The 72,089-nt window shown below is 39.3% G+C and overlaps 2 protein-coding genes and 1 pseudogene across 3 annotated transcripts; 1 reads left to right on the forward strand and 2 right to left on the reverse strand.

Annotated features, from left to right (window-relative positions):
- The first annotated feature begins 3,446 nt into the window (after positions 1–3,446).
- On the forward strand, positions 3,447–8,159 carry LOC4346702 (ankyrin repeat-containing protein At5g02620-like). Its single transcript, XM_066304305.1, has 3 exons — positions 3,447–4,035; positions 4,130–4,662; positions 7,423–8,159. The coding sequence occupies exons 1-3, from the start codon at positions 3,477–3,479 to the stop codon at positions 7,711–7,713; spliced, it is 1,383 nt and encodes a 460-aa protein (XP_066160402.1). The 5' UTR covers positions 3,447–3,476; the 3' UTR covers positions 7,714–8,159.
- A 5,137-nt stretch (positions 8,160–13,296) lies between these two features.
- LOC4346703 (glutathione S-transferase T3) lies at positions 13,297–17,692 on the reverse strand. Of its 2 annotated transcripts, none has more exons than XM_066304415.1 (4): positions 17,472–17,692; positions 17,289–17,335; positions 14,771–15,385; positions 13,297–14,688 (listed from the first exon to the last, which is right to left on the reverse strand). In XM_066304415.1, exons 3-4 carry the CDS (start codon positions 15,176–15,178, stop codon positions 13,609–13,611), a joined length of 1,488 nt encoding a protein of 495 aa, XP_066160512.1. In that variant the 5' UTR covers positions 15,179–15,385; positions 17,289–17,335; positions 17,472–17,692; the 3' UTR covers positions 13,297–13,608. The 2 variants fall into 2 exon arrangements, with proteins under 2 accessions (XP_066160512.1, XP_066160513.1); XM_066304416.1 differs by having other exon boundaries at positions 17,468–17,692.
- An 11,302-nt stretch (positions 17,693–28,994) lies between these two features.
- LOC107278837 (uncharacterized) lies at positions 28,995–42,054 on the reverse strand (annotated as a pseudogene).
- Positions 42,055–72,089: the final 30,035 nt, after the last annotated feature.

Consider the following 72,089-nt stretch of genomic DNA (forward strand, 5'->3'; position numbering starts at 1 on the left):
CCCTCCCACCCCGCCAACACCGACCGCAGCACCAGGAGCGGTCGAAAACCCAGGCTCTGACCAGCAGGCGAAGTAGGGGTCTCGTCCGAAGACTCGTCGTCGTCGCTGAAAACGCGAGCGACATCGACGAGCCCCATTTTTTTAGAGGTCTTTTTAACCAAACCCCTCTTCGCCACCTTGCCCGCCACAAACGAAACCAGCGCCTTCGCCCCCTCCAAATCCTTTCGGCGGAGGGGGGAGCTGTTCGACTCCACCCAGTTTTGACATGGTCGAGGCTTGGAGTTGGGGTGTACCCACGCGTCTCGGTGCGGTTGTCGGCGGGCTCGTCCGCAACCTCCGTCTCGTCCTCTTCCCCTTCCTCTTCGCCGTCATGGTCATCGACAGTGTCCTCATCATCGGCGTCGAAGTTGGTAGTGGCAGGGGCCCTTCGCTCCGGGGAGCCAGTTTAACTTGCCTGCGTGTCCGCTTCATGGAAGTCCCTTCATCACCGTTGGCCTTATACGGCTTCGCCCGGGGAGGAAGATTGCCATCGTACACTCGGTTCGCCCGGTCGGCCGCCTGCCGTGTAAGTAGCTGGCTGTATTCGGTGACCGACACATCACCGATCATCTTCCGAGCTTCGGTGTCGGCCTGAGCAAGAGTTAACACTGCAAAAACGAAACGTGTTATCTTATTAGGCGCCGAATAGGAGGAAAGAGCAAAATACAGACACATATAGGAAAGCAAAAACTCACTGTTTGCCCCCTCTGGCATGACGAGCTTCGGCAAGCCATCGACCTCCTCGTCTGGGCTCACCTCGACTTGCCACGTCTGGGAGAGAGGGAAGATCCGAAGCATACAGAACTCTTCCACCAGGTCACGGCAGCTAAGGCGGGAGCAGATTTTGCGAAGCAGGGCGAACCGGGCTTCCATGGCACCATCGACAGTGACCTTGGGCTTCCTATTCGGCGCGATCGCCCTGCGACGCCATCGGAGAGCTTTCGCCGACTCGGACCCAGCCTCGAAGGGGATGGATTGGTAAAACCACTTCGATATCCAGTGGCGATCCCACTTGGACATGGTGCCGTTGATCGGGCATAGATCAGAGCGCTCGGGGCGAACATTGAAGTTCATGATCTCGAACGCCGTCTTTTTCGTCCCTGGGGGAGTGACCACCGTCTTCGAGTTTATGGTGGCGTAAAAAATAGCACCGAAGAGCCCGGCGCTCGATTCGAAACCAGCGGGCCGGCACGCCTAGTCGAAGATGGCAATCCGGACGAGAGCCGATGGGCTCAGTTGGGGGAGCTCCACCTGAAAAAAGCGAAGAATCTCAGGCAACAACACGTTGCACGGAAACCGAAGGCCCGCTTCGAAGAACACAGCGAAGACCACCGTCCGGTTGTCGCCGGGCTTCGGCACCACAGCCTTTCCTAAGGCGAAGGCCTGCTTCTCCGCCAGCACGCCGGAGGTGACCAGCTTCATCAACTCATCCTCGTCTACAAGCGAAACCCCGAGATAGGCGGTGGCGTCATCATCGATCCTGCCGAGATCAGGGCCCGTCACGTAAGATGGGTTCGGGTTGCGAGGGGCCATGGCGAAAAGTGCGAGCGGTGGCGAAATCTGCCGCTTGTGGAGAAAAAAAAAGGAACGGTCGAAAGGCCTAGTGACTCAAGAACGCCGTGAAGTGAGAGAGCGGAGAAAGAGAATGCTCGCGGTGAAAATGACAGGGGCGTGGCGGTGAAAAAGGGTGGGGGGATATATAACCCACCCAGGCGTCGGTTCGCCTTCCCACCCAATTGTAAGCCGCCACGTGTCACAAGGGTTCGCGAAAGAGATAATCCATTATATGCCACTGACTTTGTCGCACGTCTACGATTTGCCACTGACTTTGTCACGTTCTACAATATGCCATCGACTTTTGCTTAACTTCTACGATTTACCATCACCGTTCGGTTAGCCACCGTTAGTACTGTACAAATTTGTCGAAATGACCAAAATACCCCTATGACAAAAACTTCCAAAATTTGGATAAAATTATCAAAATATTATATTATAAACATAAGATTGTAAACATCCAAAATTTGACCAAAAACTTGAAATATGATATTTCATAATTTTTATCCAAATTTTGAAACCTTTTCTCCCAGGGGTATTTTGGTCATTTTGAAAAATTTGTACAGTACTAACGGAGACTAACCGGACGGCGATGGTAAATTGTAGAAGTTAAGCAAAAGTCGATGGCATATTGTAGAACATGATAAAGTCAGTGGCAAATCGTAGACGTGTGATAAAGTCAGTGGTAAATAATGGATTCTCTCTTTGCGAAATGGTAAATTCCCATTCATTGAGCCGCACAGTGCTAAGCCCATGAGGGAAGCCCGTCACTGTTCATTGCGGCCCACAAAAAGAGAACGGCTTCGCTGTTTGCAAAAGGCGAAAGATAGGAAAATTTACTAACCGTAAAAGTACATATGCACAAAGTATACACATTTCTTGCAGGACTCCAGTATAGGTTTCGGCAGGAGCGTCGGTCGAAAGGGGGCGCCTCATGCCATACCACATGGTTTGCACGGTCTCGGCCGAAGCTCATAACTCACCCTTGCCCGTGAGGGGCTTGTTGGTGGTATGTCATGAGACCCTTCGACCAGACCTACCGAAACCATGCAACCTGTGAGGATTCAGGCCCATGACGATAAGATCATCTGGGCGAAGTCCCATGGCGAAGACTATGAAGTAGAGATGGCGAAGGCTGAAGAATCGCGTTGGTATCTGGCAAGACCAAATGCATCATTGGGCGAAGGGTGTATGCTGAAGGATGGGGGCTTCGCCATAACAAGCCCAACTTTGAAGAGGCCCAAGGGGCCATCCCAGCCGCTTAGGCCTGTTCGCCAATTGGCCCATTAGAGGCCCATGTATCCAAATTACACTGTATACCCAATCAAACGTCCCTTTCATAAGGGCAGCCATGTAAATTCCCCTGTAAAGCCTAAACCCTAATGGGGGAACCTGTAATAGGATTATAAATAGCCCCGTAGGGACATGTGAAGTGGGGATCCCAAAGAAAAATCTCAAAATACTACATTTACTTTTTCCAACACTGTTGAGTAACCACGTCCTTCGACGTACGCGGTTGTCGCTTCGACAACAGGGAGATACTAGTCCTTTGTAGGACAAGAAAAAAACTTTCCTAAAAAATAAAAGGAAAATATAAAATCCTTATAGGACACTGAACACACTTTTCTAAAGATAAAAGGTAATGAACAAATTATTCCTAATTAATAGATAATTTGTCATGTCGCATCCTCTTGAACTACTTCTGCATAAGCTTCCTTTAATAGATTAATTTCCTTAACCGAATATAGCAGTAATCCGACTGTTGACGATGTGATAATTCTCTCATGGGCCTACCAAATTTTGTCGTTAACAGGAAAGCATCATATTCATTTATTACTTGCATGCAGATTCCAGACAGCAAAGCAACCGCAGATTCGCCAGTGATGGACAGAGGTCTGCTGAAAGCAGCCACATCGGGTGTGAAGCCGGCTCTGCATGACCCAAGCCTTCTGCTTGGAAGGACAGTGCAGGGGAACACCTGCCTCCACATAGCATCGGCCCATGGCCACGAGGAATTCTGCAAGGATATCTTGATGCTGAACCCGTCCCTCCTCTGCACTGTAAACGCGGATGGCGAGACGCCGTTGCTCGCCACCGTAAAAAGCGGCAATGTCGCTTTAGCTTCTTTTCTTCTCAGTTACTACTGCCGCCGCCATGACGATCTTGATACGAGGGAGGCGATGGTGAGGCAAGACAAGCAAGGATGCAACGCGCTGCACCACACCATCCGCAGGGGACACAGGAAGCTTGCATTCGAGCTGATAGAAAAAGAGCCTGCCTTGACGAAAGCTGTTAACAAACACGATGAATCGCCCATGTTCATCGCGGTGATGAGGAATTTCACCGATGTGTTCGATAAACTGTTGGAGGTTCCTGATTCTGCTCACGGTGGAACCTCCGGATACAATGCTCTGCATGCTGCCTTTAGAAATAACAATACTGGTGAGACCCTCATCGATCTAGCTATATGTATCGATCTAGCTATATGTGCTTGTTAACCATTAATATTATCCATGCCTTCACATTTTTTTCTCAGATATCGCCAAAAAGATTATTGAGACTCGTCCTAAATTGGCAAGAGAAGAGAACAGCGCACGGGTTAATCCAATGCAATTTGGTGTGCTTGAGAACAAGATTGACGTGCTAAAAGTATTGTTGGAACATGATTTCTCTTTAGGATATATAATCAGCACAAGTGGTATCCCTCTTCTTGGTAGTGCCGCATACCAGGGCCATGTTGGTGTTGCTATGGAGATTCTTAAACATTGTCCAGATGCTCCATTTCTAGTTGAAAACGATGGCACCACATGTCTCCACATAGCTGTACAAAAAGGTCACATAAAGTTTGTGGAATTTGTTTTGCAGTCAAAGGAGCTGCGGAAACTCATTAACATGCGAGACAGAAACGGTGAAACTGCCCTTCATTATGCAATCCGGAAGTGCCATCCGAAGATCGTCGCTCTTTTACTGCAATGTAAAGCCCAGGATGTCACAGTGCTCGACAGCAACGGTAACCCCCCAATCTGGGTACCAAATGATGCCGCCGACCATGCTAAGACGCTCAACTGGGTACGTACGCATATGCTCTCCACAACATATATAGCGTCTATATATATGTCATCGATTTCTATTCTAATATATTAAAAAATAGTAAACGATGCTATAATGTTGAAAAATATCTCCTATTTAAGCAATTTGCAAGGTATAATTTTCAGTCGTTAAAGAGAAAAGAGTCCCACTACATTCCTACCTACCAGTACTATAAAGCAATCTTAACCGTTGATCTCATTTGATCGAAAGGTGCAGATCTATTTATACAACCATCCCAGTTAGCAGTACTATAAACATGAATGGGTATTATTGTCTAAGAAAATAGATGCGGAGAGGTATAATCATCATTTAGCAGTGACTAAACCTACTTTTTCTTCGATGTTCGCATGCGGTTGGCCGACCCGTATGCGTGAAAAGGTTTGCCAAAATCGTTATTTTCCCATGCGGGTTAGGCAACCGCTTGCCAAAATAGGATTTTTGCATGCAGGCACCTAAGCCAGCCGTATGCAAAAATATTTTCGCCAAAAAAATATAAATTCAAAAAAAGGCAGAAACCCTAGCCGCACACCGCCTGCCACGCCAGATCCTGCCACCACAGCCGCCCGCCACTGGCCATGCCAGATCCATGCTGCCTAGGCCGCCGTCGTTCCCCGCAGCCGCCGTCGCTCACAGCCGTCGTCGATCCGCGACCTCTGGCCGTCAAGCCTGCAGCCGCCATAGCCATCGCCATCTCCGCCGCCGCTCCCACCGTCACCGGTGCTAGATCCGCCGTCGTGCGTGGGGGGTGGGAGCGGCCGCCATCGCCGATGTTGGCACCGCCGGATCAGCCGCCCTCACCGGCCGCAGTCGCGGGGGTCGTAGCCGCAACAAGGTGTGACAGAACCCCCCCACCCCCACCCCCCCCTCCCCAAGAGCGCCGCTGCCGTCATCATCCACCGTCGCCGCCCACCATCGCCAAGGTCACAGCCGCACCCAAGGGTGGCAGATCCTCCCCCCCCCTCTTCTCGAAGGCGAAACCACCGGATCCGCCACCCTCGCCGTCCACCGTCACCGCCCGCCGTCGCGAAGGCCGTAGCCGCACCTGAGGGCGGTGGATCCGGCCCTCCCGAGGGCGCCGCCCGCTGTCATGGAGGCCGCGCAGCCGCCCGCTGTCGCACCCTCGCCATCACCCGCCGCCACACCTAATGGCCGGCCTCCCCATCGGCGTCGCCGCCTGCTACCGCCCACGCTGATTTGGAGGAGGAGAGGAGTTAGAACACGAGGAGAGGAGAGGAGAGAAATATCAGGAGAGGGAGAGAGGAGAGGGGTGAAAAATTTTGAAGTGGTGAGGAGGGAAAGAGAGAGCATAAGAGAAAAAAAATAGATTTTTGCATGTTACTCCTTAAGAGGACCGTATAAAAAAAAATCTTTTTTTTTTTTTTGCTTACGGTCCCCTTAAAAGATCCGTCTGGAGAAATCGATTTTTGCATAAGCTGGCACTTACGGGCCGTTTGGAACCTACTGGGAGTCTGGTCCAGAAAAACGTTTTCTGTAGTACAACATGTCAGTATATCATGCCGAGCACCACCGTAGAAGACTTAATTAGCTTATGTGCAGGAAGTAGAGAAATAACTGACCAAATATATATAGAAGAATATTATGAGAGAAATTTATTCACAAGTGGAGAAAAATACACTCACTGTTACAGAAATGAGCCTTCGTGACAGGTCATCCATCATAGGTGACTTCTCTCATTGATTAAGGGCCTGTTCACTTTAATGACATTTTCAATCATACCATTTTTTTTACAAAGTTACTTAAAAAAATAGATACGTTTAATTTGTTGCCATAGTCAATACATAAGAAATCCTGCCAAAATTTTACTAATATTATCATCTTGCTAAAATTTTAGCATTGCTAAAAACTTGGTAAAGTTTATTTTGGCTACAACCTAAACATGTCCTGAAAAGTAACCCGTTTGATAAAATTACTTACCAGGGATAAGCTGTAGAAGACTTAATTAGTGATCATACGCTGATATGAGTTCATCTGACGGGAGTTATAACCCGTCACTGACCACAATAATGATAAGTTTTCGATGACGGGTATAGAATCTCTTAAAAACAAGAGATTGTATATTTCGAAAAAAAAAACAGGGGGTTGTGCGCATCGGGGTTTGAGTTGGCCTTTGCTCGTATGGATTTGTTGTGCACCGGATTTGAATGGACAAGTTGCTGCACCGGGACAACAGATTTACAAGTTATTGTCCCTATTTACACACCCCACCCACCATTATGTATGAGCACAATTCCCTTTTCTTAACTAGCAGACATTACTACTCATTAACTATATTGACATTAATTACCAAAATGGTGCGTTATCACTCACCAAATGAGCAGGCAACTGCTGCTAACACGTAGCACACTCTCAAACCACAGGTAGAGCCATCGACTTAGGTCTGTTTAAGGAGCTTAATACTAGAAGCAGCTGGTTGGTTGCTAGTTTCTGAGAATTTGGAAAAAGATATGTTTTCCAGCTTCTGGCTTTAGTTCATTTCTGGATTCTAAAACTAGTTCTGTTATATTCAACATGGTATAGGAATTACATCGATCATCAGTAATTCAAGGACACTTCAAATTGTTTAGTTTTATTTTAAATTTGCAAACATTTGTGGCAGACATAAATTGAAACACAAAGGTCAAGGGAAGTGGGCAAGCACCAAAATTGTGTGTATAGTTCCATGACTATCAATCATATTACTACCATGGCCATACATAACTTTGTAATAAATTAATGCAGAGTGAAGTCTCCATGCGTATGTTGAAAGCTGACCCGGAAGACAAAGGTGAAATCTATAATCTTATAAAAACAATCAAAGATCAAGTAACTGAGAAAGCAAGGAAGGATATAAGGACATTGACTCAAACATACACAAGCAACACTTCTTTAGTAGCAATCCTCCTTGCAACAATCACCTTCGCCGCTGCTTTTACCTTGCCTGGAGGACACAGTAATAATGCTGGAAGTGAGGGGCTTCCTAACATGGGTAGAAAGCTTGCATTTCAGGCATTCTTGATATCTGACACCTAGGCAATGTGCACGTCACTTACTGTTGCCTTCGTATGCATCATAGCAAGGTGGGAGGATCTTCAGTTCTTGCTTTACTACAGATCTTTTACTAAGAAGCTCATGTGGTTTGCATATTTTGCAACCACTACCGCATTCGCAACTGGTTTATATACAGTTTTGGCCCCTCACCTTCCATGGTTGGCCATTGCAATTTGCGTTGTGTCAGTTTTGTTGCCCATTCTCACTAAGCTTATTGGTGAATGGCCAGTCCTGAAGCTCAGGATTCGATTGCTTGGATCTTTCGAGTCCGATCTCATTGATATGGTTTGATCTAACCATCTTGTGTTGTCTAGTACTTTATGGTTGATAGTGTTATGCATTTAATAAATTTTGGATGCCGTGAAAAGCAAAACTTATGTAACGAACTTTACTAAGTCAAGCTTGTACTCATTAACAGTACTGTTAAAAACTGTCAGTGTTGTTTTTCTATCATTTAAGTTTGTTATGATCTGCTGTATGGAACATTTCTTGAAATCTGAGGAAATATTTTGAGTCATTACTACAAGAAAAATACTTTGTAGAGACATTTTTCTAGTACTGTAGAGAAATTTTTCAAATGCTTTTACAATAGTGTAGAGGCATTTTAAAAAATGTCTAATAAGTGTCTTATGGTAACTATAAGATGGTAGAGGCATTTTCTAGAGACATTAAATTATACCACAAACATATGAAACCAGTCCAAAAGAGGACTTTCGGTGTTGTTTTTCTATCATTTAAGTTTGTTGTGCTATGCTGCATGGAACATTTCTTGAAATCCGAGGAAATATTTTGAGTCATTACTACAAGAAAAATGCTTTATAGAGATATTTTTCTAAGTACTGTAGAGACATTTTTCAAATGCCTTTACAATACTGTAGAGGCATTTTAAAAAATGTCTAATAAGTGTTTTATGGTAACTATAAGATGGTATAGGCATTTTCTTGAGACATTAAATTGTACCACAAACATATGAAACTAGTCCAAAAGAGGAGATGCATTTTAAAAAATGTCTAATAAGTGTCTTATGGTAACTATAAGATGGTATAGGCATTTTCTTGAGACATTAAATTGTACCACAAACATATGAAACTAGTCCAAAAGAGGAGAATAAAATAGTCTCATTGCTTCTGTCAAACCTTGAACTCAAGATCTCCTGGACAAATCATTTTTTTTATCCTCAATGCACTAACCAACTCAATTCCATGTCATTAGTTGCATGTTTGTGTCTTTAGTTATTTATATTCAGTCGTTTAGTACACATTGTCATTTTAAAAAGTATCTTTACATAGTTTAAAATGTCACAAGAAAATACCTTTACATATCAGGCGCATTTTACAGTACCGAAAGAATGCCTCTACGAGATAAAATCCAATAAACTGAGCTGAAAATGTCTCTAGAGTAAAAATTTTCTAGGCAATTTATAAAGTGTCTCTACACTATAAAACTTCTGATCTTAGAAGCAATTTAGAAAACGTCTCAACGAAAGTGCCTCTATATGAGGTTTTTATTATAGTAACAATATGTTTTATGATGTATCAAATACCACTAGAAGATGAGGTGCACCAATGGTGCGCCTCTAGTAATGTGAGGAGGAATGAATAGCAATAAAAGTTAGGAAGTGATCATTTCTTGTGTTGAGGAGTCCTGTTCAGCTAAACCTGACCATAAGAATGGTAATGCCCATTGGTTCATTGTTGCAATATAGTTCAATGACATATCTTATTATTCACCATATGTAATGGCTAGACATTAGATACATCTGCTGATTATGAATCTGAAATGTGTGGTAATACAACTTCTGATCCTTAGTGTCAACAGCTCTAACCATAAACAATTTCTGCATCTTTGTTCTTGTTAAAAGATTGCATGATTTCAATCACACAACAATCCTACTATTTATATCAAGTATATATACCTGTCATTTATATCAGTTAGTACATTATGAAGTTGGGATAAAAAATATGTTCTTTGTTCTGTTCCAACTCCTGATCAAACATACAAAATACTAAACTAGATCATCTGGCAGCACATCTAATGATTGTGTCCTCCATCTTAACTAGCTGCAAAGTATGTTAAGATCAGCACTTGATGCCACAAATTTTAAAATATTATAACATTTCAGAAAAAATCATTGAACACTATCATGGAACAAAAATAAAAAAATGACAGCCAGTCGGAGCAAAGGGCTCAAAATTAATCAATTAATCTGTTTGCATGCTGATTGCACAGCCCCACTCACAAGCTTGCTGACCAATTCAGATTGGTGATGGCAAGAGTATACAGTAAATGACAGTTTAAGGGCATGCTCAAAGTGCAGCTATAAGGAACTTGAAAGTACCAACTCAATTATACCAAACAAAACACCATATCCCAATACCACTTGCTTACAGATCTAAAAAAAACCAAAAATCAATAATGTGCTCTTGCAATTTCTGGAAGCCATCATAGAACAACAAAATTCAGGACAGCATGTCCAAGTATCGACTTCATAGCAACTGCTCTGCTTGAATGGATTATGGCAAATGGTGATGAGGTTCTAATCTTCAGATTCTGCAGGTTGAGAAAATGTGATTAAAAATGAATTACATCAGGATGCACTCCTAACTGAATATTTGAAAGAACAAGGTAAAAACAAAACTTTCTTAAGGTAGACAAACTCATCTCTTCATAATACATTCAAGATATATAATGGTGCTAAATACAACAATTATATAGGAGTTAGATCACCTGCACGCATTCTCTCCACGAGACATCCTTTCTTTCTCTAATTGATAGAAATTAGCAAATCCTTAAACTAGGTACATAATCTATTAGGGAAAATAGAAAATCTAGCTAAAGAAGAAGACTCCCTAACGTTTTCCTTGCACAGATGGGTACACAGTATCTGGACACTATTGTGCATATTGGATCAAGATGGAGAGCCCAAAACTGACATGACAACAGGTTTCAGTTACAGTATTGCATTTAGACACTCCACATATGAATACATTATAGTACTCGAACTGATATTCTTTTCCTTTGCCTATTCAATTCATCAATAGCCTGAATTACAGAATCTCCATTTGCACACCAATCCAGCCCATCACGCCATGCTTCATATATTGCTACGAGTAATCAGATCTAATTATTCTTATATGCACAATTTGAAGCTTAACTATATGACAAAACCAATTATTTTGCTTCTAACTGCTCACACCATAAGGTAGCGACAAATCAAAATCAGAACATATTGTCATTATGTTCACTTGTTAGTCTGAACAATCTAAAGAGACTAAATTTGGAGACAGTGTGCTCATGCCATTAGTAGCTGATTAATAGTTGCCAAAACTCCAGGTTATACTCAAGAAAGCTGATTATTGTTTTTATGTCTTCGATAGCAAACTTTATTGTTGTAGTCGATAGCAAAGATCAAATACCATTCAAACAATCATGTGTTTCTCTAATCGATAGCAAATAACATAAACTTCAGACATGTCTTTCTCTATTCTATGGCAGCTAGCTATAGCACATCCTTAAAACCTTAAGCTAGGACGGTAATTAATCGATTAGGGAAATAAATAATCTTGCTAGCCTTCCTAAAGTTTACCCTAACCATCTGCCACATTACCTTAACCAAATGGAGAGTTGGTGATGACTCCGAATCCAAATCAGATGGGTCGGTGACAACACGCACAACAATGACAGGTAGCCGGTGGGGAACTCATTGAGAATCCCGGCGGGGGAAAGGAGAGCGGCTGGCGGGAGTTAGTTAAATTTTACACTAAATTTTTGTATCTCGCGGTACTAAATTTTACAGAACCTCATGGTACCTTCTTAAGGATGGTAAAATTACCCTCTATATATACCTATCTTGAGACACTCAATATATCAGTTCAACGAATTCCATCATTCTCTATTATTTACACTATTTGCATCCCCAATCTGCCATTTTGGCATCTTGTGCTCTCTCTAAAATCAAGTTGGAGTGTTATTTTCCCACTCTTTCAGCTTAAAACGATGTGAATCCAAAAGATTTATCTCAAGAATTACAGCTCTGCAATACTTATATACATGTAGTTGTTGTTTTCGACTTGGGAGACATCAGGAGATCACAGTTTATACAAGAATGGCTAAGGGCTACTTTGGATTGAAGGGACTCCATTGGAAAACTAGAGGAATTCGATCCAAACGAGAAATTCCTAGGAGAGATCAATAAATATTGTGAAATTGGTTCAAAATAATTTTTAAGGATAGTAAAAATTCCTCCACAGTTTGGAGGAATTCTAACATATGGTCTTGCCTTACAAATCCCCTCGAGAACTCCAATGCACTTCTTCTCTATCTTACTCCCTTCTCTCTCTAATAAATCAACATATAAATCTTATTAAATTTCCTGTATTTTTTTTCCGTGAGGCATACAAACAGCATTCTGTACAATTCGTATGGCATTCAACAAGTCATGGCACCTCAATCCTGCATTTTTCTATTCCTTGTTTGAAAATTAAAAAAAAAAATCCTGTGTTCCAAAGGATGCTAGACAATCAAATGAGGCTATGTATGAATGGTCCTCTATGCACCAGAAGTTGACGACTTCATGACTCCATCATTAGGGCCAAAAAACTGTAAGAAGGCAATTTCTCTTGTTATTGAGCAGTACATCTGATTATTTTTTTACGAGAAACAGCAGAAGAGGCTCCTACTACAGTGTATTAAAATAATAGAGGTTTATATGCAAGAGACTGTACAGGAGTAATCTCATTATTGTTCTTTTTCCGGCTGAACAATGCATAATGGATTTCAGCATTCAGAGATTTATCTGCTTGAACAAGTTGTGAAGCGGTATTCTCGTAGGAAATTTGGTTCGCTTAATTCATTATGTACTCGAAGGAAAATGTGTTTTGCTCTTTGTGGGTTGGATAGTGTATAGGAAAAACCTCCCTTCAAAACTTCAAAATGACTCTTTTTAGGGGCTTCAGGCAGAGCTCATCTACTGGACTTCAGATGCTACTGATGGCACTGGATGGGTGTAAATGTTCGTCAAAATTAACACATTAAACCACCTAGCTACTTTGTATTCATTCAAACCAATCCTTCTAACGAAGTGACACCATTTTCTAAAAAAAAAAAAAAAAAAACGAAGTGACACCTACTGACCTACATATATTTCATATACATACCCTAAAATAAATAGCACAATAGTCACAGTTGTAGAACCACAGAATCCAATCCTTCTAACGATGTGACACCTACATATATTTCATATGCATACCCTAAAATAAATAGCACAATAGTCACATAGGTGTAGAACCACAGAATTAATCAAGCCACCATAAAACATTATCTGAAATAAGATAAAAGCTGTCAGACCTATTGCTTTTGTGCAGTCGAGAAGCAATTTTTTTCTGCTGTTGGCATGAGATGCAACGGGAAAAACTGTGTGATAGAGTGTAGAGAAGCATCCATTTGAGGCGATGACTGAACAATTGACGGGTGATTGCATCCCAATATGTTCTAGCAAGTGATAACTCCAACACAGCAATGTAGGGCGTGCGAGTTTTCGGTGGCAGAGAACAATGTAAGACCTGCTTGGGTTAACTTTCAAGTATTTGCAATTTGCCTTCAACCATCACTCCAAGACAAGCCACTAGTTCATTCTTTGCACAGGTCAGTTGCAAATTAGATAAGCCACTAATAGCTAAATACATATTGATCCATCACTTCCACGATTCAATCAGTACTAATCTCTGTTAAATCTTGCTAGAGATGATTAAACCTAACACAGACACAGGTGTTAGTGGAGGCAATCCTTCAGTTAAGTAGAACAAAACGATCTATTACTAGTTGTTGGGATGATATTTGCACAGAAATGCATGCTTAAGATAAATTGTTGCGAGGGCACTAATTGACATCCTTGCTAAATAGTATCCCTCCTATATGCTTCAATGCTTTCTCATACTCTGCCTTCTGAAACTCATCAAACCTTGAAGTGTCTGCCAGCAACAGCTCTGTGTATTTCATGTAAAGTGCTGTTTCTTTCTTTACATTCGCTTCATCCTGCTTTATTCTGGCCAATTCAAGCTGCTCTTTCGAGAGGCGGAGCTGTACCTCTGACATTTTCTCACGATCATTGTTAAGCATGGTCTGAAGATATAATGCATGTTTGATGTCTTCCTGCACCTCACATGAAGAAGATGATGCCTTGCCTTTACGTTTCCGATTGACCTTTCGCGCCTTGAAACCTTGATGAGGCTGTGTTTCTTTTTTAGGTTCATCTTCCCTTGCCACTCTCTCATTGTCTAGCACCTCAAAATCTTGTGGGCCCGATTCTTTTTCAAGCATTTCATCCCTCACTGCCACCCCCTGCTGATGTTCGTTCAATTTTGATGTTCCAGTCATCAATTGGTGCCTCCCAAGCTGAAATTCAATAGGCCACGACGCATCAGCTGTCAATAGTTCTAATTGCTTCTTTTGATTTGAGACAGACGGCTGGACTTCTGTCATATCTTCATGGTTCTTGGGAAGCATGTCCAGAGGATCCACTAAGCATTTTCCTTCTTGCATATCTTCAGAGTCTTCCGAAGATGACACGTAACCACCGGACTCAGATCGCATCACTCTTTTTGCGGAGAAAGAAGAGATGTATTCTTTCCACTTGGGTTGGTCCCAAACAGCGTTCCAGCAATGGCCAAAGGTGAACTTATGCTTCGCTTCTTCGAGATACATCACATGTGCTTCCTTATTATACATCAGCCAAGTTTTGTCCATCTGTTGCATGCCCTCTGACTGGCCACTAGGATATTTTGCCATGACCCGGCACCAACAATCATTGAAATGTGCCACCTTATTGATCATCCTCTGCCAGCGGTTCTTCAAATGCTTCACTTCCCTTCTCCGAGCTCCGGGGGTTGCACTGTTGTATTCTGCTGCAACCTTATCCCAGTACTTGTCAGTCTTGTAGTTAATCAACCAAGTGCTTATCTGTAGTTCCAGCACGGAGATGTTAGGATACCATTTGCAATGTCCAAAAATTAGAAATAGAAAAAGGAAGAGGAATGCTTACCAATCTAATGTCTTCCTCTTCTGTCCATGCTAGTCGCCTAGCAGTCCTCTCAGGTTCAGCATCGTCATCATCTTGTTGTCCTGGACCAGTTACTGAATGTGGGGTGCCTTGATCAGAGGGTGCCTTGGATGGCATAACTGTAGCTGGTACATATGGTGATGGCATAGCTCCATCAGGTGGCGGTAATGAGTATGGAGCATATTGTGGTGGAACAGCATATTGGAAATTTTGCGAGTATGGAGGATAGTGAGGAAACGGCGGGAAAGGGAAATTCATTGCATATGCTGGATGTGAAAGTAAGTGCTGCGGAAATTGTGGATGGCAGAAACTCGTGGAGCTGGGTTTTTCTGGTGGGACATTTTGGCAAGTTTTTTTATCTGAATAACTACTAGGTGGGTGAGGCCCCATTGCAAATGAGTGGAATGGTGTGAAATGTATATAGTGGGTATGTCAAACGAGCAGAAAGCACATGGGTTTGAACTTTGAAGCCAATTCTGAGAACCTATTTGGTTGAAGTTCCCAACAGATAAATAAGAATACACCCAAGAGATATCTTGTTCAGCTCTAATTTCATTTACTGTTCCGTTGGATGCCACTTGGAGGAGAGCAACAACCCTGCAGAAACATATGTTGTAAAAATAAGATTTCAAATCATGTAAACAATCAGATTTACTTCGTCCGTTTCATATTATTACACTTACTAGCAATGCCCACATTCATATATACGTTAATGAATCTAGACATATATGTGTACTAGATTCATTAACATCTATATGAATGTGGACAATGGTAGAAAGTCTTATAACCTGAAACGGAGGTAGTACTACAAATGATAAGAAATTGTAATACAGTACTAATGAAATAGTTCAAATAACTTATTAATTCCTTTGGCGTTGAATTGTATTGAGTTAGGATCTATTTTCTAGAGCTGAAAGGGCAAACTAAAGAATCATTTCCCATTTCCACAAGGGCCATGGAGAGTGACCAAAATGCTGCTCCCATCGAGAAGTCAAGAATCAGTCGAGGCAAGCATAAAACTGCCCACTGAGTTGGCAAAAAACTATCTGCCTACTGTTGATTAAAACCTGTGATGCACCCCTCCCCTCTGCCAACTCACACCCCGTTTTTTTTGGAAAAAAGAATGATCTCAGCAATTTTTTTTGTTACACTAGCAAAACATGCGAACTTGAACAGTAAGGTCAAAATGAATTTAGTCTGATTCCAGTGGTGGAAAACAAATGTGATGCACTTGGAACAAATGCATATGGGTCTTAAGTAACTCCAGACAACAGATTCAGGGAAAAGATTTGTCAGATAAAAAGTAGACCAAAAGGTACAATTATATGGAACAGAATCTGCTATTTCTTCTTTTCAAAAGCTAACTGTGACATTTTATTGAAAGGAATCAGCGTTAAATATAAATATAGAACTTGATGCAAGATCAATTACACCGGAAACGTCACTCTCAAACCAAAGTAGACGCTGTTGGAGTCTTGATACTGGTTTTCAGTTCTTTTCACAGTAAGGCTTCTGGAAAAAAAAAGGCTATGCCATTTGTAACAAGAAGTTCTTGCACAATTTCTACATGACATTCTCGTTAATCATAGAAGAACATAAACCTGTTCTTTACAATGATAAGATCTAGCTCACTTGTGCAAATTTAATGTCAAAATATTAAGGAAAACTAATTACCTCATCTTTCATAAAGGACATGCTAAACAGAACATGAACTAGAAATAATCACCTCCTAAATTATTTTTCCCAGTTCAAGTGTGGCATATATTGTGGTAGGACCAGAGTAAGAGACTGGATAGAAACATCAGTTCTAAAAACAAGACAAATCAAGGGAGAAGAGGAAGGTCAAGTTATTTTAGAAAGTAGCAATCCATCTCCACAACTCAATTAACTAAACATGAAAACTAATAAGATGTGATACAAGAAGAAAAAGCACTGGCTGTTCAACAAAGCAGGAGGTGCATGATGCTATCACTCAACTCAATATTGACTATTTATCGGTTTTATGCCAAACATAACAATTAATTAGCCACACAACATCCAAAACTTTAGTGCGACCTGTTTGAAGGAGCTTCCTAATAGTCTGTCCTACAGGCCACAATGTCATATAAACAAATGTCGTATAAAAGAAAACAGTTACCATAAAAACATGACATGGATGGTTCAGTCACTCAAAAAAAAACAGAGGAATCAAAGGTCCATTATTCACTCTCTGACGGTCTTACAAAGTAATATTCTCCCAAACAAAACCTGAGATGTACATAGACCACAATGAGAATAACCTGCAGATTGGGGGAAAATACATGCATGTCATCTGCCAAGTTGGGAATATAAATGGACATATAGATTGGTTAATTGCACAATTTAACCACATTATTTTGCCTACTGGGACAAATATGTATCAAACAGCAGCAAGAAAAAACACCTACATTATCATAACAAAAATCGACACGCATAATCTGCAAAAGCGTGCAATCCGATTTGGGGAAAAAAAAACAAATACCTAATCCAGCAGAATTCTTGTGTTCTGGCCTCCTGTTGCGATCCCTCCTAAAGAAAACAAAAACAAAAACTCAATAAGATCGCAACACTGCGAGCAAGAGATTTACACGGCAACGGGAGGAGAGATCTCTTTGAGATAAAAATTAAGATTGGGAAGTAAAGATGCCGTTTCCGGAATACCAACCGACGTCGCGCGGCGGCGGAGGTGCCGGAGAAACGAAGGGCCGCCGGTGCTCGGGCGGGCGGGCGGGCGGGCGGGCGCTGCGTCGGAGAGCGGAGGCTACGCGCGGACGGCCAGGAGGACAGGGGAGTTCTCCGGTGCCGAGGTACCACGCATGCAGCCGGCGGCGGCGGCGAGGGTTTTGGCTGACGGCGGAATCCGGGTGTGGGGTTCAGGCGGAATGTGGCACTCCAAAGTCAAAAGGGCCAAATTTAACTAATTCTCCAAGGTTAGGTTTGGCTATTATTTACAACTCCCATACAAGATATTATTTACTCCCTCCGTAAAAAAAACAATAAAAAAAATAAAAAACCAACCTAACAAAGATGAGAAATTACATAGTACAATAAATCCATATCTAGATTCGTTGTACTGTAACGTCGGGAAAAATGTTTTTTCTAGTAGTGACTCTTCTCTGTGGTTTACTTATATGCAACTTGTTCTTCATTTAGTTGATGTATATTGCTGGCTTAATGTACGATGCACTTGATCAAATGGTGCAAACCTATATAATGCATTTTCTTCTGACAATATAAATTGGTTGTACCACCCACAACAGGGCAGTAATGAGATGTAGCTTAATAGCCGAAGATGTGGCAGAGGTCCTTGACAACAATGATGAGCACGGCGTTGCTTAACCACAAAGATGATGGGAAACAGATCCTCCGACTTTGTGCAGCCTGCAGTTGTGCGACTGACATGTGGGCCCCATGTCAGTGGCACAATTGTAAACTGCACAACATCAGGGGAGTCTCATCTAGGACGATGAGTAGTAGGATGCACGCTTTGCGGTGCTCGAGTCTAGTGCTGTGGTGTGGTGTGGGAGATCAATCTTATATATCTTCTGAGATAAGAGGGTTTGTAGTACAAGTGGAAGTTGCCCTTGCCAAATTTACACATGAACATCCTCTCGCGATCAACTTGCACCGAAATGCCTATTTCTGATGTAGGCATGTAAACTTGGTGGACTGAATGATCCTGATGCCTCACAATCCTATACCCGCCTCCGGTATAAACAAATGAAAAGCAATATTCCCCTTCAAAGGGTTTTATCAAGGACAAGCAAATTTGCTTTACTCGAGGAGTATGTAGGTCGCCCACCCAGTTGTGCATGCTTTCTGTGAATCTCGAAGCGAGCTTACAAGATCTCTGTGCTTGGAGAGATAGCTGTTTGTTACTCTATTTCTTGGTTTACTTATATCCAGTCTTGAAATGTTTCAAGTGAATGGGACAGATCACCATCCGCCATCCGATCGATGATTTGTGGTGCAGATTGCGCAGGAGTTCTTGCCTTGTGAGTTAGCAGTTTTGGGCCTGGAGATCCTTCTTGGTCCCTCAAATCCTAGTAATTTTCTTGCTTCCATTGATGCTTTCCCGTTTGCTCATGCACCCGATTTGTGTGGTATCGGTGTGAAACGTTTGCATATGCTCATTCGCTTGGTAATACCAATATGCCATGAAGTTTCTACTGCTGAATTTATACACATGAATGGAATCTGTTGAGCAGCTTGCACCCAAATGCCCATTTATAACGTTGGCGTGTAAATATGGTGAGCGGAACTCTCCCGGTACCTCACAATCCTACAATTGTTTACAGGATCAACAAACAAAAAAAACCACCGTACGGTAGAACACCCACCCAATTGTGCATGTTCTTTTAACCATCACAGCAAGCTTACATGATCTGTGGATGCAGAACTGTTTGTTGCATGGTTTACTTATACCCAGTCTTGAAATGTTGCAAGTGATTGGGAGAGATCATCGTACGCCGTCCGATCAACGATGTGCCACGCAGATTGTGCAGGAGTTATCCCTGCCATATTGCAAATTAGTGGCCGTCGCTCAAGTAAATCTGGGCCGCAACTTCTGGACCTGAAAGTCCTCATGGCCCAAAGGGCGTCTGCTCATACACACACAGGCCTGCATGTCTCTCCTCCTCAGTAACAAATGAAAAAACATTGTTAATTCATATTTAATGGGATTTTGCTTGGAAACCTAGCTCAAACATTTATTTAACTGATGGTGAGTATGGTACTATGGTAGAATCTCGCATGCAAATTTGTAACATGTCAGCTCACTTAAATTCTGAGAAAGCAGGCAGGTCGGACTATATTCAAATTTAGTATGAAAATTCCTAGTTTGTGTCAGTGCCATGCATCTGTAGAAATTAAGGTAGAGGAGAGCTCAGTGATCTCTATAGATGATTGACAATTTGAGTCAATGGACTGAACATCGAGCGGATCTAGTTTGCAAGGGAAATTTTCAATGAATCCAACATTCCTTGGATATTAATTTCCTGGATGTTTGCGACATTGGAGCCTTCCATGGCAATGTAAATAGCTACATATCCTTCTCCTAAGTACATTAAGAAAAATGACTCCCCAAATACTAAAATTCTATTATATATATATATTTAAATAATACTATATTCCATATTGTTCTATCAACAGTTGTCGAATAACTATATGAAGTAGAATATTTTCACCTAGCATACCCAAGCATTTCTAGATCAATTGATGGTCTATAGGTACACGACGTCAGTCTGCTGGCACTCTTTTTTCTTTACGCCATAGCCAACGCGAAGACGTGGCATGTACCTCTAGCCTCCCACGTTGGACGCGAGGTCAAAAAGCGCGCGAACCTCCTACATACGCCACGCCCCCTGTGCGAGGCGCCGATCTAAGGCTAGGGTTCGAGCCGTGGCTCACGTTGTGCAGCTTGAGGCCTCTCGGTTGTGCAGCTTTTCATTGAACAGGACACACCTGTGGGTATTGTCTTCATTGGAGAAATAAGGTCCCTTGTGTAGCCTTAGCCCACTTAGCAAACGGGGCTACGGCCTGCGTTGGCCATGGCTTGATGTGCCTACAATCCGGAGTGCCTTAACACTGCTCTCACATGATGCTTCAACCATATATTTAATCAAGAAAAATGTTGAGGAAGCCTTTGTACCAATTACTCCTGATACTACACAGTCTAATATGCATTAGACATGTATAAACGATATATAGCAAACATCTCTATGCTGGAACAAGGGACATCTGCTCTGTTTATGGTACAGTGGGATAGATCACTACCTCACGTGAGTTTGAGCCTTGAGCGTATTCACCTTTGCCGCTCTTATATAAGCATAGACACACATTGTATATTCATGATAATTACCTTAGATATTTTTTCCTTTTAACAAACTAGCTTGCTAATACATAAAAAATGCACCCGATTGATTGAATTAATAATAACAAATGGAAGAGTTTTTTTTTTACATCCTCGATGTGGTGTGGGCAGGTATTACGCTTTCCAACATTATTTGGTATATACTCCCTCTGTTTCTGGTTACAAGACGTTTTAACTTTGGTCAAAGTCAAATTGCTTAAAGTTTGACTAAGTTTATAGACAAATACAGTGATATTTATCTACTAAATTGGTTTCATCAAATCAATAATTGAATATATTTTCATAATAAATTTGTCATAGGTTGAAAATGTTACTACTTTTTTCTACAAAATCGGTCAAACTTTAAACAGCTTGACTTTGACGAAAGTTAAAACGTCTTATAATCTGAAACGGAGAGAGTATATGAATATTTGAGATTTTGAACTAGGATGGCACCACAATTTAAACATGTGTGGTATTGTAGTACTACCTTCTCAAGGATCATTAAAACCTGAAGGCAGACTTCAAAAGGTTCTGAGAGTTGGTGTCTCAGTTAATGTGTTAATTGTGTATGGGACATTCATCCATCAATTCTCATTCTTGCAGTTGCAGTTGCCTGATCCATAACTGGCTTATTAATTCAACCACAAGACATTGGAACTATCAAACATGACAGAAATAGCAAATGGCAGATAAAAAGTCTTTGAATCCAGCAGAACAAACTTGTGTCATGTATTTGGTTTCTATCAGTGTATCATGCTTCTCTAGAAACATATAGGAGCATGGTGATCTGTAGTTGATTGGCATTTCGAGCCACTGGACTGAACACCAGAGTCTCTGATTTGCATGGAAAGACTAATAATATATGAATTCAACGTTCCCTGGATGTTAATCTCTAGCAGAATATTGTTTGAACTGTTTTGGAGGAGCACAACTCAATCAAATTTCATACGAATGCCTTCGTATACAGTTCCAGTTCAACAAACATGCACTTATGCAACAGAGTCTTGCTGTTCATGTTCCACGTTCTCCCTACGCTCTTCTGCTGTTCCTCGCTGTGACAAGAAAGAGGACGGCCATTCGATTGGAGGGCTGATCAGAGGACCATCCATCACCGGATGCAAACAAGGCGAAGTTCACTGCCACTGCGATGCAAAGCAGAAGAAGAGGCCACAATCGCTAGGCTATAGAGGAAATCTATTCAGTTTGCATAATAGGTGAGTATACTTCCACACTCAGCCCATCCTCAGAACATGGTGAACCTCGCAAGCTTCAGCCGTGTGCTGTTCGCATGCTGCACATCTCGGGTGCAGTATCTCCTATTGATGTATCCTGATAGTGGCTCCTGATGCTTCATATGCCTATGCTCATGCAGCTGATATTTGAGAGATTGAATGGCATATGCACTGTTTAGGTTTTTATGGGAGTTTTTGGTTTGTGCAAGTGGAGGGGGTCACTTGATAGAACTTTGTGACCTATGAGACTGAGGCTCTCTCTTACATATATGGGCAGTTCTTCTTGATTGAACGAATGTATAGTTGGTACAAACTAGTTAGTTTATTTGCTTCATATTAAAATATAGAGCAGCAAGAGAATGGACTTGTGGCTTCGCATTATTGTTGATAACACATTATTATTTACATCCTGATTAAATGGACTGTTCTTGGCATGGGTTGATATTTAATAAATTTATAGAAAAAGTTAATTCTGTACCATTAAGAAGAAGCACACACTCAAAATAAACACCATCTATTATATACTAAAAATCTATTAAACTTCCTCAAAACGCTCTTAAGCCGTCAGTTAGCGCTCTAATAAATTAAAGAAAAACCTAGAAAATCAGAGAAAAAAACATATATCTTTCGATTTTCACTTAAATCGGTAGTTCCAATACTATAAATAGTTAGATTAGATTTCTTAAAACAAATCGACCAAAACTCTTATATAGTCTTTCCTTCCCTTCAGTAGGAAAACGTACAAATATTGAAACATTGACCTTCCTTTTTTCTTTTTCCACGTATATAGTTGAGACAATAATAATAATAATTATTATTAGTGATAATATTTTTTATAAAATAGTTACTTTACAAACATTTAATATATTATCATATCACTCTTTACAAACAGATGCAAATAAATTGGCTCTACAATATTTAAAAACAAAGTTGATACCCATTATTTTATATTGTGTACACATTATTTTAGACTAATTTTAATAAAAATATTTGTCCACCGATTTTTACTTAAATCAGTATTAAACCATCACAACTATCTTTTAAATAAACAAAGCCTCGAAATCACAAAGATTTTGAGAAAAAACACACATTCACTACCAGAGAGTGTGAAGCTATCGAGTGCCACAGTAAGTTACCGTGAGTTTTTGTTGGAACTCGGTAAAAAAACAAGAATACCGAGTGTATTCGAGAAAAACTCGGGAAGCTAACAAAAAATACCGAGTACCTACCTAATAAACTTGGTAACCATGGGACCCACCATTTTTACCGTGGCACGGGCGGACTATTTTGGCTTGGCGCGCAAAATTTCCGTTGGCGGGTGGACGGCACGCGAAATTTCCGTTGGCGGGGTGGACGGCGCGCGAAATTTCCGTTGGCGGGGTGGACGGCACGCGGAATTTCTTTGGCGCCTGACGATTTCCGTTGGCGCAGGCGGATGATGTGCCACGATTTTTGGCTGCACAGTAAATTTTCGAGTGTTTGTGTCTATTCACCATCGGGAACAGACTGGCCCAGTAGAAAGTTGGCCCAAATAGCACCGCAAAACCCTACCCATGAACCGCTCCCCCTTCTCTTCTCCATTCTCCGAGAAAATTGACATTGTGCCACTCTGCAAAATGAATTCGATAAAATGCCACTATCAACAAATGGTTACACGCTAAAATACTATCTTGGGCCAAATTACCCTCCTCTCATCTTCTTCCTCCCTCCATCACCATCAGCTCTCGCTGGCGGCCACCATCCGCCTTCGCGTGAGCTCTCCTCCATGGAGAACCACAGACCACAGGCCCCTGCGGGGACCCCTCCCATGGCTCCCCTCCCCGTGCCTCCTCCCATCGCCCCCATCCCAGCCCCACCTCCGCGGGCCCCCGCACCTATCCCGACCGCCGCCGCCATCGCCTCCACCTCCGATGACCACCGTGCCGCGCCTTCGCCATGGCCATGCCCACCAACGACTCCACCGTGCGGGCGCGCCTTCGCTGCCTGGAAGAACGGGAGCGGCTTGGACGGCGGGTTGGCACGAAAGATGGAGACCGCCGACGTCGGCGTCGGCGGCGTAGATGGCATGGAGCATGACCACGGGGTCATCGGTTGGTTGCGGTCGAGGCGGGGAGGAAGGGGAGCGGAGGTGTAGGCGGACGAGGCAAGGGTTGTCGGGGAGGAAGGGGAATAGAGGTGGAGGAGGATGAGTCGGGCGCGGTGGAGGCGGGGAGGAAGGGAAGCGGAGGTGGAGGAGGATGAGGCGGGGAGGAAGGGGAGCGGAGGTGGAGGTGGATGTGGCGGGTGTGGTGGAGGCGGCGAGGAAGGGGAGCGGAGGTGGAGGCGGATGAAGCGGGCACGGCAGAGGCGAGCCGGCGAGGCATCCCTTGTCAGAGGTGGAAGAAGGTAGTAACAGGGGTATTTTTGTCCGTTTGGGCATTATATATAGCGTGTAGTCTTCGATTGAAAGTGGCATTTTAGCGAAGCCCACTCCCAGCGTGGCATTTGGGCGAAACCCACTTTTGAGGATGGCACAATATCAATTTTCTCCCATTCTCCGCCTCCGCCGCCGCCTCGCTCTCCTCTCATCGCCTCCTCACTTTTCCCTCTCCGCTGGCCTTGTCGCAGGCAGCCATCCCAGCCATGCGACCGCGCGTCCCCATCCTCATCCCTTCACAAGGCCGGCAAGCGTGGCCCTGCACGTCCACGTCCATCCACTCTGTGGATTTGTCTACCATTGTCTAGCCGTTCAGCAAGGCTCTCAATCATCATCGAGCTGGGCATTGAGGCCTGCTGCAACTGCTTCCTCCCAATCTGTGTGGTATGCGCATGTTGAGTGGTTCTTGCATCTTTATGCGAATATGGTTCTTGATTTATGAAAATACACATCATTTTCTCTTTGGATCTAGTAATATAGTAATATCCTAATGGGTACTCTGCTGCATCCAGGCCTACGACGCTGTGACGCGCCCCATCGAGTTGGAGGCTGCAGCTGGTGCCATTCATCCACTTTCCTCCTGGAGGGATGCAGCATTTTTCAGGTTGTACTAATTTCTCTATGTGCCTGCAATTTTAATTTACACGAGAGATGCTCTGAGCGACGCAACAAGCAGCACAGGCATGCTGCGGCGGCTGCAGTTGCGAGGCTTGCCCCTGGCTGGCTCAGGGAGTTGTTGTGTGACCGCTGTGCTAACGAGCAGAGCAAAGTGATATTCGCACAAGTCTGGTTTCTAACAGCAAAAAAGGATATAATTCTTCTCCTCTTTTTTATTTTCTATTACTTAATCTTTGGTAAAGTGTTTCTCCGGTTAGCAAGTTTAGAAATTATGGTTAGAAATTTCTAGTTCTGTAGTGCACATATGCACTTCAATTATCACAAGTGAAGTTCTGAATTCTAGCTCATCCTATTTCTTAGTTAATACTCAATTATTATTTCTCAGTCATCAAAAGAACGCAGCTGAGATAATTTCCGACTAAAAAATATTATTACGGCAAAAAGAATAGTTTATTTTTCATCCATATCAGAACCATACATTCTTGATGAAATCTTAAATTTCACATCCATATACTTTGTTGATCAAGTGCGGACAATGCACAATCATGTCCCTCGATACAAATGTCACTGCTTAGCCTACTGGTGGCTGTAGACCATGCATATCCTCATATCATATTAGGAAATCTAGCTAGCTTCAGTTCTGAAACTCTAGAATAGTAATACAAACCAATTAATTACTTGATAACTTTAGTTCCGAAACTCAATATTTTCATAATAAACAGTGCCTTGGTCAAGAACTTGACAATGATTTTGAGAAGGTTGCCACTAGCAGGAATACTGAAGAAATTTGCAATGACAAGGAGTTGAAGATTCTCAATGGATCATCTGTTCAACATGATGACAATGACTGCAAAATCCTACTGTTCTGATTCATCCATAGAAATATCTTGTTTGACGAATATTTCTAAGGTACACACTTCACTTAATTGGAGATCACACTGCAAAATTATTATAACCTGCCTCCCAAGTCCCAAATGAAAATTTATTTTGTGAACTATCCACAAGTACGTAGTGTCCTCTAAATAATCTAGTTGTGTTGTAATCTTATTTGGCACTAAACATGTTTTTTTTTTATAATTTCAGGCATATAACAATCATGGCAAAACACTAAAGAGTTGATTTGTGCTGTCAAAGCACACATTTGGTTAGTCGGCCACTAGCATTTGTCTATATATTGTCTCATTGCGAGAGGTTGTAAGAATTGAGAATCATATATTTCTATTGCATCATGTGCAGCCAGTTTGTAGATCTATTAATATTTTATTATTGTACCATGATGTTCCTATTAATACTGGGAGAATTTGCAGCTAATGTTCACATGACATGTTCCTGTGATGTATCCTTGCGCTCTGCCTTTCATGTTTGCTTGTTGCTGCGTTTCAGTGTAGTACGACAATGAATTTATGAAATTCCTAGAATCAAGTATTCAATGTTACCTAGTGTTAATAGCTCTCGGTAAGTTATCTAATGGTACCGTGTGTTTGACTACAACACATGGTAATATTTTATTCCTTCCCGTGAGTTAGTACCTCTCGGTAACACCCCCATTCCGTTTTCGCAACCCATCCTGTGCCGGTCAATACATTGTTACCAAGAAAGTGCTTTCACCCAGTAAATTTTCTTGTCATACCGAGTGTACAAGCGTAGTCTCACGTGAAATATTGCACGGTAAAGGTGTGAGGCTGCTGAGTGTCTGTTCCCGACAGTCTGCTCTCGGGAAGCTCTGTTCCCGTGTTTTTTCGCTGTGTTACCAAGAGTTATTGGCACACGGTAGCTTCCCGCTCCCTGGTAGTGATTTCCCTCGATTTTTCAGTTAAATCGATATATGACCATTGGATTAGACTTGAAAAATCTTGCTAATCACCCCTCCTGATCATTCCGGCTAATCACTCCTCTTATCTCTAATACGTAGGTACTTACGTGTTACATGTAAAAAGAATACATACAACCGCCAAACCCTCTCATTGGATATGATTAGAAAGGACTAATCCCACATTACCTCATTGGGTTCCATTTATCATATAGCATGGCATTATGAGTTGCTCCGCATATTGCATATAAACCATGCTAAGGTAGTTGGTTGAAAAGCTATATTTGTTACTATTAAATTTAAATTGTAGGACTGCTTGTTGATTATGTGTTTTTCTTTTCAAAAAGTATTATATAGATCACACATATAACAGGAAAGCGAGATCAATGATATGTGTTTGTTAATTTGTATGTAAGTATGTAATAAATTACATCATTGAGACTTTCCCTGCATATAACAGGGAAGCGAGATCTATGATATGTTTTCCCTGTACATATGTAAATTTGGAGTCTTAGTTGTACCAAGTGCTCTCTCTACTTGTTAATTTGTATCTAAGTATGTGATAAATTGCATCATTGAGACTTTCCCTTACATATATAAATTTGGAATCTTGGTTGTACTAAGGCCCTGTTTGTTTCAGCTTAAGATTATTGTAATCTAGATTATTAAATCGGATCACTCTAAGCTGGATTATAATACGCTGATATAGAATAAGGCCCTGTTTGTTTCAGTTTATGATTATTATAATCTAGATTATTAAACCAGATTGCTATAAGCTGGATTATAATAAGCTGATATAAAATAAGCTGTGAGTTGTTTGTTTGTCTGGATTATTGGAGGCATGGATTATTGGGTTTGAAAGGCTAAAGTCTATAATGCCCTCAGCTATCTGTTCGGTTGATGGCATAGGTGGGTAATTTTTCTCAAGTATGTAGAGGTAGTGGGTCTTTAGCCACTCAATAATCTGAAAAAAGTTTCTTTAGAGAAGCTTATTAGATTATAATAATATGGTTTATAGATTATAATAATCTGCTATAATAATCTACTTGTTTGTTTCGCTTACTCCTAATAAGCAAGATTATAATAATCCTAAGCTGAATCAAACATGGCCTAAGTTGCAGTTGTTTGTTTCTTTGGATTATTGGAAGCATCTAAGAGTAGCGGGTCTTTAGCCACTCAATAATCTAGAAAAAGCTCTTCCAGAGAAGATTATTAGATTATACTAATCTGGCTTATAGATTATAATAATATAGCATAATAATCTACTTGTTTGTTTGAGGTTACTCCTAATAATCCAGATTATAATAATCCTAAGCTGAATCAAACAGGGCCTAAGTGCTCTCTCTACTAATTAATTTGTATCTAATTATGTAATAAATTGCATCATTGAGACTTTCCCGAATTTAGCCCGGAAACAACCTAATCTGAAATTCACTCATACGGAGATTTGAACTCAGGATATTAGAGTGCTACTCAGGTCACTATAACCACTAGGCTACTTGCTCTTTCGCCTCTCCAGTGAACCTAAAACGTGTAAATTATAAGCAGCTTATGTAATTATGTTAATTATGGCAATAATCAGTATGAGACACGCATAGGACTGAGAGACATCCGGAGAATGTGACAACCATTTGCATAGGTTCCTAGAACGAGTGAGCTAAGTTGAAGTCCTAGTTATCATTCTGTTCCTCTGAGGTGCATGTTGTTGGATAGTATAGGAAGAGAGGATACTGCGAATATTGGACCACTGTATTGAGCCTCAGGGGGCTGATATATATAGGAGTACATAGGGAAGAGATAAAGAAGGATTACAGATATGAAAGGAATCCAAACAAACCAATCCTATCCTAATGTGGCTCTAACTACCATATACTCTAACATCCCCCCGCAGTCCAAGCGTGAGCAGTGCGGGCACTTGGAGTAGAGAAGAAACCGGCAAGAGTGCTCAATACGGATGATAACCCTTTGTGCCATAGTCGACATAGCCAAAGCGAAGGTTGCGAGGGAGCCATGGTCGAGGTAGCCGTGCGTACAGTAGCCGTGGTCAATGTAGCCGAAGTCAGGAAGCTGATGTCGAGATAGTCGAGCCGCAGGACGCGCATGGGGCGCCGCAGAGTGGTCGTGGACGCACGGGAGGGGCGTCGTGGACTAAGGTGCGTGAGGACGCACTGGAGACGAAGACGGTGACACAATCACGGTAGTCGTTGAGGAAGATGACGCCGAAGAGCCGATGTAGTCGAACCGTGAAGGACGAGACGTCACACAGGGTTTGCCAGACCCGGGGACAACTCGGGACGAACGCACGCAACAGTGTTGCCAATACCGTGCGGCGAGACAGGAGACCACCATGAATCATACGCTAATGTCGGAGGAGACTAGCAGGGAAGGCCTCCGAGACGGTCGCGGCGCGAGAACAGCGTAGAGGGAGAATTGCCGGAGCAGCACACAGTTGCTGGAGAAGAGCGAAGTGTAGTCGAGGAAGATACGGCGACGCTGGCGATGAATCATGTTGGACGAAGTAGAAGGTGATGTAGCGGGACCAATGGCCTGGACGGCGATGTCGGTAGCCATGTAGAGGTAGCTGGACCACCGGCCTAGAGTGGCGACAGTGGCAGCTTGGAGATGCGGCGGCGATGCTCGAAGTCGATGAAGAAGACCCTGAGCGGCCGACGATGACCAGTGCGGACGACGAGGTTGTCGATGCGCGAACGGCGATGAAGACGACGAAAGCGGCGAAGCTACGGTCCGAGAGGACAACACAGCTACAGCTCCATGTCGATGTAGCGGCAAGAAGTCCACTGGTGATGTAGAAATGCTGAGGAGGGCGCCTCTCAGCACTGCAACAACCAGTGGAGGTGTGGACCACAGGCAGCGGCACTGCGACCCGAGGGGGGCGAACGCAGCGGCACCCCAAAGCTTGATGGCGTAGACGCGTGCTCGATGACGTTCAAATTTCAAACATTCCTTGGATATATATTAGTCTCTCGAATATGGTCCAAACAACAACAGGAGGAACAACACAACTCGATCAAATTTCGCATGAATGGATTCGTCTGAAGATTCTAGTCAGACAAGCATGGAGTCACAGTGCTCTCAAATACAGCACGATCTTTCTGTTTATGCTACATGTTCTCTCTGTAGCATTCTCCCGTTGTTAAGTAATTAAGGGAAGCGAGAAAAGTAATTAAGGGAAGCCATAGTCAACTACAGGTCTGAGGGCGGATGTACAGTATATCTATCGGTATCAGGTGACACCGATGGTATCTTACAAATACAACATAATCCTCTGTGTTTTTAGCCAATGACACCATCGATTAAAGCTCACTGACCCCGGCAGACTAACTAATTTACTCTAGCCCACGCACTAACAGCTAGTAAACAATATACTCCGTATTTTGTTGTAGGGAAAGCCAGAACAATTTTGCTGTTGTTAGTATTGCACGTGCAACAGTTGCTTAATTCACTTCTCGTATAGTATAGTTCTGTTTATATATAGGTGGAATTAACCTAGCCCGTTGATTTACTTAGTTTTGACAAGTTAAACAATTAATAATCTAGCTAGATGAAATGCTACATTACTTTGTTTTTATTTAGTTTATACTTTAACAATGTAGAATAATTAGGTGTAGAACAAATAAGAGCTTTATGGAGAAACACCCAAGGTGTTCCGGCTAGCTCCACAAGGTGGTGGGCTAGATGACCAGGGTTTAAAGCCTCACCCCTTCTAATTTCTAATTATTTGATATTAAATCATTCCCTAATGGCCGTGTCTTTTTAATAAGAGCTTTATGTATGTATAAAAGTTTGCAAAAAAAAATGTTTCTTTATACTCGAGAAGATACCATAAGTTACACTCTCTTTTTTTTCATTAATCAATTACATCATTGGTATATCTTAATTTTTGTGAGAAGAAACCACAAATAATTAGCTAGAAAGTATGGTGTCATCTAGTCTTATAAATGCTAGTACCGTAAAGTATGTATTACGTTATGACCCCGATGGCTCCAAATCCTTGATCTGCCCCGTTTGACCAGAGGAACCACTGCCGCCTGCCGCTGTGATGCGAAGCAACGAAGATGCCAGCATTGCTAGGCTGCCAGTACTTGTTCCTCTGTTCGCATAACAGGCGACTGGACATATTTTTAGAGTCCATCCTCATGACCAGGTTAACCTCACAAGGTTCAGCGTTGTATTACTCGAACAACCTTCCAAGAGTGTAATACCTCCAACCAATGTGTCGTGAGAATGGCTCCTGATGCTTCGCATGCCTATATGTTCATGCCCACGATATTTGAGAGGTCGAATGGCATATTACATTGTTTTGGTTTTCATGGGAGTTTTTGCAACTGCTTTGTGTAAGCGGTGAGGATCAATTGATAGACCTTTGCTATGAGGCAGTGGTGCTCTTATATATAGGCAACTTGGTTGGTAGGAGTTAGTCAGCTTAGTTGGTTCTCATCAAGATGCAGGATACTTGGGTACATTGATCCACGCAGCAACTGTAGGATTAAATCATAAGAACTAAGCTAACCAGAAAAGGGTGAATAGTTGGTATACCCAAAAACCGAAAAATTTTAGTGGAAATAAAAGTTATCCTCGAATTCGACGGATCGCGGTCTGACCGAAGTTGTCCTGCCGGTCTGACTGCCTGGTTGCCGTCGGTCTGACCAAGATTAGATCTCCGGTCTGACCGCCAAGATTAGCTCCTGTCGCCTGTTGCCGAAGCCGGTCTGACCGCCGTGTCCCCGCCGGTCTAACTGCCGGTGCGCCGCCGGTTAGACCGCCGAAACTCGGTGAAACACAAATCGAAGAACTCTTAAAGTGGATGACGACTTTATTGATTCTCTCTGTGTTTACAAAGTGCACCAACAACACTCCTTACAAAAATTTCGACTAAACATGAAACCCTAACTAAACTCTCAACTCTCAATTGATCTCAAAAGCGATACCGGGAAGCCTCACGCTCCTCCTCTTTTTATACCCAAGGTAGGCAGCCTAAAGCCACGAACCAAACTCATACTAGAAGTCCTAAACACCTTAGGAAACCCTCTAGTACAAGAAACAAACTTTACATAACCACTCATACCAAATTTGGACTCCTTCCAAATTCGACTCCGCATCCCATACACACACAATACCTCTATCGTATGCCATATGAAATCATCACCAACCACGTCCATCAACTCTAGCCTAAGTATCCCGCATGATCTCTGACCACCACGGACGTCGTCTTATCCCCAAGCCGACTCCTGATCCATTACCGCAAATACTCTCCCGAGGCATCGAGTCACCTACACATGAAATAAACAAAGAAACCATATTCCGAGACCAAGCTATCTCCAACTTGACTCATTATTAGCAAACAACAGTATTACATACGCATAGTATCCATTTAGAAGCCATAATCATGAAACAATCACGGATATCCGAACAAACAACCTGAAACCGAAACCGACACAGAGTTGGCCGGTTAGACCGCAGGCTGCGCTGGTCTGACCGCGCGATACACGCCGGTCTGACCGACACACACTGTCCGGTCTAACCGGTCACATAAAATAACAACACCTGTTACTCACCTGTAAATCCAATCATCTCCAAAACCACTTCGTAAATAAATTGCAAATATCAAAACTAATAATCTCCAATGCCAATTGTTCATCACAGAATAACAATCAAAAACATCTTTGATTTTACAATCTCCCCCTTGATGAACACATTGGCAAACCCATCAAAAATGTTTTGGTGTTTGGAAAAATAAAACAAATGTGGTAAAAAGCACACTTCATACAAAAAGTACACATCGTGCTCGAAAATACAAAAGAAAACTTCTCTTACTTTTGAAAAGAAAGAAATTCCCAATCGGACCAAAAACAACATGCTCTTCTCAACTCATTTGCTTCTCCAAGAATTATGTTCATTAATGTTCAAGAGCTTAGCATACATATAGCATATCAAGTCATGTGTTGTAATAAAAAGAAGATGAACCCATCTAAAACATAACAAGCATGCATTAAAGTATAACCATGAACCAAAGATTTTACAATTAAGCTTGAATCAACAATCAAAATTCATGATTTCATGCGATTTATAATGCAACATCTTAACAAGCACATAGGTTGAAGAATAAACACTAAACACATATACCTATTGCATTTATCACTCTTTCTAAAATTACCTTTAGCACAAAACAACCAAGAGAATTTTTAACTTTTTTTTTTCTTGAGCCTTTTTGCTCATATTTTTTTCTCTTTTATTCCGGGTACGTCTCTGTCGTCAAGACTGTTTCTAGGGATTTGGCACCCATTATTTTGCTCACATCGAATACGTCCTTGTCGTCAAGACTGTTTCCAAGGATTCGGTATTCATTTTTTTCATATTTTTGTTCTCTTTTCACAGTGAGCAATTAAAGCTATTTGAGGAATAACAATTCAATAAAGCATATATGTAGAGCATTTATAAAACAAACCATATGCTAGCATCAACATTGCATATTTGCTTAATTCAAGTGTAGAATTTAAATGTCATGCATCATCTCCGTTAAAAGCAAAATCTAAATCTCATGAAAAGACTAGAATACATACAAGCTATGCTAAAAACAAATAAACCTTCAAAGTATTGCTAGCATGCACAAGAAAATACCATATGTATAAACAAAGCTCTCTTTTTCAATTTTCTCATTGCCATATTTTTGCTTGATAAAATCATCAGGTATAAACTCCCCCTCAAAACATGCCAAAAGGATGAATTATTCCCAATTCAACATGAAGAAAAGCAAAATGATTATGAATCCAAAGGTTTAGTGAAAATATTAGCAAGTTGCAACTTTATGTCCAAAAACTGCAATTCAACATCTCCCTTCTCAACATGATCCCTCAAAAAGTGAAAACGAATATCAATGTGCTTTGTGCGTGAGTGTTGAACAGGATTCTTAGCAATGTTAATAGCACTAGTATTATCACAAAAGAGAGGTACTTTCTCAAAAGTAAGACCATAATATTTTAAAGTATATAAAAGCCAAAGAATCTGTGAACAACATCTAGCAGTAGCAACATATTTAGATTCAGCAGTAGATTGTTTCCTAGAAAACCATGCAATCAATGATGTACCAAGAAAATAACATGTTCCACTAGTACTTTTCCTATCAATTCTACAACCCCCAAAATCAGCATCGGAATATCCACTTAAGCATATTTGAAGATGATGTAGAATACCAAATTCCAAACTCAAGTGTATGATTCAAATACCTCATTATTCGCTTGACCGCTTGACGATGTGAAGCACGAGGAGAAGCTTGAAAGCGCGCACACAAACACACAGCAAATTGTATGTCTGACCTAGAAGCAGTTAGATACAACAAAAATTCAATCATACTTCTATACTCCTTTTGATCAACAGCTTCACCATCTTCATCAGGATCCAACACAGCTGTATAACCAATTTGTGTTGAAATTGGCTTGCAATTCTCCATTTTGAACCGTCTCAAAAGATCCTTTGTGTACTTCATTTGATGCACAAATGTACCTTGAGGTGTTTGCTTAATTTGCAATCCCAAAAAGTACGATAACTCACCCATCATGCTCATCTCAAATTCCCTGCGCATAGTCTCAACAAACTCCACAACCAAAGCGTGAGTTGAACAACCAAAGATGATATCATCCACATAAATCCGAACAAACAGTTGATTATCACCATGCTTAAGAACAAAAAGCGTTTTGTCAACCTTTCCCATTGTAAAACCTTTCGCAAGCAAAAAGTTCTGAAGCCTATCATACGATGCTCTAGGTGCTTGTTTCAAACCATACAAAGCTTTAGACAATTTAAAAACTTGGTTGGGAAAATCAGGATTTTCAAAACCTGGTGGTTGTTTGACATAAACTTCCTCCTGTATAAAATCATGTAGAAAAGCAATTTTCACATCCATTCGACACAATTTAAAGCCTTTTGAAGCAGCAAAAGCCAACAAAAGTCTAATTGCCTCAATTCTAGCAACATGAGCAAAAGTTTCATCAAAATCCAAACCCTCCACCTGGGTAAAACCTTGAGCAAAAAGTCCAGCTTTATTTCTCACAATCAAACCATCCTCATTTTGTTTATTTTTGAAAACCCACTTGGTTGATTCACGTTCTGTATCAGTACTAGTCGAAGTTGTAATCTCTGGAGGTCCATCTCGATCAGCATCGACAGTACCGGGACCTGACGAGCCTGGCCGGTCTGACCGCAACACCTGTGTCGGTCTGATCGGCGGTGTGCCGGCGGTCTGACCGGCCTGGCGCCCAGTCTGACCGGCCGAGCCAACCTCGTCGTCATCGTCGCTCTCGTCTTTAAAAATACGACCATCCTCCCACTGAACCTACAATATCGGGTCTAGTACCTGGACTAGTCACAACAATTTTGTTAGTCTCCAAAATAAGTACACGATAGCCACGAGTGTGTGTGGGGTAACCAAGAAACAATCCATTGGTAGAACATGCCTCAAACTTATCCAAATTTCCAGATTTCAAGACAAATCACTTGCAACCAAAAACACGCAAATGTGAAACTTTGGGTTGACGTCCAAATCGAAGTTCATAAGAAGTTTTTCCAAGTTTTGACCTTAAGAAAACCCAATTTGAAATATAGCATGCAGTGTTAATTGCCTCAGCCCAAAATCTTCTAGGAATTTTATATTCATCCAACATTGTTCTAGCCATCTTAACCAAAACACGGTTCTCTAGGAGTTTTGTTGAGGAACACGAGAGAAGAAAATTCATGTTCAAGACCTCTTTCGTTGCAAAATTGTTGAAAAGAAGCATTTTTAAACTCACCACCATTATCACTTCGAATTCTTTTCAAAGAACTAGGAAATTCAAGATCCAATTGAAGAAATAAACCACGAAAGTGTTGAAAAGCTTCGTCCTTAATTGCCATAAAGAAAACCTAAGAATATCGAGAAAAATCGTCAACATAACAGACACATACCACTTTCCTCCAACAGATTGCACTCTAGCTGGACCAATAGTGTCCATATGTAATAGCTATCCCGGTGCATCCGTCATCACTGAAACAATAGGAGCATGTGAAGAAGCAACCATCTTAGCATGACGACACGGTGTGCAAACCAAATCAAGATCTTTCTTAAGTTTAGGCAAACTACGAACAAGATCCAAACCACTTAATCTAGTGAGATGATCAAAACCAACATGTCCAAGTCTACGATGCCAAAACATCACATCTTTATCAAACTTTGCAACCAAACATGTTATCACAGGTGAAACAGGATTATCAAAATCAGCTTTAAACACTCTTCCATAGCAAGAAATATTCAGCATAGAATCACCACAAGAATCAAAAACTTTACTTCCAGTTTTCTTAAAGTGAACCTCAAAATCTTCATCAACAATTTGTGAAACCGAAAATAAATTGTACTTTAAGTCCTCAACCAAAGCTACATTCTTCAATTCAAATTTCTCATTTACCTTTACCAAACTTGTAGCGAGAACGGCACTAGTAGAAGCATCACCAAAGATAATCGATTCAGTCTTGGATGCCTTTTTGAGGGAGGAGAACCAATTTTTATCACCGGTCATGTGCCGCGAACAACCGGAATCCACGATCCGCACGTTCTCCTTCCTTGCCACCAAAGCACATAAACAGAAAAAGGAGAGAGAGATTGCTTTTGCAAAATCAAAGTGGCAAAAATCTGGTTTTCCCTCGAGGAAACCGAAGTCGAAGCCTCAATACTGGGGTTAGATGATAATAAAAATTTAGGAATCCAGTACTGAGACATACGACCAGTAGATCCAATAGGCATATATCCATGTGCAAAAACAGTTTGAGAATGTTTAGAAAAATTTCTCTGAGGCCGGTTTGACTGAGGTGGTACTGCCGGTCTGACCGGGGGCCGGTCCGACCGCGTCTGTACCGCCAGTCTGACTGGTGCCCGGTCTGACCACCGCTCAGTAGCCGGTCTGACCGGTCGCCGGTCTTACCGCGGGACCCACTGCGTCTGATCGGTTTCCTCAAGGGAAAACCAGATTTTTGCCACTTTGATTTTGCAAAAGCAATCTCTCTCTCCTTTTTCTGTTTATGAGCTAATCTGAAACAAAAACCAACAATATGTCCATCTTTGCCACAAAAAGAACAAGTATATTTTTCACGATGATTAGACACATTAGTAGAATCAGAAGACTTAGCTACACAAGCAACAACATGACGTTTTGCATACACAACATTGGATTTTGAAGAAGATGCACCCAAGGTAGACATGATACCAGCAGATTTAAATACAGTTTTATTAGTATAAGGTTTAACCAAAATCTCACTACTTCTAGCACCAACACCTAACACAACACGAGGATGTCTAGTATTATGAGCATAAGGATTAAAACCTAAACCGCGATTATGGGTGCTAACCTTAGATTGATCTAAAATCATGTTGATGTTCTTTTTACCATCAGAAAATCTTTGCAAGGAATTTTTCAAATAAGAAATCTCTTTTTCCAAATTAGCACAATTTTCACAATCTACCATGACACCTTTGCTTTTACGACACTTGGGGCAAGAAAGCAACTCATTGGTTTTCACAACATCTTCCATGTACTCAACACAACCTAAAGCATTTTTTAGTTTCATCTTATTCAAAGTACATGTTGAGCAATCCAAAACATCATGAGATTGTTTGAACTTTTTAGCACAAATCAAGTTAAACATCAAACTAGCATGAAAAGCAATTTGATATTTTTGCAACAACTTTTTAGTTAAAAACAACACATCCAAAGTGCGTGTGTGCAAAGCAAAACTAAGAACTAGAGAAGATCTATTTTTCAAATCATGTGCAGCATTAACATCTCTAATTTTTGAAATCTCATTCATTAAAACCTCACAACTTTTGCAATCATCATCATTAGGAATAAGATATTTTAATCTAGCAATTTCAGAATTAAGAGATTCAATGATAAACTCCTGTTTTCTATACATCTTCTCACACTTCTTACTTTTTGCACTCAAAATATTAATAGATTTCTCAAAAGCACTTACCTCATTGTCTTCACACTCTGACTCCGATTCACCACACGCCATGAAGCAAACACCGGAGATGTTCTTTCCCTTATCTTCATCTCCACTCTCTCCATCTACATCGCTTAGTGCTTCAAACGCGGCGTAGACTTGATCAAAAGCCTTCTTGAGATTCTCCTTGATCTTCCTCCCTTTGAATGTACCCTTCGGCTTGTTGTCATTGGTCTTCTCACCATCTTTGTCTTCTCTTTTGCCTCTCCCAAGCTTAGGACAATGCGAACGAAGTTGATCAATCGAACCACATTCAAAGCAACGATTTGGACCACCTCTTTTCCCGAACTTGATATTATTTATAGCTCGAGCAACTTTGTTAGCAACCAAAGTCAAATCCTCCTCCTCGATCTGTTCGAGTTTATCATCGGATGTGGCATTAAATAAAGCAAGAAAAGAAGGCTTAGATGAAGAAGCATCAACATCTAAAGAAGAAGAGGAAGAAACCAAAGCACTCGACTTAGAATCAACTTTACGAGAAAGAACGTTCATCTCATGTGTTTTCGATTTTGTGTAAAGCGAATCCAAAGTCAAAGTAGACATATTAACAGACTCTTGAATAGATGTAACTTTCATCTCCCAAATAGACATGTCAAGACCATTCAAAAAGTGACGAGAAATCTCAGATTGTGGATAATTAGCATCATAAGAAGAATCAACAGATCCAAGTCACTCAAAATTTTGTTAAACCTAGAAAGATAGTCATCCAAAGCTTCTCCAGGTTTCATCTCAAATTTAATGTACTCCTTTTTGAAAAGATCTCGACGAAGTTCTTTAATGTTATTTGTTCCTTGATGAAAATTACTCAAAGCAATCCAAATCTCATAGGCAGTTTGAAGATGAGAAAGACGATCATAATCCAAACGAGAAATCCCACTGAAAAGAATATTGCGAGCTTTACAATTTTGTTCAAATTCAATTTTTAAAGCAGCAGTATTAATCTCTTCAGGATGAAAAACTTTTCTCCAAATATCATAATCTTCAGCCACAATGTAAGATTGCATCCTACTACACCAATGAGAAAAATCGGTTCCATCGAAAACATGAGGCTTAGTTGTAAAACGAGCAGCCATGGCAAAAACTCTAGATCGATTAAAATCCAATGAAGAAAACAAGGCTCTGATACCACTTGTAGGATCGAATCACAAGAACTAAGCCAACCAGAGGGGGGAGGGTGAATGGTTGGTATACCCAAAAACCGAAAACTTTTAGCGGAAATAAAAGTTACCCTCGAATTCGACGGATCGCGGTCTGCCTGGTTGCCGTGGTCTGACTAAGATTAGATCTCCGGTCTGACCGCCGAGATCAGCTCTTGTCGCTTGTTGCCGAAGCCGGTCTGACCGCCGTGTCCCCGCCGGTCTGACCGCTGTGACGCTGCCGGTCTGACCGCCAGTGCACCGCCGGTTAGACCGCCGAAACCCGGTGAAACACAAATCGAAGAACTCTTAAAGTGGATGACGACTTTATTGATTCTCTCTGTGCTTACAAAGTGCACCAACAGCACTCCTTACAAAAATTTCGACTAAACTCGAAACCCTAACTAAACTCTCAACTCAATTGATCTCAAAAGCGATACCGGGAATCCTCACGCTCCCCCTCTATTTATACCCGAGGTAGGCAGCCTAAAGCCACGAACCAAACTCATACTAGAAGTCCTAAAAACCTTAGGAAACCCTCTATTACAAGAAACAAACTTTACATAACCACTCATACCAAATTTGGACTCCTTCCAAATTCGACTCCGCATCCCATATGCACACAATACGTCCATCGTATGCCATATGAAATCTTCATCAACCATGTGCATCAACTCTAGCCTAAGTATATATCTTGCATGATCTCTGACCTCCACAGACGTCGTCTTATCCCCAAGCCGACTCCCGGTCCATCACCGCAAATACTCTCCCGAGGCATCGAGTCACCTACACATGAAATAAACAAAGAAACCATATCCCGAGACCAAGCTATCTCCAACTTGACTCATTAGTAGCAAACAACAGTATTACATACGCATAGTATCCATCTAGAAGCCATAATCATGAAACAATCACAGATATCCAAACAAATAACCCGAAACCGAAACCGACACAGAGTCGGCCGATCAGACCGCAGGCTGCGCTAGTCTGACCGCGCGATACACGCCGGTCTGACTGACACACACTGCCCGGTCTGACTGGTCACATAAAATAACAACACCTGTTACTCACCTGTAAATCCAATCATCTTCAAAACCACTTCGTAAATAAATTCCAAATATCAAAACCAATAATCTCCAATGGCAATTGTTCATCACAGAATAACAATCAAAAACATCTTTGATTTTACAGCAACAAGTGAATACACCGGTGGCTTCACCACTTGGGTATATTGATTGATGCTATTAAAAACAATTAATACCATCAATTAATATTACAGTGGCATCTTAGCATTGTGGTCACAAGCATGTATGAAAATGATCCGTTGAACTCTATGAAGTCATGAGTATATTCTAACTTGATAACTGTGCAGAGAGTATAGACACAGCAAATTGCTCATGAATTAAGTATATATATAGACCTAAAAATTCTTAGAAATGGTTATCTAAGTAACACTAATATAGAAAGTTTTTAGAAAAAATCATATTAGTGATGTAGAAAGTTTCTAGAAAAAACATACTTTTGGATAATTGACAACACCGTTAGCGATTTAAAACACAAGTGTTGTTGTTAAGTTATATTAATTGTTGAATTTAGAGATGTGGATACATTGAATGGGGACAGTCATGTGGGCCATTGGCGATTCTGTGGTTCAGTCCTTTGCCATAACAGAGCCATTGGTGAAAGTATGAGAGTGATTAACAGTAGAATATAACGAATTTGAATGAGAAGTGATTGATGGGATAATTAATACTCTGTAGAGATAATTATTTTGGGACAATTTCTAAGTACTACAAATACAATTATTTTAGAACGGAGATAATATACTTTTTTTTCTCACACGCTATCCTGCTTCATTTTATACCATCGATATGATAGCACTATATTGATTTTGTGGTCCCAGGCAAGTGGGAAAATGATTGAGCTACGTGAACTCAACAACATTTTGATGTACAAATAATGTATTTACAAATCTCTTATTTTCATTTATAGGCATAAAACTATATCATATACAATCATAGCGATTACAACATTATATAATCCAGATCCATCACACAGGGAGGAAAATTGATATGCATTGTTCCAATTTAAATTCGAATTTTAATTTAGCAGATATGATCATGTTTCAAGTAGCAGAAAGGCAGAAACATGTACTAACAAGTCTCTTCAGTAGAGGTGTAAGTGAGCTTGTCCGCGAACCTGCTTATAGGTAAACTTAGTATGTAACCCGCGGGTTTGATCAGCGGGTTACCTATTAATTTAACTTATAAATGAGTTTATGGATCGACCCATTTGCATATCTTGATGCGGTAAACCGGACCATGACGCGAATACTCATGAATTATCATTAATTTGACATATAAATAAACTCGCGGGTTGGCCCGCTTGTATCCCTCGTCTTCAGTGCTTGACTCGATACCCACGTTGGATATGAGCCTGCATCGACTTCCTCCTTTACCATGCACCGCAGAGGATCAGACGATGCCCATGTATGTTCTGGAATGATAACTAGGGCTTTTACTTTGCCAACTCGTACTAGGAACCTATGCAAATGGTTGTCACATTCTCCTGATTCCTCTCAGCCCTAAGCGTGTCTCATACTGAATGATGCCATAATTAACATAAGCTGCTTATGATTTGCACGTTGTAGGTTCAGTAGAGAGAGCTCTACAAATGTTTGGATCTCAAAAATTTTTGGCCAAAAATATTGTTTACACCCAAATTTGACACCTTGGATTAAAATAGGAAAAATTGCCAAAGTTTGGAAGTCTACCGGTTTCCTCGGAGTGGGCCGGTCTGACCGCCATATGTTGGCCGATCAGACCGCCGGTTGAGGGCCTTAAAACTATTCACGGCACAATTTTCCTGGCGATAATGAAACAATTATGCATCGATTTTAAATTAAAGACTAACAAGTTCACTACTACAGAAAGGGCTATTGGTGCCGGTTGGAAAACCCCCTTTGGTGTCGGATTTCCCAACCGGCACCATGAAGGCGGCATTGATGACTCTGAGTGATTGGTGCTGGTTTCAAAATCGGCACCTTTGAGGCGTACGTGAGCCAAAAAAAGGCTCGATGCACCGACTCAAATCGAGCTGATGCATTGAGCGTGTTCCCCATCAGCAGCTTCCCCATCCACAAGCACATTCATCAAACCCTGAGATTGAAGGCTATCCAAGAACATGAAAAATATTGCATACAACAATTTAATTTATAGACATACAAGAACACACATCAATCAACAGGAAGAACAATATGAACAGCAAGCACACAACTCCTGCTAGGCTGCCGCCGCATCTTGCGCTGGGCCGGCGCCTTCCCTCCCGACCGGATATGGAGGAGGGGAGATGCTGCCGTCGCCGCCTCCCCTCCCGTCGAATTTGGCAGAGAGGATGGCGTCGCTGGGCCGTCGCACCTCACGCCGGGCCGACGCCTCCCCTCCCGGCCAGATCTGGCGGAGGGCGATGCTACACCTCGCGCCAGGCCGACACCTCCCCTCTCGGGCGAATCTGGCGGAGGGGAGGCGCCACCGTTAGGCTGTCGCCGACACTGGGTGGGGTGGGCGCGCAAGAGAGCCGATGGGAGGTAGTGTGAGAGATCAAGGAGGAGAAGAAAGAGAAGGAAGAAAAGAGAGAGAGAGGGAGAGAGAGCGGTGGGTGGGGTGGGGCCAGATGGATAAGAACAATTTGATTAATCGAGTATTACTTATTGAAAACTTAAAAAATATATATTTATTTGATTTTAAGAAATTTTTATATAGGAAATTTTTGCATGAAAACACCGTTTAGCAGTTCGGAAAATGTGCTAATGAAAAATGAAAAAATTGTGACTTGCGGAAAAGAACTCTTAAAAACCATCCTCTCAGCCTTGCTTATATCCAAATCTCTTGTATTTTACTCATGCCGTACAAAAGACAACAATGAATTAAAATGCTAGGAACATGTATACATGATCAGGCCTCAGGGTTCCTGCAATGGACTTCGATCACTTAACTATCCACAGTCAATGCCCAGATTTGATGCTTTAGTTTCGTACATCTCTCCATGGACACACTGGGCCATTGTTGAGCAGTCAGGCCTGATTATATTGTTTAATGTTTCTCTGTGTTGGACAATGAATCAAACTTTGAATCAATCAATTCGTAGTGCAATCGAGAACTTCCGCAAGTGCGCTGTAGAGAACTGGAAAATGTCTTCGGCCATGAAGAATGTAGCCCAAAAGCGTTGTCCAAAAGCAATGTATTACTGTTCGCAATGCTGTCCTCATGCCACCCAAGCCCAAATCAGTCCTCATCACAATTGGTTGCACTCCTTTCTGATTTCCAGTCATGTTTGCCAGGGTGATTGAATTTTCACAATGGCCAACTGATTTTGTGTTGATCAGAAAATGCATGAAACAGGGTCACAATTGTCCTGATTTGGAGATAAGAGAAGGAATGAGAGCAAGTTTAATAGTATAGCTAACTAGTAGCTCCAATTCATCTATAGCCGATCTAATAGCTCATTTATAAAATAGTTACATACTACATTATTAATACATGGTCCTACCTGTCATACACACTGCGTCTTGGAGTTCGTGCTACAGCTGGCTACAAATCTATAGCCCACTGCCCTTCTCTCTCATCATTTATCTCCTTATTAAAATATGTTTGCAACTGGCTTATAGCCTGCTATTGTACCTGCTCTGATGACATGAGAATCTCATGGTGAGATGCAATTGCATTAATTGAAGAGCAATTGCTACAAGTAGAGCAGATTGACTTATTAAGCAACGTCACATTCTATCATCCTAGATTCATATAATAAGCGATCCACAATCATATTTATGAGTGAAAACGCACCCACTAAACAACTATCTAGCTACTCAGCATTTTTTTTTCAATTAGTTATTTTAAGGCCTTGTGCAACAACCTGAATATCGTATTTTTTCTTGCACATAACAAAACATGCTGCGTGTCTTTGCCAAGTTTACGAACAGTGATTGTATGGTCTGCGAGGAGGTACTGGAGGTACATTTTAATAGTTTTCTGTAGTTATATATATATACTCCCTCCATCCCTAAAAATAAAAGGTGTAGATTTGTTTTTAGAGACAGAGGGAGTGAGTGTGTGTATTATTACTGTTTCCTAACAAGAGATAATTATTTGAACCTACCAAAGTTGGACTCCATTATTTCCATCGTTATTACACGTCGGCTAAGTTAGCCAGCAATATTCCATCATTGTGTTAAATGGAGATATAACACTCTTGAATGCCTCCCAAAGTTTCATGAAGTGATGTGGTGGTATATCTATAAAGACATGGAAACCCCTGAAGACAAACATATACATGTTCTCCTCTCAAATCCTTAGTTCTATGCATACATATAGGCACTGAAAGAAAAGAGTGACCAACAGATATATTCTATCTTTCCAAACTATTATTGCCTTTCTGCCCTCTAGTCTAGTTTAGCACAAATAACATCTTTATCAGCAGCAAGTCAGTATATTTTGTATGCTCAGGAGCTCAGATATTTTCATCGCATTGAGAGATTTACAGGAGTGGTTGGGAATGGGAGGTATCAGGTAGAAACGGAAGGCATGGCTCCAATGAGTGTTTGGCCCACTCAGTTGCAGACTATCTTCATGAATTCCTCCACTTGCACTTACTTGAGGAATGGCGGCCATCATTTTTCAAGATTTCTAACGTGCCTTCATAATTTTGCTGCGGATGTGGCTATGTTTGAGCAGCAGAGTATCATTCTGCAAAACGTAGGCATCGATTGTTTCGTGTTTACATGTTGCTAAACAATATGCAGATAGCTAGCGCAAAAGAACATGCTGAATATTGCCCGTGTTAGGAGCAGCTAGCTGTGGCAGTACATCAACAGGACTTAGCAAGCAAATTTCTACTAGAACTACAGCAGCACTGTGGCTGTACAGCCACACGTTCTAGCTTAACCGGACATTCTCATTAGTTTAATTGAACTTCCCTCCTTACGTACGTAACAGATATGTCGTACTTTTAATTGAACAGGAAAAATGTTTTGGAATTTAAAAGATCTGGAAGAGAATGCTCTTGCAGGTTTGGAAGAGAATTTTTAGGTATTTTTCCTAAAAAAAAACAATAACAGTACTACTCACAAATGGGCCATTCTTGCCTTCGTTAATACTACCCTAGTAGTTCTCAAATTCAGTATGCTTCTCCAATCTTTTTCCTCCACGAGTTATATATCTCTGTTAGCATAGCTACTTTGCTTTTGCTTGCTCTGGTTGAGGTGCCATCAAATATATTCTTGCACTAGAGGCTGTATATATGGCGGATTGAGATCCTCCGACGTAAAGTCAGAGGAACGTGGTGACTGACATGTGGGCCCCACTGCTCTCGGGACGTCAGAGGTAACTTTACGTTAGAGGATCCCTTTCCATATATTGCACACAATAAAAGTAATATACGAAAGGAATGGAACATATGGTGGAGTAGCTGATTGCATGGTTGTTCACTTGTTCTCTATTGTATTGTTCATACTTCGTAGGACATGAATAAAAAAAAGAGGGTACTACATCAAACTTTAACAGGTATGACTTCCAAATGAAGATATTTTTTTTATATGCATGACATTTCCAATTATATATAAATTTCATTTCCTAACTTTAGCAGGATCAGTAATACTTTTGGCTTAGGAGGCTTCAGTGGAAACCGGATTCACGAACAGATTGTGTTGAGGATGTGCTTGGGACATGGCGTCTTTCCTGCTACCCATATATGTGCTGCCAATCATGCTCCCGGGTATTCTGATGGCTCTAGATGTTCAAGCACTAGGGATGGCAACGGAGCGGGGCAGGGCCGGATTGGACGAAAACAGCCCTGCCCCCGACCCCAACCCCAACTGGAGATGCAGGGGTAGCATCTCCATCCAATCAACACAGGACAAATATTGTACATATATAATTGACACACTATCAAAAATAGCATGAATATTTAAATAGTATCATAAAAAACTCAGCAAAAACACATATTGATCCATCATTCCATCCATTAACTAAATGCATGCATGACCACAATTCCACAAAGTCCACAAATACTTTGACATTCAATACACAAACAACACTTCACCATTCACCATGATAGTCTAGCAAGCTGCCAGCCACTCACACTCAGCCAGCCAAGCAAACACATGACACAGACATGAGTTCAAGGTTCAACACATCACATATCCTCGCCGGTCGCCGCGCCCTTGCCGCGCGGCCGTGCCGTTGCTCTGCGCCGTGACTATGCGCCTCCCCGCACGCCGCCCGTGCGTTGTCGGGAGACCGGAGGGTGAGGGGACACTGGAGAGGACATGAGGCCAGAGGGGAGAGGAGGGGAGGAGAGATGGCGACTGACGACGACGAGATCTAGAGGAGTGCACGGTGCCGGTGCGCCTTGGTGACATGCACCGCCTCTCTCTGTGGCTGGTTGCATGGGGCGAACGGGAGGGGAGACAAGGAGACTGGAGAGGATAAGGCTAGAGCTAGGGTTTTTTTTATATATCTCAATATTTTGCTGGGTTAGGTTATTTTTGGGCCTTCTACAGGCTACATTTAAGGGTTATTTTGCTTTACTATATGTTTGACGAGGATCTAGTTGTGCGCGACACATATAGTTTGTCGCCCAATTTTTCTACCGTTGGACTGTTTAGTTTATTTTTTCTAAAAAAAAAATCCACAGCTGCATGTATTCGAACCATGAAAGGATTTAGCTGAAGATAAGATAAAACTGCCAAACTGGGAGATTTAACACATACTATGAAGTAGCTAAGGGGAACTGTTCTACATAGACACATTGGAGATGGATTCACCTTTTCAACAATCAGTTTACCAACCCAGCAACCAATTTACTATAACTAAATGTGATGGCATTACTAGACAATACCTTGCAATTGTACTATACTAGCAATGCTCTAAGAAGAGACGCTGCTAATTAAATTTCCAACACCTCTTGCTCCAATGGTGTACAAACTCTAGCATGCCGCTACTGCTTGAGATCATAGACATGATATGCTGGTCACTAGGGCAAGAGCCCTGCCTGAATAATGTTGCAAAGAAATCCCCAGCTGAAGCTGCCTTACCAACACCTCCGAATCCTATAACCAGCTGAGCACTCCAATACTTCATGAATTTTTGTTGCAGGCATTGGAGTAAAACATAATGTTATGCATTGCACCTTGGAATTTTAGCTTGCGAGGCCGCTTCAATTTCATGGGCCATGCATCAGCCATGTCATGGTGACATTATATGGAAGGATCTTTTTTTTTTAATTCAGAATTGAAGCATAGTGACTTAACGTGTCCGTCTGAAAATATGTCGAGGAAATGCTAGGGTGCAACTCAGAAAAGTACTCTGTAATCAAGATCTTTAAAGTGTATATTAATGGTAGGTCTGGAGTTAAAATGAAGCTAGAGATATATATGTGCGTGATGCATCTACTCCATATATAACTGCTAGTCGCTTCTCGATCGAACGCTTTGTAAACCCATTTTCACCATATATAATTAATGTTAGCCTGTTTACTCTAGCACTTTATTACAGTATACTCAGGCCTCGCGGAAGCTCATGTTCTTTCCAGCATTGAAAATTTGGAACTCAATAGTCCTCTTTACAAATAAAGCAAAAATTTAAAATTATATTTCAGCATAGAAGGTACTACACAAAAAGTGTAGAGATCTACACAGCTTCATGCAATCCCACATGTTGTTTTAGTCCTATGGTGAGCTCCAGTTCTTTGTCTTGGAAGGCCTCATGGAAATGCAGATTATAGCGAAGCTGAACATGCTCACCAGATGGTAGTGAACACGGAAAATAGCAGGCCAGGCAATGTTCTTCGTTCCCACGTGCTGGAACCAAACAACAACAAGATCAATGCATGATTAGACTTTTGCTACTCCTTTTTTGAAGAGAACTTTTGCTACTCCTTTGTACTGCCTGACGAGAATATTTCAATCTTCAATATAAATTCCTCGTATACCATTGAAATCTCGATCCCTCTCATTCTCTTGAAATTTGCCCGATCCTTTCCATACCCCTGAAATTTCAAATTGATCATTTGCATGCTTGTTCCGTCAGTTGATTGTTAGTTGATCATCTAATATCTATAAAAATAGCCATTTTACCCTTATACATGGACGAACATAGAAATTTATGAATTGCATTGTTGAAAAATATAAAAGTTTATCGCATGAGACTATTATAGTTATGAGTTTATTGTGTGACACATTATTTATGATAAAATTTATTTTTAGATAATGAAAGAAAAACAAAATATATTTTTTTATTTATTAAAAAGTCATAAAAATGAGGAGCATTCATATAAAGAAGGGGCTATTAATGCTCATGATAATTTTTTTAGGTGCTTCTCATTTTTGTATGAATGCTCCCCATAGAAAAAAGAGTAAATTGCACCCACGGTACAACAACTTGACAGATGGGTACGATATAGTGCAAGAACTTGACAATTGAACATCCGGGTGCAACAACTTGACAAGTGGGTGCTTTCTAGTACAAGAACTTGACAATTTAGTATTTTGGTGAATCAATTTGGCTAAGCATATGCTAGGTGAGGTTTTTCATGATGTCAATATGCCAATACACAATAATTCTATGGATATTACCTTATAATATTGAATTTAATCTTTAAGAATTATATTGCACATACAATTTACATACAGTTACCTTTAAGAATATTTTGTTTTCTTCACCTTCTCAAATATCAACCGAAATATAATAATTTCTACATCCAGTTTAATTGACTCAGTTATTAGTTATTAGAGTTATTAGTTATTAGGATAAAAATATAAATATGTTTATACAAATCCACGCTAGTATATTGTCAAGCACTTAAAATTTTGAATTTATATGAAAAATGCTCCAAATAATTAAGTTGTCACAACTTCTTAATTTATTGTATCAAAATCGTACCTACCTTGCAAGTTGTTGTATTTATACGATCACTTATAAAGTTCTTATACTAAATTGCACCTTCTTGCCAAGTTGTTGCACTAGAACGCTCATTTTTCAAGTTATTACACCAAATTACACCCACCTGCCAAGTTGTTGCACCGTGGGTGTAATTTACTCTAGAAAAAAAATCCATTGTCCTGTTAAATTTCAATTTATTACATTTGTTTTATTTTTAAAATTTATGTTGAAAATCTTTTGCACTAGTTATTTAGTTCCATTAGTTTCATAAAATACAGATATTTTGCATTCAAACAAAATTTTCAATCGTTTTTCAAGCTTGTATTCAAACCAACATCGTTGGATCAAGTTGCAATTTCGGAAATATAGAAGGGACCGGGTATATATTTTAGGGGTATGAGAGAGATTGAGTGAGTTAATTTTCAAGTGTATACAGAGAATTTACTATATTTGTTGGAGCACTAGAACTAATTCTCCTCTTTTTCCTTGCCACAAGGCAGTAGATTTTTCATGATGCTGCATAGTATACACAGTAGGATTAGGCTAGTGGCTTTAAGTATAGGGCCTGCTGCATTTCCTATGGCTGCAACGGAGGCAGCCTGTTCAGTTGATTTATGTCTGAAATAGGCCTCCGTTTCTAAATATTTGACATCGTTAATTTTTTAGCACATATTTAACTGTTAGTCTTATTCAAACACTTTTATGAAATACGTAAAACTATATGTGTATACATAAAAGTATAACAATGAAATAAATAATATGAAAAGAATTAATAGTTACTTAAATTTTTTAATAAGACGAATGGTCAGACATATTTAAAAAGTCAACGGTATCAAATATTTCGAAACGGAGGAAGTAATGGATACGATGTGCTGTATAGGCTGTACCAAGCAGCCATCACGCATAAGTGTTCACCGATCCTATATCTGCAACTCTGTTTGCAGAAACACCTACTTATGCCTACTATTTTTTCGCATGCTCACCTCCTTCTGTATTTTGCTGAATTCATCCTCCATTTCTTTCTTTCTGTTTTTGTTTCTAGTTTCTACAAGACAAAAAAAATTGGCTTGGCAGTCATCACAAAAGAAAAGGTAAAACAAAATGCAATTTGGGCTAAAAGCACCCTCGATCTTTGTGCACAAATCCACGAGGGTTACTTGCTAGAGTTGATGAATATAGAAGATGGGTAATATAATACTCCCTCCGTATTTTAATGTATGACGCCGTTGACTTTTCGACCAACGCTTGACCATTCGTTTTATTTAAAATTTTGGTGCAAATATGAAAATATTTATGTCATGTTCAGTAAAAAAAATATTTATGTCATGCTTAAAGAACATTGGATGATGAGAAGTCACAATAAAATAAATGATAATTATATATTTTTTTTAAATAAAACGAATAGTCAAACGTTAGAAAAAAGTCAACAGCGTCGTATTAATATAGAGGTAGTACTGTGTGCCACGTTGCGTAACAACCGAGGATGAAGACCGCTCAACTGTCATAAAAACGTACTTTAATAAATATTGTGGATAGAAAACAATTTATTAAGTTGTTAGTGTATATATGTTACCTTTTTATTCTATGCCACTTAATTTGAAAATTTTAATTTGGCGAGAATTTTTAACAATTGACGGGAAAACAAAATTTCAAATTTCTTATATATAGGAGGGTAGCAGAAAAGCTAAGCCTTATGTGGAAAACACGTTTTTACAGGCAGCATGTAAAAACCAAATCTGTAGTAGCGATAATGGAGGACTACGATCTTCCAATCAGACGAAGTAATGGACACGAGTACCTCGTTTTGTATGACACTCGTAATTAAGGTGATTAGCCAAAGTTCCATTTGGATAACTTAATATGGATATATAATACATAAAGAAAAATATCACACACAATATCTCTTTTTCTCTACTAGTACTTGACATACTGGAGTTATTACTGTTAGAGTAGTTTATCACAAGAATTTGCTTTAGACAACAAAAGGCTCACACGTGTAATCATTCGTCTTTGACAAAAAAATTACGTAATTACATAATTACAATTTATTTTGTTGTGAGTTATTTTATCACTCAAAGTACTTTAAGCATGATTTATATCTAATATATTTGGATAAATTTTTTAAATAAGATTAATGGTAAAACATGTGTTCAAAAGTTAACAGCGTCGTCTATTAAAAAAACGGAGGGAGTATTAGATTTATTTGCCTCCTACCGTCAAATATACTAGATGAATACCCTGCCGTGTTGCTGCGAGAAATTAAGTTTCATAATATGTTTAAATAAAATGAAATATTAATATTAAAACTTAAATAAATCGATACCTATGAATTTTGAGGCCTAAAAATGGTTGTGATTACTTGGTGTTATGAAAGAAGAAAGAAGAGACAATTTAAACTATAAATCTATTATCCAATGGTTAAAAACAATTAGGGTGATGTGGCTGAATAAGATTAGAGAGAAATAACATTAACTACACTTAGTGGGGATGAACTATATAAGTATATAGTATATCACAGATCCTTTTATTACTAGAGCTATTAATATTGAGATCACTAGAAGGACAAAACAATAAGCAGCAGTCCACCAGTACTAGGTCAACTGTTGCTACATTGAATTATTGATTACTCATGAGAGATGGTGTTTCCTCTTCTCTGTCTTTATATAGCAACGATCTCCTGATCACCTCCACGGTGGAGTACTATTTCTTAGCTCTCTCCACCTTAATTATATATCACTTTTGGCATGCGAGCTAGGCATCTAGAAAACATAGGCAGTCTTGAACCGAGAACAAATCTAAATCTGATGTTAACATGGGATGAATAAATCTTCAGATGCTGTATGGGGACCAGTGGATGCTGGCCACATCACTGCTGAAAGGAATTTTACCTTGTAACCATGGCCAAGAGCTTCCCTACGAAGTCCAAGGCTAAACATAAGAAGAATTTGTATTTTACATTTTACTGTTGACTGTTTAATTGACAATAGTTTCTTGGGATGTTCCTTGTGCTTTGAGCACAGATGTTGCAGTTTGCAGTTTGTTGCAACAACTCTGAAAATCATCTGAGGAAGATCAGTCAAACATCTGTTTTGAGTAAAGGGAGCTGTTCTTATTTGGTTAACTTGGATTAGTTGTGTGCTCAACTTATGATTCGAAAGTAGAGAAAAAACAGCCTGCTCAGATTGGTTACACATCCATGTAACTTTGTTCAAATCCGGACAGACACACATCACATATAGCTGAGTGTTTTTCTCCTCTCAATAAAATGATATTTGACATATACACTGTACCATAGTTCAGCATTAGAAATTTCAATAATTTTTTCTTCTCAAATGTTCTAAAATTGCCACAAACTACATATTTCGGTTTTAAATTTCCTCGTGGAAAAATTTGGCCAATAGTAGGTCTTGTTGCAATCGCAGACATAAAAGGTAACCAACGATGAATTATGGATTATCATGACCACAAGTGGCGTAAGCTTTCTATACATCTCAATAAAAAGCGTTCTTTTTCTATCCATGTCCACCATCACTATTTATCTACCAATACAGGTGCCTCCATCTATATTCACTAGAGAAAATGTTTCATACATTTATTCTTTCTTTACCGGTTTTCATATATTTATTCTGGATTGACAAGCACCCAAACAAGATAATAAAAAAAAAGGTAAAATCAGATGAGCATAATTTGCAGTTTACAAGCAGTACTCTGAATTTCGATCCAATGCTTCTCCGGTACAAATTTTGAATGGCACAAATTGCGAGAACAGCGTAAAATATGTTGTTTCCCAGAAGCAATTTTGGCATGGGAAGCATCAGAAATTGGGTGATGTACTATAGAGCTGGATGAAATGCTTGATATGTACTGAGGGCACAATAATGTTTATTCCACTGTCACCAATCATTCTTCTTATCACCAACTTGGGATTTCAGCTATGCAGAAATATCTGGACAGCTTTATATAGTTGATCTGGGCTTGTCGTAATATATAACTATCGACATTACCAAGGTAGCGACTATGCAGTGGTCGCCCTATATAACAAAATTTAATGTCATGACTGGAAATTATCTTGTTCTCAATGTCATTAACTTGGTGAGCTGTAATATATGTTATTATTTTTGTTGTTCTCAAAATTGTTCTTCCAAGGTGATCATCTCAAATTGTAAACTAACATTCTTGCAATATTAAGTTTAGGATTCAACGAATTCAAATTTGATTTTTGAGGTCATGAGACTTATACTATGATATTTTGCATGGTTTTTGTAGAACCATGTGATCATTAATCTTGGTTATGAACAATTGTCAAAGTTAGGGTTTGTTTTGAAGTTTCGATTCTAGCTCATGAATTGAGAGACGAGTGCTTTAGATGCACTTTGTAAACACATATTGATGCAATAAAATCAATTTACTTTCAAGAGTTTCATCGTTTTTATGTTTTTCTGGATCCTGACGGTCTAACGGAGTACAATGGGCAATTAGACCGGCGGCGGCGAGTAAGAGAGGAGATCGACGGGCGGTCACTTCCGTGGTAAGGCAGTGGTCCAACCGGTAGCAAGACAACAGTCAGACTGGCGATTGTACTACGGTTAGTCCGGAGTTAATCTGATTGTCAGATTGAGCTACATTGCCACTTCATCAAGGTTGAGGATAACTTATATTTTAGCTGAAAGTTATTTGGTTTTTGGCATTCAAAGCATTCACCCTACTCTGATAGGTTTAGCTCTTGTATTCGATCATACAGTTTTGATGTGATTTCTTTCCATAGCATTATCATTACACTTATTGACGGCATGATTTTGAAAATTGTTTTGAAGAAAAATTTTCGTAAATATTATGAACCCAGACAATTCCCTTGATGGTCATCACCATTGTTGGATCCACTAATCCACACTTGCCCTACCATTTCTGATTGTCTGTTATCCACCCCACAAATTCCTCTGTCTGCTTACTCAATTACAGATATCTCCAAAACAAGGAAACAAACGAAATCGAATGGCATGAACAACTGAAGAATGGTACAACTATGTTACCACTGCAGGAAGCCAGATTAGTGTCGGTTCTTAGTTTGATCCTGCCCAATATAATGGTCTCATCTGGATAGGAAAGATATCATATGTGCTTTTTAAGCAAATCAGCACCTATGAGACCGGCACGATTGTGGTGTCCTGTACTAGTGACATTTATCAATAACGAAAGTAAATTAAGGTCAATAAAAAACCACTCAAAAAAAGATCAATCAAAACCAATGTACTCGGGAAATGACAAGATTATCGAGGCATCCTAATGTTTTACTTGAGTTGGCTATGGTACAAGTGGTAGCATGCTTGCCTGCTTGGAACTGTACATTCGGATAAAATCACCACTGTCGATGTTGTGTATGAAAACCCGCTAGTTGTTGCTGAAAGTTTTATGACAACTAGGAAGGTAGCCCGCGCATATGCGCGGGCATGTGCGTAAATTTTTTTTTACGAATGTCCATGTGTGGATGGTTTTCTATCAAAAATATTCTTTCACTTTATCGTAAACTAAAATTAAACTAATTCGACGTGCTTTGAACGCTGGTTACTTAGCAACATATAAATTGAACTAAAATTACTTTAAACCGTGTTATTTCTAATTCATGAGAAAAATTTGTGTCGAAACAATAGATGTGTTCCCTATGAATGTCCAATTATTTTTGTTAGATTATGTTTGAAATTTTAAATATATTCATTTTATTAGTCTTGATAAAATGTTTGAATATTTCTATTTAGAATGGGTTATAAACCCAACAAAAACAAATTTTAAATTAGATAAATTTCATTTTATTTTCAATTCTTTTTATCTCCTTTTTTTTGGATAAATCCACTTTATGAAGCATCTTTGAAATGCTTTGATCTCTGTAAGTCAGAATGAAAATATATTGGGTTGATCCTACAACCTGCCATGGGGTAAAGGCATCAATTCTAAATTATCTCGTTCCAATTAAGTAAGAAAAATTAAAATAGATGTCGTAGTATTTTCTTAGCAAATTACCACTAAACTGGAGTGTCATGTAACAATTGCATGTTTCTAGATTATTCTATGCTATATGTCACAAATTCACAATATACTGTAGGAAGTTTTACCCAAAAAAATAGATCTGGTCTTTTAATTCCTATCTGTAATTGGCTTATATATTGCTGAGGCCACATCATAGTTGTTTCATTCTTAAGATTCCTTGGTGCAACCAACGTGCCCAGTACAATCAGTATGTTGTTCAACTGGACACGTGACTTCATAGATCATATATATAATTTAGAAGCTATGATCATTTTATGATTATTTATTTATCTCATGAAGTGATCATTTATTGATAAAAGCATCAATATCAAAATGTATGGGTAAATAGCTCCTATATATAAGCTGAGAAAAAGTTGATAGAAAGTCGTTAGATGTCTAACAAGATATAAGTAATGGGTCTACCAGTTTTATAAAAAATTGAGCTGTGATATTTTGATTTTTAGTGAGCAATTTTAGTATTTTCTTTTCTTTAAGGTAAAATTTGCTACAGGATATTAAAAACATGTAATTGGCCGAGGGACACCGTAAGAACACGTATCTGTTGTGGCACATCGAAAAAATTGGAAATTAGCTACTAGAGGCCCGCGATATTATTTTATAATATCCAAAGGAAATGCAGAGAGAGACAATAACAAAAGTATGACTTTTCCCCTACCTACTAAGTCTGGCTTGCAAACACCTTGGACGCAGCAACCGCACCCGCCGTCGGTGAGGTTGCTAATTACCAGTTTTTTGCGGTATCCCATAGCAGATATATGTTCTTGCAGTGTCTCTTAACTAATTATACTTTTTTTTGATGTCCTGTTGTAAATTTTAACTTTATTGAGAAGAGGCTTCAATATGGATGTGGGTTCATAATGTAATTTTTTGTTAGCAGTTAAATATAGTCAATATGGGCATTAAGTTATGGTTTTCGCTTAGAAAAATAATAGCTGGCTAGACCTAATAGGTGGAGATTCGTTTGTGGTCTTTTCTTTGCTCATAAAAATAATTTTAATTTTAATTATCATAGAGATATAAAAAGCTGAGAAAAGTAATATCGCACACTGCATGGGAACGGGGATGGAGGAAGGGTTGAGATGTTTCTTTTTTTTAGAAAAATATTGATTGTAGATCTAATATAATGTGTTGATGTTTAAGTAAAAAACCGATGGTTGGGTATTATTTTTTTCTCAGATTTATAAGGTTTTTTTTTCTAATTTAAGTGAGACAAGTAGCAGCTTAGCAAAACACCCATACGGAAGGAGAGGAAGGAGAGAAAGGGAAGATGGTTTGGGATGTTTTTTATTAAAAAAATTAGATACAATAATGATGTAAAATAATGTGTGTATCGATTTAAGTGGAAAACAATGGATGGATGTTTCTCTAATTTAACAATGTCATACAACGATTTAAAAATATTTATAAGATGTTTAATGGACTTTTAACACCTATTTTTGAGATTATTTTCTATAAAGTTAATTTTAGTTTTAAGTATGACAGGGATAAAAAACAGAAAGGAATCGGGAGCCTACTAATTGATCACTCTGGCGTGGTGGACTGTATGGGGGACGTGGGTGGTTTTGGTTTTCTAAGATAAATCTAACGATAATGGGTTCGCCGATTTAAATAAAAATCGACGAAGATTTATCTATTTTATTAGGATGCCACGTGGCGGCTTGAGAGTATTTATAGGGTGCCATGTCACGGTTTGGGAGTGTTTGTAGGATTTTTAATGGATTTTTAAGTATAAGATAGATAGATAGAACTAAGTACATATGGTTTTTCTCTTTATCTTATATGGTAGAAAATTATATTTTATATTTTTCTCCCGATTATACTATGTACTTATTTTTACTTTATCACACAGATATTTTTTCTTCCGCCGAACGGAACATAAGCTTTATTGTTTTTTTTTTCCGAATCATCGTACTGTACTTATGATATGATTTTTTGTTTTGCCGACGGTACGTATTTTCCCTTTTATATAGGGAAGGTATTATATATACACCTAATGATTCGTAATAGGTCCACCAATTTAAATAAAAATCAACTATAGATATAGATATAGATATAATCTAATGGTTTAAAATGATAGGTCCACCAATTAAATGAAAATCAACGGTGAGATTAGACAGTGCCACGTGGCGGTATAGGAATGTTTATAGAGTACCACGTGGTGGCTTGAGGGCCTTTTTTGCAAGTTTAATGGACTTTTAGTATATAACTAGGAAGGTAGTCGCGCATTCGCGCGGGCATGCATCATAGGATGCGTTGCTTAGATAAATGTTTAACATATTTTTGTTAGCTTTATGCCATATAATATTTAATCGTCCTTTAAGCAATTTTCTATAATCTTCTTCATCATCTAAAATAAGACATATTTAGTATATTTAGAAAACATATCTACAAATTAAATCTAATTTAAAAGCTAGGTGTTTCTTTAGGGGCTAACTTTTTTCTATCAAATCTTAAAAATACATTAGTTGCTATCAAAAGTGTTCTATTTGTACCATCTAGCTAGCGCTTCTTTTATTTGGTTTATATTGATGCAATTTAATTATTAGTTACAAATGAATAAGATAGAGATGATATGCATGCATCCTAGGTCTCGTTTCTCTGTGATATATGTGATCTATTGTATTTTTTAAAAAGAAAAACCTAATCAACTTGACCCTTAAAAAATAAATTTAGTAGTAAGAAATATAACTTCTAAACCGACTATGTACTGTAACCTTAGTGTGTTGCTTATATTTGCAATAATATGCGGAGAAATTCATAATACAGTGGCGCACGATAGAGAAAAAAATCATTAATCTAACCACTTAATTAAAAAATTGATGCGATGCAAGAAAAATCATTAATATCTAAGACAAAAGAATGAAGCAAAATAAGTTACAAGATTTTCAGCAATTAGTTCAAATGTAGTTCATATTGGCATTTTTTTTTCTATTTTCTGTTTTGTTTTATATAAGACCACGCGAATGTGCGGGCATGCATCATAGGTTAGGTTTGAGAAGCTTATAAGGATATAATATTACCGGAGAAAATCTGCCACAATTTAAAAGTACGATATATATTCACAATTTTTTTCGTTAGTATTGCTTATATAATTTTAACCTATTAGTTACATTTATACCATATCATATTCAAATAATTTCTATAAGCAATTATTTATAATCTTCTTCATCATCTAAATAGAAGGTAGACTTATTTTGTTTAGAAATTAAACATGCCTACCAAATTAAATGTAAAGTAAAAGCAATGTGCTTTTTTGTTTTTTAATTGGATTACTGATGTTAGCTAGATCGCCCATTGTTTATTGACAGATGTATGGGGTAGCACATGAGGCTACACTAAATTCATGAGTTTGTAATATGATTGCATAGTTTGAGAGATAATCCATCTGTGAACATTTCATTTAGAGTGTGTGCGAGGCTCCACATAGCCTATTATGAATACGATTAGATGGTTAAATATAATCGTGTAATAATTATTTTTGGAATGTGATGTGTCATAAATACGTGGTTGTATAATATATGTAGGAGGAGGACCCGTAAGATATAATAGTAAAGCAAATAGCCAACATGGTCTTGAATTGCTGATTTGATTAAAAAAAACTACAGCTGCTCAAGTGTATCTTAAATTAAACGTGAAGATCATCTAAAAATAATTGTTTATTTATAGCACCAAGATCACTCCTATTGTAAATCCCTAGCGCTTGCACGTTCACACCTAAATCAGTCTCCGTGAGAAATAGATCTAATAATTTATGATGATAAATTATAGTGTACATGTATATCGCGTATTTAGAAAAAAAAAATCAGGAACTGGATACATGCATCAATCGAGCACACGGATGCCATATATAATTATCCTGCCTAATGACAATGACAATCAAGCAATCAAATAAGTAAACGTTTGCAGCTACCACATATAATTGTCCACGTACATGCATGTGGGTCGGGGATAGAAGGGTAACGGGGGATTTAGTTTTGATCCAATGGTCAATAGTATTGGGTCCACCGCTTTAAATGAAAATTACCGGTTAGATATTTTTCTTTTTTCTCAGAATTTTCTTTAAATTATTAGAGCACCACGTGGCAGTTTAGGAGCGTTCGTAGGAGTCCACGTGGCGGTTCAAGAGCGTTTTAAGGAAGTTTAATGGACTTTTAGTATATAACTAGGAAGGTAGCCCGCGCATTCGCGCGGGCATGTATCGTGCACTGTATTTGAAAATGGATCATATTTATCAGAGAGCCTCCGCCATGTTTTGGAAGTGCATTTCCTCAGCAAATATTCTTCGTTTCATCACTTTGATAATTTCTCTATGCTATATACTATATAGTATTTAATTAATATGTATAAGCAATTATATATAATCTTCATCATCATCTAAAAAGGAGTTAGACCTAGTTTGTTTAGAAAACATGTTTATTTAATTAAAAGCAAGGTGTTTTTTTTCTTTGTTTGTTGAATGCTATGGGCCCTATTGATGAAAATGTAAGACCTAGCTAAATTCATTGTTCCTTTTCCCCCGCCATACGGTTTTATGCAGCTCCTAGTCACCGTGTTGAGATGTGGTCATTGCACCTACAGAGGTTGCCTTGTGATTCATCGCAGTTGTGATCACATTTTTGGTGGAGCTTAGTTACTCATATTTCTATGTCTTGTTATATCATAAAATCTAAATGGACTCCAAAGTTAATCATTTAAGTATATATATACAACAAAATATATTTGCAGATGATTAATGTTTATATATAGGGATGATTCACCTTTTGAATGGTCTATGAGCAAAGAAAATAAACGGAGTTACCCAGAATGCTTAGAAGGCCAAAACAACACGCTTGAACATATATCAATGATATACTAAAAGTGCATTAAGCACCATCTAAAGTCAATTAGATGGTAACATAGTTTAAAGCAAATACACGGAAGATCATTTAGCTTGCTTGGATTATTTTAGCACATATTTTTTAAAAAAATCATGAAGTAATCGGATTTTCTCTAACTAAAGCCATTGGATTTTCTATGCATTGGTGGTTTGGACTTCATATTTTAGTTAGTTGTATTTGCTGAGACAATGTATATCTAATTTAGCTATGCATGTTTGACAAACAACATATGATGATGCAACCTGTATTGGATTATTTCGTAATTCTTTTACAGCAATTCAAATCACACGTAAAAGGGCAGGGTGTTCTCCCTTAATAAAAAAAATGTTTCATAGTTCACTTTGTAATTTTTGTTTGGATAACTATTGATTTAATTTAGCTATACATGTTTGCAGAATGATGTATAGTGATGTAATATGTGCAGCCAACTTGTTTAAGGTATTTGAATCATATTTGGATGGTATGCAAAGCACATGGGCTGAATGTGTGTTGATGTGAAAAACACACACTGGCCTAGGAGATCTGCTTAACTCCAGTGCAGATCCTAAATCTTACTTCTGGGTTCGTCGTCAACAATGTGGTCGAATGCCATATTTTGTATATAGGAAAATATAAGGATACGGATCTTAAATTCCTAGTTTAATTATAAATAGAGCAATAATTATATTAGAAATCAGACATGTAGCTTAAAAACTATGGTTGTTTTAACATATTGATTATTTCTCTTTTAGTTTACTCCTACCCAAAAATAGGGATGGGATTGGCAGTGGTCTGCGCGCATGTGAAGGGGGCGAGGAGGTAGATGCGATTTATTTTTATAACTTCTCCAAATAATGTAACTTAAAACCAATGATGATAGGTTTAATTTTTTCTCAAAATTTTTAAGATTATTTATGATTTTCAGGACATGACACGTGGCAGCGTAAGATTTTTCGTAAATTAAATCTAATGGTTGAAAATAATGGGTCCATCGATTTAAATGAAATATTTTATAATTTTAAAATGTGACATATGGTGACTTAAGTGTGCTCTAAAGGTCTTTAATTGGTTTTGGTTTTTATTGCGTAGATTGTTTAATATGAAATAATACATGTTTTCATTCTGTTATAATTTTTCAATTTCATTCAGTTGCCCTGCATAGGAGTATTTTAATTTCTATATAGTAAAATACAACTATAATGGATATTGAATTATTTAATTAACTGTAAATAAAACAATAATTAAAACAAATTAAAAATCAAATATAATTTTAGAAATTATAAGTCATTTAGCTATGTTTTTTAAATATTAGGTTGTTAGTTAAAAATAATAAGGCGAGAGGATCAAAGGAGGTATATGTACAGCAGGACAAGGGACGGAAATTTTTTTCTGAGGCATATTCCAACGGGTCGTAGTCTTTAGTTATCTATTTTTAAAATATAGATATAATTTTAGACCTATTAGAAAATGTGTCGGGTGTTGTATTTACTAATATAAGCAAAATGTTGCCACTCATATGGTTTAAAAATCTATATGATTTTTCTTAATATATATCGAGTGACCAATAGGTAGTCTCTAGCATTATATGACCCAAAGAAATACATTTATTTTACTTTTAAAATATATTTAATGTAGGTATTGAATTCTAAATTTTATTGTAAATAATCTCGTCCCATGCACGGATAAAAAATAGCTATTTAGATGATATAGTTGTTTAAAATAATTTATTACAAAGTATGTTTTCCAATATTAATTAAGAAAATGCTTGAAAATAGGAGGGCATGTTGCCCTTATATATTAGGGTGAGGGCAGGGATATATGATACTTCCTCCGTTTCACAATGTAAGTCATTCTAGCATTTTTCACATTCATATTGATGTTAATGAATCTAGATAAATATATATGTCTAAATTCATTAACATCAATATGAATGTGAGAAATGATAGAATGAATTACATTGTGAAACAGAGGGAGTACGTAACTACGTACATATACCTAACGTAACGTAATGGATGGAAGCGGTGGGGTGTGGGTCTTTCTTTTTTTTTTCTTTAAGGAAATCCGAGGGTAGAAAATACGGGTGCACCGTATATTAGTGAAAATCGATGGCTAGATGTTTTATTTTTTCTATAATTTTTCTAGAGTGATACATGGTGAGATGAGAGTGTTTGTAGAATGCCATATAACGGTTTGAGAATGTTTTAAGGATGCTTAATAGCCTTTTAGTATATAATAGATTATCAAAAACTAACTATTATATATCAGCCCCATGTGTCGTGATATATTTAAGACCACAATATAACTTATAATTTAATTAAAGGAAAACAACGGAATCAGAAATTAGATATATAATTTAAAAATAATTTAGAAGATGGTTCAAGGAACATTGGTTGGATATTTTATATTATTATTATAGATCTTAGTTTAACTATATATATTTATATTTGTGATGTAATATATTTTAGAAAATCATATTTTATTTAAAGATCATCGATTTTTATGATGTATTTTTTTGTCGTCTTTTTTATGTATATGCGCATGGTTTTTTTCTTTTCTTTCCAGCGAATAGTACGTAAACTATTGTTTTGTTTTTGTGCACATAAGTACGTACGGGAGAAGACATCGTATAAACCTGTACGTACATGACAACAGTAGTAGCTCTTAAATCATATACAGAGAAAGTTGAAATTTTTTAATAATAGATATAATCCAATGGTATAAAATAACGGGTCCACCAATTTAAGTGAAAATCGACGGTGAGATTTGATAATGCCAAGTGGCAGCCTATGAGCGTTTGTAGCATGCCATGTGGCGGTTTAGGAGCGTTTGTAGGAAGTTTAATTGACTTTTAGTATATAATAATAGATAGATAGATAGATAGATTTAGAATATGGTTTTGAGAACATTGATTGGATATTTATATAGATCATTATTTAACTAAATATATTTATATTTGTGAAGTAATATATTTTATCTAAAATCATATTTTTAAAACCATCGATTTTTATGGAAGTATGTTTTTTCTGTCTTTTTTTTTCATGTGTACGTTTTTTTTTGGGTTCGAGCAAGATTAGGAAAGATAATGTACATTACGTTTGTACGTATGGAAAGATCAGCAGTAGTATCGTACAAACACATACGTACAGATCATGAGGAGGTTATTATTTTTTAATAATAGATCTAATCTAATGGTGTAGACTAACGGGACCACCAATTTAAGTGAAAATCAACGGTGAGATTAGATAGTGCCATGTGGCGACTTAGGGGCGTTTGTAGAGCGCCACGTGGCGGTTTAGGAGCGTTCGTAGGAAGTTTAATGGACTTTTAGTATATAATAGATAGATAGATAGATAGAAGATAGAAGATAGATAGATAGATAGATGCCCGACATATTAGAATTCCTTAGCTATAGGAAAATATAAATTATAAAATATATCATGAGTAGTTTAATGCATATGTTATATTAATGTTGTTTTTAATGCTGTAGTAATTTGTTATTAAACCAATTTGGCAAAGAAAAAAATGTATATGATAATTGATTAAGGAATAATTGCCTAGGAATACCAATCAAATAGTAAGAGGGCTTGTAGAAGCGTCGTGACTATATTTGAATTTTATTGTTATAGTATAGAAAATCCTAATTTAAAAAGGCCATCTATTTTGTTTCCGATGGTTTTAGCACCGTACTTATATTTACTTTTAGGGTTTTATAGTTCTTTTTTATCGTGCTTACAGCATACATGTGCAGGTTCCTTTTTTTTTTCAAGTGAACGGTATATCTCAATGTTTTTTTTTGTCTTGATAGCTTTTTTTCATCGTATACGTACGTTAGTTGTTTTTTTTTTCAAACGAACAGTACCGATAGGAAGTACAACCCAGTGGATATAATCTAACGGTCTAAAATAACGGATCTACCAATTTAAGTGAAAATCGACGGTGGGATTGTAGAATGACACATGGCGGTTTAGGAGTATTTGTAGAAGTGCCATATGGCAGCGTAGGAGCGTTTGTAGGAAGTTTTATGGACTTTTAGTAAATATGAAGTGTGAAATGGATTTACTTTGTTACTAAACAGTATAAGTTCATCTGCTTTACACAGTTCACACCATCCATAGATTTGATAGTGTGGCTTCATAAGAGATCAAAGACTACAAATAATTAGGGATGGCATAGTATAAAGTTCTAGGTATAAATGAGAATATGTGTGTATAGCTAGAGAATAATTAACCAAATGCTACAAATAATTCGTGTGATATGTCTTCATAAGAGATAATAAAAGTAATTAGCATTAATTATAGTTAGTGCCAAAGTTGCAGGCTACATGGATGGTTCCATTGTTTGTCAGCCCTGTCCACATCCATACCGAATATATAGCCACATCATTGTAGGAAAAATAAAAGGAGCATCACATATACATTCCCATGATTCTAGTTTCTTCAACACCTTTCTGTACATATGAAAACTACTTTTGGAGATCACTAATTCTTTTGTTCTTATATAAACCCAATGGTATTGGCTTGGGAGTAATCAGCAAAACAGAAGAGGGTCACCTATTGGAAAGTTGAACTCGTGTCTTGCTTCGTTCTGCATCAATGATTTGTCCAAGAAGCTTGCTGCAGAGGAAGCACTGACAGTTTCTCAAACAAACTGAATCCGAACCAATGGGACCCATGTCACAGTGTTCAAGACGGGTGGGAAAGACTAGCCAACATAAAGGAAGCGTCCAAGAAAGGACTGTGAATCCTAATCCTACTTTTCGCCTGGGAAATTTGGAAGGAAATGAACCAATATATTTTTAGGCTCAAAGAGACCGTGTTACCTAGCCTGATGGCGAAAATAAAAGAGGAGGCAAAAACATAGGCTATAGCATGTGCAAGGAGGTTTCAGGAGTTTTTACCTAACTAAATATAGGCCTTTATTATTTTGTATGTTTTTTTCTTTACCTTCAGAGGTTGTATTTTCTTTAACCTCTATATTCAAAGAAATAGCACAGTCTCCTGCTGATTCCTTAAAAAAAAAAAGCAAGTAAACTACACTTGACTATGGCATCTTGTCCCGTGCTTCCTCTACGAATAATCTGTTGTACTCTTCTACTCAGCATCAGTCTCCTTGTCTGATAAAATTTGTCATCTCTGGGCTCCATTTTTCCTAGCGTTGCTTCTTCAGCGTCTCCTTTGATAAACCTTAATTAGTTAATCAGTTGCTTGCTGGCTTTTGAATTATTTGCCAGAATTGTACTATTTTAGCAAATGAGGGAAACAGTCGTGCTGCACGATGTACATAGAGCGTGCAAAGTTAAATCTAGCTAGCATACTGCTTTCAATCCAATCCACTATTCTGAAAACTGAACTACTCTGGTCCAATTCAATCTCCCACGGTGCAAAGCAAGAAATGCTTCATTCCTAAAAATGAAAAGTTGAGAGACGTTTCAGTTAATTCAAACTGACAATTTAAAATTAAGTCGAGCTGGCTAATTAAATTAAAACGTAGTGCTGATCTTATGCCTCAGAAAAGTCCATAATGAAAAATTAGTCCGCTATCTAGTTCTTTGTCTAAGGCCCCATTCTGACTTCATAAAGAAACATATTTTTCCTCGATTTCCGTTAACATGTTTTTCAAACTGCTAAACGGTGTATTTTATCCGAAAATATTCTATATAGAAGTTGTTTTAAAATATTAGATAAATCTATTTTTTAAGTCATGCGTTAAATGGTTATCTCGTTTCACGTATTTGCTTTTAATTTCATCCTTAGAAGATTCAAACGGGATAACTCGACGCTTTTCAGTTCAAACTCGCGTGGATGCTGTTGGTTCCATTGGATGGATGTAAATGTTGCACAAAATCGACACAATTAAACCAACGTAACTACTAGTCTACGACATGCTTTCTCATTCAAACCAATCATGTATATCTACTGTACAATATTCATCCAAACACAAAATTGACACACAGGTGATGCAACGGGGCACACAGTGATGAAGGATAGTGAAGTAAACATTTGAGCCCCAAATATTGTGGCGATTGAGAACTCAAAGCAAAGATCATACTAGGCTTATCGAACTAAATACACCAATGGTTTGCAGTGAACATACCAATGACGGTGACACATTACGCAAATTAAAATTTTGCCGATAGGCAGGAGCTGAGTTAGGGTATTGACGAGGGTGCCCACGAACCCGATTAAGAAAATTTTGTAGCTATAACTCACCTATTTTCACCTGTATGCATCACCCTCAATATATATTTAGGCACCCATATCAGCTTAAACTCGATATAAAGTAGAGTAAGTTAAGCAAGTGTCACTTCTCTCCATTTCGTTCTAGCTCCGCTCCAGCCGATAGGTCAGTTCTGATGGAATTTTTCTGACAGTGCCACGTCAGGATGTATTTTCCTTACGTGATTATGCATTTTCCTGACGATTTTTGGCTGTCAGGGCTAGTTAAGTTTCCATGACAGCGAATTATATGTGAACAAAGTACACGGTTTAGAGTAAGGGCCCCATCAGTAGGAAAATCATAGCTAAGACTGCTGAGGAATTTTAAAGTCCTTGAGAAAATACTATGAGGTACGACTATTTCTATCATAAATTTGGTACCTCCTCAACAACCATAAAATTGCTCAAGACTGACCATCCAAATTATCCCAGATCTGAATCTAGATTCAACTGACTTGTAAGATTCTTACATTCAGCTTCCAGTACTTCCCTAAGAGTGGACAACTCATGCTATTTGTTATCAATTACCAGGTATTTTTCATATATCGGTGGTATTTGGGACAACTCATGCTATTTGGGTGGAAATATTTCTAACTGAAAATACTGGAAGCAGCTGAACTATTTTTGTGTCAATTAATGGAATTTAAATTTGAATGTAAAAACCTCACCTGTTTATGCGCTAGGATGTGGTTTTTAAATGCCATGTTTACCAAAGGAAAATTCTTGGATTGCTGCTTTTGTACTTTTATGTTTTTCGAATATGATACCTGCACCTTCGTATTAATAATATATGATATTGAGGCAAAAACACCCCTAAAGCATGCACACACAAATTGTTGTGGAGGGTTGTGTCTTCCAAAATGCTAGACTACAAATTTGGCCTATTTTTTTCAAGGCAAAATTTGCCCTAGGACATCCAAAAATTATATAATTGGCTGGGAGACACTGTAAAATCGTGTCGCTGGTGATGGACACCACAAAATTTGTATAATTTGCTATAGGACACCCGAGATAATATTTTATCATTTCTTATCAAAAAGAGGAGAGAGAAATTTCAAAAAGACAAAATTGCCCTTAGCCCTATCTAACCCCCATTGCTGGCAGCCGCTTCCCAGCGCCACTCGCCAACCGTCGCAATCGAAGCCGCTGCCGCCGGCTCGCTGATCGTCATCGAAACTATCACCGTTGCCCACTTCCCAGCGCTGCTTGCCGCTGCCTCCATCACCACAGCCGTCGGGCTCGTTGACCATCATCGAAGCCGCTGCCCGCTGCTGCATCCACCGTCACCTCTGCCGCCACCTCCACAACCAGCGACGACGCCGCCTCCACAACCAACCTTATGGCGTGCTCGATCCGCCCTTAGACCCACTCATCCCCGCTACAACATTGTTGTTGGGCGTTGCCATTGGGCTGAGTGCTGGGTGTGTGCAGGTGCTGAACATCCCACATGAGAAGAGCGCCCGCAACGACGGCTTGAGCCTCGCCGCGCCGGCGCCGGCGCCATCCGGTCCAGCCTCCGGAAGTCGGCCTGGAGCAGCCGAGCTCCTGGCGTGGTCGCTCCGCCGAGCCCGGCCGCCCTTGCCTGCGCGCCGATGCCGCCCAACTGCGCCGGCACAACCTGCCCTCTAGCTCTGGCACCATCTCCCGCATGACCGCGCAGCGCCGCCACAGTCAAGGCGCTACACCGGCCCATGCCATCACCAGCGCTCTCCCTCTCCCTCGGGCTCACTTGAAGAAATAGCAGAGAGAGAAAGAGAGAAAGAATGAGAGAGAGAAGAATAAGGGTAGAACCGTACTTATACAACCGTTTCTCTCTCCTATTCCTCCAAAAATAATAAATTAATGCAGCGGGTGTCCAGGAGCTAATAACCATTTTTTTGCGATGTCCTACAGCAAATACGCATTTTTACGGTATCTCTAATTACACGTTTTTTGGATGTCCTGTAGCAAATATGGGAGAGAAATCAGCTTAACCGTCATGTATGCTGCTAGAATTAAATTTTCTCATTTCAGTAGAAGTAAGAAATGAGAAAATTACGAAAAAAGTATAGCTGGGAACTTTCAGAAAACCAATGGAACCCATCTATTACGGTAGGATCTTCAGGACAAGCCAAATATAAAATATATGGCCAGAACAGCCGCACTCAACCGCTGATGCCGCCTCCTCCTTGTTGTCATCGACATCGGGGGGGGGGGGGGATGGAGCTGGTCGCCTCCTCGTTGGCAGCGGCGGCTGCGGTGAGGAGAATATGGCAGTGGCGCCACCGCCTGAAGTCACTGAGGCGCCGCCCGCGTCGCTGGCTCACCGCCCACTCTTCGCCCAAATGAAGAGAGGGAGAGAGAGAGACAGGATTGAGTGAGAAGAGAAGATAAGGTTGAGAGAGAGAGAGAGGACTGAGTGAGAAGAGAAGATAAGGTTGAGAGGGAAGAGGAGGCAAATCAGACTTCTAGGTGAAAATGAATTTCAAATTGAATTTTATGATACCGAATTAACTCATATGAAAAAGTTGTAGAACTCATTGAAATCTACCAATTTTATTTTGGTCATTTCTCCATCCGAGTTTGATTGAACTATATAAAATTTAAATTTTAAAATATAAGAAATTCAAATAATTTTTGGGTAGTAAATGACTTCAAATGGAAAAATTGTCAACAACAAAGTTGTATAGCTTATCAAGATATATAACTTTTATTTTTGTCATTTTTCTATATAACATTTTTTTAACAATTTGAATTTGAATTTAAAAATATGACAACTTCAAACAACATTTGGAAATACTAAATGATTTCAACTGCAAGTCATCAACAACAAAGTTGTATAACTCATCAAGACCTATAACTTTTATTTTGGTCATTTCTTCATCCGACAAAGTGATAGTAACATTGTTCACAAAATTCACATATCTCTCATCTGGTTTTATAAACTATAACATAGATATGTAAATTTGAAACCATTTAGTATTTAAAAATGTTGTTTGAAGTCGTCATATTTTCAAATTCAAATTCAAACTATTCAAAAAAATGTTATATAGAAAATGATCAAAATAATAGTTACAGATTTTATGGGTTATACAACTTTGTTGTTGATAACTTTTTTAGTTGAAATCATTTAGTATTTGAAATGTTGTTTTGAAGTTGTCATATTTTCAAGTTCAAATTCAAACTATTCAAAAAAAAATTTATATAGAAAACTGACCAAAATGAAAGTTGTAAATCTTGATAAGATATAGAACTTTGTTGTTAACAATTTTTCCATTTGAAATCATTTAGTATTTCAAAATGCTGTTTGAAGTTGTCATATTTTTAAATTCAAATTCAAACTGTTCAAAAAAGTTATATAAAAAATAACCAAAATAAAAGTTGTAAATCTTGATAAGTTATACAACTTTGTTGTTGACAATTTTTCTATTTGAAATTATTTACTACCTGAAAAATTATTGACTAATAAAATAAATTATTATATTGCAGTTAATTATTTTGCTACAAGTCAACTCACAAATATAAACATGTCATATGAAAAATGAAAAAATACTCATCGGTGACGGGCATTAGTTAAAACTAGATAGAGATATTAGTTAAAACTAGATAGAGATTAAGTGATCTCAATCGGGCATTAGTATAGAGAACGTCATGGATGAGTTATCTGTGACGGGCCTAGTTGTTATCTCAATCAGGCTCCAAGTTGGTGCCCGTCACAAATGATGGTCATCCGTGGCGGGTGCCAAATTGAGGGCCGATTGAGATATGGAATGTTATCTCAATCGGGTCTAAGTTATGGCCCGTCACGGATAGGTGTCATCCATGACGGGCCTTAGTTTTACGTCCATCTAGCATGTCTGTGCGACCAATCTCAATAAGGTGTTTTTTTTGGCCCGATTGAGATGACTTCCTTGTGACGGTACGCTAATTCCAGACATGTTAGAAGCCGTCACAGATGGAAGGTTTTGTACTGGTGCCATGATCATATTCCTCATTTTAGAATTAAATTGTTTTTTTACAAGAGATTATTATATTTCTCCGACATAAGCTCACAAAATAGGAATGAAAAATCATGTAAAACGAAACAATGTACGTTAGGTGAGTTGAAGCAGGCTGAATATACAAATGCTATCTTAGGACATGTATATGGTCGGTATTTCAAGATTGGATTTTTGGTGAAATTATGAAAAGAAACTACTCGTACAATACAAACTAACAAGCTGAACTACTTAATTTGTACTTATATTGCTCTCTCTTTTGATAAACCGTAATCATCCATATAGCAAGTTTGAAGCCTCAATTTATCTTATTATGTCCCTTCGTGTTCAGGGGCTCTCACTAAGTTATATCACAGTCAACTTCTTTGAGATTACAACAACCAATGTTGTTGTTCTACTTCGGCTTTAGATATTAACTCCTGCAAACACAAATTATGTGTTCTGGTTAGAGAATGCATTGGAGTTTTGGCATGAGGGGCATCAGGAAAGTCGATGCAAATTAAAGAGGAAAAAATAAAGTTGGAGTTGAACTGACAAGTGTACAATGATCTTCATTGCTCCAAGCTACTGACTGATGATGCAGCCTACTATGTATTTGGTTTCGGGTAGATAGAAATTCGGACAGTGGTTATTCAGGGAAGGTAGACAAGCTGTAATGTCATGGTGGAGCCTTGGAGGAAGAATAGAAGAGTCAGAATCAGAGGAGTACAGTAGGATGGTTGTTTCCTGTGACGTGTTCCAACCATTCTGTCCTCACTCGGCATACACTGCACCAAGCTTTGCTAATTGCCTTGGCAATTGAATCATATGATGTGCATTCGTTTTGGATTTAGTTTGCTCTAGATGGAATGATGTGTTATAAAATTTAGCCGATATAGCGGAACTACAACTAACATTCCCGATCACTTCAGTCATCGATCACCTAAGACACGTCAGATGGAGACACCTGAACAAACAATATTTGTTAACGAGAGGTTCAGCTGAAACATATTCTCTGGGGCTTTGATTATGGGCGCTCATCCCAATCAATATAGCACCTAGAAGCTACAGGTCCATGGCGTTGCCGTCATCCTCTCCATACGTGTCTACGCTACATTATAGTTGTCATGGTTGCATTGTGATGTTTGCTCTTTATTTAAAGGGTTGCCGTGTTATAGAGTCCGACTCTAACTCTATCTCCTACGACCTATTACAATTACAAGTCCAACTGTAACCGAAAAGTACTAAACTAGGGCTAGTATATACAACCAATGCTACAGAAAGTGACATTGTTGTGAACCCCACAAAGGTGCAGTATTTTTCAGCCAACACCTTGAAGTCGGCACTGATATGAAAAGAGAATAGGTGCTAGAGAACCAGTACTTTGAGGTTCCACGAATAAAAAAAAAGCAAGCTCGATGCATCGGCTCGATTCAATTCAAGCATCGAGCAACTCCCCTTCACCCAAACCAATCAAGAACATCCAAGAACATGGGAACACTAGAATACTAAGAGCACTAAAATCACTAAAAAATAGATCTAGCGAAGGAGAGGCCACCGCCCGTCGCTGCCTCTGCCTCCCACCCGCGGTGGCACTCTGCTGTCGCAGCCTTTCCTCCCGACGGATCTGGCGAAGCGCCACCAGTCGATGCCTCCACCTCCCTCCCACCGTCGCATGCCACCGCTGTCGCCTCCCTTCCAGCCTGACTTGGCGGAGGCGAGGTCGCTGCCTGCCGCTGCCGCCTCCCCTCCAGCGGCTGCAAGCCGTTGCCTCCTCGCGCCAACACCGGGTAGAGAGCCGAGGGAGAGAGAGAGAGGGACCAAGAGCGAGAGAGAGAGAGAGGAGAGTGCGGTGGAGGAGAAATGAGAGGATAATGACGTGATAGATGAGGAGGAGGAGGAGATGATAAGGACGGGAGGTCACCGTTTGGTTCGGCTCGATTTTAGATGTTGTTTTTTTTGTTTTTTTAATTAACTGACACCTATAATATATTAAAGGTTCTATTTTTTTTAAAAAAACTTCTATAGTATAGGGGCCGGTTTTTCTTTTGAACCACCATTTATAGTTGCTTAAAGGTGTCCCGCTGAGTGGGAAAAGGTCTAGAGGTGCCAATTTTAACACTTCCGGCACCTATAGTGCCGACCTCTATGTGTATCTTTTAAGTAG

Source organism: Oryza sativa, chromosome 9 (assembly GCF_034140825.1).
Source record: "Oryza sativa Japonica Group chromosome 9, ASM3414082v1".
In the NCBI taxonomy this organism is placed as follows: domain Eukaryota; kingdom Viridiplantae; phylum Streptophyta; class Magnoliopsida; order Poales; family Poaceae; genus Oryza; species Oryza sativa.

Bases quoted from the DNA above. Each gene is read 5' to 3' on its own strand.
- LOC4346703 (XM_066304415.1), bottom strand. From the start codon at position 15,178: ATGGGGCCTCACCCACCTAGTAGTTATTCAGATAAAAAAACTTGCCAA. The intron at 14,689-14,770 runs GTAAGCATTCCT...CTGGAACTACAG, and splicing joins AAGAGGAAGACATTAGATTG to ATAAGCACTTGGTTGATTAA.
- LOC4346702 (XM_066304305.1), top strand. From the start codon at position 3,477: ATGGACAGAGGTCTGCTGAAAGCAGCCACATCGGGTGTGAAGCCGGCT. The intron at 4,036-4,129 runs GTGAGACCCTCA...TTTTTTTCTCAG, and splicing joins CTTTAGAAATAACAATACTG to ATATCGCCAAAAAGATTATT. The intron at 4,663-7,422 runs GTACGTACGCAT...AAATTAATGCAG, and splicing joins ATGCTAAGACGCTCAACTGG to AGTGAAGTCTCCATGCGTAT.